The sequence below is a fragment of the Triticum aestivum genome, chromosome 4A (genome assembly GCF_018294505.1).
Source record: "Triticum aestivum cultivar Chinese Spring chromosome 4A, IWGSC CS RefSeq v2.1, whole genome shotgun sequence".
Lineage (NCBI taxonomy): Eukaryota > Viridiplantae > Streptophyta > Magnoliopsida > Poales > Poaceae > Triticum > Triticum aestivum.
In genome coordinates, this window is record NC_057803.1 from 43,900,457 (window position 1) to 43,972,545 (window position 72,089).

Sequence of the window (72,089 nt, forward strand, 5' to 3'; positions counted from 1 at the left end):
ACAGCAATGAGGAGATGAAAGAGCTTGTGAAGATAATGGGCAAAATCGATGTGCTCTGTAGGATGATTGTCTCTTTATTTGCGGTGTATGTAGCACTCGTGATGTATTCAATGGCTATGACATAAGCACTTTGCTGAAACTAGTAATGAATGAAACCCGTGTAGCAGGCTGGGCGTAGTGTTGTGAACATCTAATGATTTCTATTAATGGAAACCAGGGGGTATCCCCTTTTGCTCATAAATAAATAAATAAATAAATAAATAAATAGCATAGGCCCTTTTGGTAATAAATAAATAAATCAGCAGAGGCCCTATCGGGTCTGCTTTGTTCTCATTTGAAGACGTCGAGCAAATTGCAGTCCAACATTAAACTATGTCATCAACTTCAAGTTTCACGGCCAAATATGAGTACAACTAAACAACAATGTCATCATGTTTTAGTCGTCATACAATCACCAAACACAAATCAGCATACATAACAAGTGATGTTCTCACAGGAAAATACTAAACAACATGTTCATCAGGTTTCAGTTGTCATAGCAAACACAATTTCACATAGTAGATAAAAAACGTCTTCTGACACGCAAATATGACAAAAGCAATGTAATCATCATCCGCAGCAGCAGCGTCAACATCTTCGGCATGTGTATCAGTCTGAATCGTAATTCCCCATGGTGTCGTCTTCTTCTTCGTCCTCAACGTCCTCAAACATTGGCTTCTTCTTGATCAACTCTTGTATGTCCACAACACGACATGCAATCTTTTCGCTGACGTCATTGACGTGATGGTTCTCAAAGATATTAGGAACATATGTGTTATCTTGTACATCAGGAGCAGTGTAAGCACCATCTTGTTGTGCAACTTCATTAATCGAATTCCTCTGCTCAAACGTTTGCAATACTATCCAGTCATCACTACGTGCAAATGTGTCTTCCAAGAAAAATATCTGTGTTGCTTGATTTGCCAAAATAAAAGGCTCGTTGGTCTGGTACGCCGCCTTGACATTGATGGATTTGAAATAATCATCAGCTCTGGGTTTTACGATCCTGGAAAACAGGTTATACCAACGACAGCACAACAGAACCACACACCGATGATCCTCGAAACTGGAGATATACTGCAACTGAACAATGTTTGTTATGTTAGCATACATTTCAGTTGTGTCTTTGTCATACGTATCCATGCTCATGATGGCACTGTTTTGTGTCTTCCTGCCTTCGTCTCGTGCAAGGGTGTTGTAGCGCAGATCTCCAACAACACAAGATTCATAATGTCTTACCCGAGTATGAGGACCCATTGCTAGTGAGTAAAGGGCATCATCAACTGCCTTCCCATCCTGCCGCATCTTCTTAACCTATGGTCAGAAAATGGACAAGCTGATCATCTTATGTACTCAATATATTTAAAAAAATTGGCAGTGCAATTCAAAAGCTTACATGGCTCTTGAACCATTTCGCAAATCCTGCCATAAGTAGTTTGTCAATGTTTCTTGGATTTTGGGGCAATAACTCCTTTTTGTAGATGCTGCACAACATGGTGATCGCGTCAAACATCTAAATATACAAGAATGTGCTGCAAGTTTAGTAGATTACGATGTATAAGCTGCAGTACTTAGCACTTACTTGATATAAGGTAGTACCCAAGACTGTTATTCAACACATACCAAACCATTTTGTGCAAATCTTTAGGTTTGTCCTCTTATCGACTCTTCCATGTAACTCGAATAGAATAATCGAAAACATTGAGCCCGGGATTGTCTTCACCCACCTCTTTGCTAAGCTGATCAGCTGTTTCAATGTATTTTGAGTAGAATGTCAATGCTTCGGTAGCAATGTAGGTCTCTGCAATGGAACCCTCAGGTCTAGATCTGTTCCTAACATAGCCCTTGAAAGTTCCTAGCCGCCTTTCAATAGGGTACATCCAGCCATACTATATTGGACCTCTAAGTAGTGCCTCATTAGGTAGATGAACAGCCAAATGCACCATCACATCAAAGAAGGCTGGAGGATATATCTTCTCAAGGTCGCATAGGATAGTTGGTATCTTGTCTCTAAGACATTCCAAAGCATCTATCTTGATATTTCTACTGCAGAGTTCCCTGAAGAATTGTCCCAACTCTAAACTGCTCTGTATAAGTCAGGGCGGCCCAATCCTCTAAGGATAATAGGTAAAACACTTTGAAGTAGGACGTGGCAGTCATGAGTTTTCAACCCTTGTACCTTGTTTCCATCTGCACTGACTCTCCTTTCTGGGTTGGAAGCAAATCCATGTGGGAATCTCACACGTGACATGACCTCGCATAATTCTTTTCTTTTTACCTTGTCCAAGACGTACACATCTGGTGCCATATCCCGTGGTTTACCTTCATCTTGCACATGCAAATCCTGTCTGATACCCAGGTGTGTCAAATCAATCCTAGATTTTAAGGTTTCTTTCGTCTTGCCTTCAATATTAAGAAGTGTGCCGATAATGCTGTCACATATATTTTTCTCGATGTGCATCACATCAAGATTATGCCGCAGATCCAAATCTTTCCAATACTCCAAGTCCCACAAAGTGGACCTGCGGGTAAACAATAATCTCTCTTCTGCCCTGCCATGCTTCCTTTTCCCGCTACCATTATCAGGATGGTTTCCTGGTGTAATATGCCTGACCTTCTCTAGTTCCACTTGCAACTCATCGGCGGTGAGCCTCTTTGGTGCATCACGGTTTTCATGCCTTGCATTGAACACATGTCTTCGGTATTTTCTAGGATGCGGCTTGTCCTTGGCAAGGAAACGACGGTGCCCAATGTAACAGATCTTGCTAAGTATTGCGTATGACAGCGGATTCCTGTCACAGCGAACACATGCATTGTAACCATGTGTCGTTCGCCCTGACATAGTGCCCAAAGCCGGATAATCATGGATGCACCAAATTATAACAGCACACAGAAAGAAATCAGCTGGTGGGCTGCTATATAGGTCTCGAGTGAGAACACCCCTCCATAGTTGTTGAAGTTCCTCCACAAGAAGTTCCATGAACAAATAAAAATCCTTTCCAGGACTTTTTGGACCTGGGATGAGCAAGGCCATCATGTAGTTTGATTCTCTGGTGCAGACATTTGGAGGCATGTTGTAAGGGATAACAAGCACTGGCCACATGCTATATGTGGCGCTCTAGTGGCCAAATGGGTTAAATCCATCTGAAGCTAAGCCAAGTCTAATGTTTCTCGGGTCAGCAGCAAACTTTTCGTGTTTCTGATTGAAGCTTTTCCACTCACTACCATGTGATGGATGGCTCATTACATTCTGATCTCTGTACTCCTGGTTCCTAGAATGCCACAGTACATCCTCTCTTGTTTCAGCATCATGAAACAACCTCTGCAATCTTGGTGTAATTGAAAAATGTCTCAGGACATTATGAGGAATCCTCTTCACAGCATCGCCATCTTTCCATCTTGATGATTTGCATTTCGGGCATTCACTTAAGTTGGCATAATCCTTCCGGAACAGAACACAAATATTCTTACAAACATGGATCATATCATATCCAATTCCAACTGCATGAAGGAAATTCTTCATTTTACTGTAGGTGTGTGGCAGCTCAGACGTATCTGGGAAAGCTTTGCGGAAAGCAACCAACATCGCATCGAATGATTTGTGGGTCAGCTGCTTAGATGTCTTCACCTAAAGAAAGGTGACCATTGATACGTCCATTTTGCATCATGCTTTTATATCGATATTTATTACATTATGGTATGTTATTACACATTATGTCACAATACTTATGCCTAATCTCTCTTATTTTACAAGGTTTACATAAAGAGGGAGAATGCCGGCAGCTGGAATTCTGGGCTGGAAAAGGAGCAAATATTAGAGACCTATTCGGCACAACTCCAAAAGTCCCAAAACTCCATGGAAGTTATTTTTGGAAATAATAAAAAATATTGAGCGAAGAAAATAGCAAAGGAGGCCCACACCCTGGCCACGAGGGTGGGGCGCGCCCTACCCCCCTGGGCGCGCCCCGTGGCTCGTGGGCCCCCTGGTGGCCTTCCGATGCCCATCTTCTGCTATATGAAGTCTTTCGTCCGAGAAAAAATCAGAAGAAAGCTTTCGGGACGAGACTCCACCGCCACGAGGCGGAACCTTGGCGGAACCAATCTAGGGCTCCGGCGGAGCTGTTCTGCCGGGGAAACTTCCCTCCGGGAGGGGGAAATCATCACCATCGTCATCACCAACGATCCTCTCATTGGGAGGGGGTCAATATCCATCAACATCTTCATTAGCACCATCTCATCTCAAACCCTAGTTCATCTTTTGTATCCAATCTTTGTATCCAAACCTCAGATTGGTACCTGTGGGTTGCTAGTAGTGTTGATTACTCCTTGTAGTTGATGCTAGTTGGTTTACTTGGTGGAAGATCATATGTTTAGATCCATTATGCATATTAATACCCCTCTGATTATGAACATGAATATGCTTTGTGAGTAGTTACATTTGTTCCTGAGGACATGGGAGAAGTCTTGCTATTAGTAGTCATGTGAATTTGGTATTCGTTCGATATTTTGATGAGATGTATGTTGTCTCTCCTCTAGTGGTGTCATGTGAACGTCGACTACATGACACTTCACCATTGTTTGGGCCTATAGGAAGGCATTGGGAAGTAATAAGTAGATGATGGAAGCTTAAACCCTAGTTTATGCGTTGCTTCGTAAGGGGCTGATTTGGATCCATATGTTTCATGCTATGGTTAGGATTACCTTAATACTTCTTTTGTAGTTGCGGATGCTTGCAATAGGAGTTAATCATAAGTGGGATGTTTTTCCAAGTAAGGATAGCACCCAAGCACTAGTCCACCCACATATCAAATTATCAAAGTACCGAACGCGAATCATATGAACGTGATGAAAACTAGCTTGACGATAATTCCCATGTGTCCTCGAGAGCGCTTTTCTCTATATAAGAAATTGTCCAGGCTTGTCCTTTTCTACAAAAAGGATTGGGCCATCTTTCTGCACTTTATTTACACTTGTTACTTGTTACTCGTTACCAATTACCTTATCACATAACTATCTGTTACCGATAATTTCAGTGCTTGCAGAGAATACCTTGCTGAAAACCGCTTATCATTTCCTTCTGCTCCTCGTTGGGTTCGACACTCTTACTTATTGAAAGGACTACGATAGATCCCCTATACTTGTGGGTCATCAAGACTCTTTTCTGGCGCCGTTGCCGGGGAGTGAAGCGCCATTGGTAGGTGGAATTTGGTAAGGAAAAATTTATATAGTGTGCTGAAATTTACTGTCACTTGTTACTATGGAAAGTAATCCTTTGAGGGGCTTGTTTGGGGTATCTTCACCCCGACCAGTAGAGAAAATAGTTGATCCTCAACCTACTGAACCTACTGAAAATATTTACTTTGAAATTCCTTCGAGTATGATAGAGAAACTTCTAGCAAATCGTTTTGCAGGAGAGGGAACATTACATCCCGACTTACACTTAATCTATGTGGATGAAGTTTGTGGATTATTTAAGCTTGCAGGTATGCCCGATGATGTTATCAAGAAGAAGTTCTTCCCTTTATCTTTGAAGGGAGATTCATTGACATGGTATAGGCTATGTGATGATATGGGATCATGGGACTACAAACGGTTGAAATTGGAATTCCATCAGAAGTTTTATCCTATGCATCTTGTTCATCGTGATTGTAATTATATATATAATTTTTGGCCTCGTGAAGGAGAAAGAATCGCTCAAGCTTGGGGGAGGCTTAAGTCAATGTTATATTCATGCCCCAATCATGAGCTCTCAAGAGAAATGATTATTCAAAACTTTTATGCTCGGCTTTCTGACAACAAGCGCTCCATGGTCGATACTTCTTGTACTGGTTCCTTTATGATGAAGACTATTGAATTCAAGGAATTTATTGGAGAGAATTAAATGCAACTCTGAAGATTGGGATCTCAATGAACGTAAGGAGTCAGGTATAACACCTAAGTTTGATTGTGTTACATCTTTTATGGATACTGATGTTTTCCGTAAATTTAGCACTAAATATGGACTTGACTCTGAGATAGTAGCTTCTTTCTGTGAATCCTTTGCTACTCATGTTGATCTCCCTAAGGAGAAGTGGTTTAAATATCATCCTCCCATAGAAGTAAAAGTAGTTGAACCTATTAAAGTTGAAGAAAAGACTATCACTTATAATGATCATATTGTTCCTACTGCTTATGTTGAGAAACCGCCTTTCCCTGTTAGAATAAAGGATCATGCTAAAGCTTCAACTGTGGTTCGTAAAAGTAATATTAGAACTTATGCACCCCTAAGCAAGTTAAAGTTGAACCTAATATTGCTATTGTTAAATATCTCTTGGCTAATAATATTGATGGGCATGTTATTTACTTTTGTGATGAGACTGCTAGAATTGCTAAACCTGGTGCTAAAGATAAACATAGACCTGTGGTAGGCATGCCTGTTATTTCTCTTAAAATAGGAGATCATTGTTATCATGGCTTGTGTGATATGGGTGCTAGTGCTAGTGCAATACCTATTTCCTTATACAAAGAAATTATGCATGATATTGCACCACCTGAGATAGAAGATATCAATGTTACCATTAAGCTTGCTAATAGAGATACTATTTCACCAATTGGGATTGTTAGAGACGTTGAAGTCTTGTGTGGGCACTAAAAAAAACACATCCATGACATTTTGGGCCGAACAAATTTTTTTCCGTCATACCTATGACACTTCTATGACGATAATTGTGACAAAACCCGGTATCATCATAGATGTGGTGGGGTCCTACTTCTATGAAAAAAAATCATGACAGAAAATGGGCTTTTCGTCCTGGGCGGGCCGGAGACGCAGCCGCATGACATTCTTTGGGCCGTCCATGACGGAAAAAACCATGGTAGAAGCGAGGGCGAGGAAAATATCGGGGTGTTCCTGGTTACGGTGGGTGGTCGGGGCCGAGCGATGCGCGTTTCTCTCATACACGCACGCGTGTGGGTGCGAGGCGTTGGGATCTAACTGAACCCAAGCGAGGTGTTGGGCTCGAACTGAACCCGAGCGATTGCACTGTAGGCTACGCGTTAATGAACCCGAGCGATCGATCGATGGCTCTTAACTGAACTCGATCGAGCGATTCCTTCGCTACTGCTGCTAACTGAAGCCGATCGATGCTGCCTCTGGATGAACAGTGAGAGTTACTGGGGGGTTTGGATGAACAGTTCCCGGTGGGGGTGGATGAACAGGACCCCCATGGTGTTGCCTCTGGATGAATAGGACCCCGATCGATCGAGCCGGTTGGGGCTGGATGAACAGGACCCCATGGAGGGCAGGATGAACAGGACCACCCCGTGGAGGGCAGGATGAACAGTAGACGGTGGAGGGCAGGATGAATAGTAACCCGTGGAGGGGTGGTTGAACAGGAGCCCGTGGAGAGGGCTGGTTGAATAGTAGCCAGTGGAGTAGTGCGCGGTGGAGGCTGGATGAACAGGAGCCCGTGGATGAACAGTCGCAGGTGGAGGCTGGAGGAGGTCGACGGTGGATGAACAGTAGCCCGTGGAGGCTGGAGGGGGTTGACGGTGGAGATGAACAGTATCCCGTCCAGTCCCGTTTTGCGGTACGCCACACCCCTCCCGATGAATAGGACCCCCGTTTCGACCATAGCGCTCCAACACAAGTCCGTTTCCTCCGTTTTGCGGTGCGCCACACCCCTCCTGATCAACAGGACCCCCGTTTCGACCGTAGGAGGTCCATTTCCTCCGTTTTGCGGTACGCCAAACCCCTCTCGATGAATAGGATTCCGTTTCGAACGTGCCCGGTCGAACACAAGACCATTTCTTCCGTTCTACAATATGCTAGGCCTCGTTTCCATCGGCTGTTCCGTCCAAGCCCTCCCGATGTGTTGGAAATATGCCCTAGAGGCAATAATAAATTGATTATTATTATATTTCCTTGTTCATGATAATCGTTTATTATCCATGCTAGAATTGTATTGATAGGAAACTCAGATACATGTGTGGATACATAGACAACACCATGTCCCTAGTAAGCCTCTAGTTGACTAGCTCGTTAATCAATAGATGGTTACGGTTTCCTGACCATGGACATTGGATGTCGTTGATAACGGGATCACATCATTAGGAGAATGATGTGGTGGACAAGACCCAATCCTAAGCCTAGCACAAGATCATGTAGTTCGTATGCTAAAGCTTTTCTAATGTCAAGTATCATTTCCTTAGACCATGAGATTGTGCAACTCCCGGATACCGTAGGAGTGCTTTGGGTGTGCCAAACGTCACAACGTAACTGGGTGGCTATAAAGGTACACTACGGGTATCTCTGAAAGTGTCTGTTGGGTTGGCACGAATCGAGATTGGGATTTTGTCACTCCGTGTAAACGGAGAGGTATCTCTGGGCCCACTCGGTAGGACATCATCATAATGTGCACAATGTGACCAAGGGGTTGATCACGGGATGATGTGTTACGGAACGAGTAAAGAGACTTGCCGGTAACGAGATTGAACAAGGTATCGGTATACCGACGATCGAATCTCGGGCAAGTACCATACCGCTAGACAAAGGGAATTGTATACGGGATCGATTGAGTCCTTGACATCGTGGTTCATCCGATGAGATCATCGTGGAACATGTGGGAGCCAACATGGGTATCCAGATCCCGCTGTTGGTTATTGACCGGAGAACGTCTCGGTCATGTCTGCATGTCTCCCGAACCCGTAGGGTCTACACACTTAAGGTTCGATGACGCTAGGGTTATAAAGGAAGCTTGTATGTGGTTACCGAATGTTGTTCGGAGTCCCGGATGAGATCCCGGACGTCACGAGGAGTTCCGGAATGGTCCGGAGGTAAAGATTTATATATAGGAAGTCCTGTTTCGGCCATCGGGACAAGTTTCGGGGTCATCGGTATTGTACCGGGACCACCGGAAGGGTCCCGGGGGCCCACCGGGTGGGGCCACCTGCCCCGGGGGGCCACATGGGCTGTAGGGGGTGCGCCTTGGCCTACATGGGCCAAGGGCACCAGCCCCTAGAGGCCCATGCGCCAAGATATAGGAAAAAGGGGAGAGTCCTAAAGGGGGAAGGCACCTCCGAGGTGCCTTGGGGAGGATGGACTCCTCCCCCCTCTTAGCCGCACCCCTTCCTTGGAGGAAGGGGCAAGGCTGCGCCTCCCCCCTCTCCCCTGCCCCTATATATAGTGGAGGGGAGGGAGGGCATCAATACCTGAGCCCTTGGCGCCTCCCTCCCTCCCGTGACACCTCCTCCTCTCCCGTAGGTGCTTGGCGAAGCCCTGCAGGATTGCCACGCTCCTCCATCACCACCACGCCGTTGTGCTGCTGCTGGATGGAGTCTTCCTCAACCTCTCCCTCTCTCCTTGCTGGATCAAGGCGTGGGAGACATCGTCGAGCTGTACGTGTGTTGAACGCGGAGGTGCCGTCCGTTCGGCACTAGGATCATCGGTGATCTGAATCACGACGAGTACGACTCCATCAACCCCGTTCACTTGAACGCTTCCGCTTAGCGATCTACAAGGGTATGTAGATGCACTCTCCTTTCCACTCGTTGCTGGTCTCTCCATAGATAGATCTTGGTGTTACATAGGAAAATTTTGAATTTCTGCTACGTTCCCCAACAGTGGCATCATGAGCTAGGTCTATTGCGTAGATTCTTTGCACGAGTAGAACACAAAGTAGTTGTGGGCGTCGATATTGTTCAATATGCTTGCCGTTACTAGTCTTATCTTGATTCGGCGGCATCGTGGGATGAAGCGGCCCGGACCAACCTTACACGTACGCTTACGTGAGACCGGTTCCACCGACAAACATGCACTAGTTGCATAAGGTGGCTGGCGGGTGTCTGTCTCTCCCACTTTAGTCGGATCGGATTCGATGAAAAGGGTCCTTATGAAGGGTAAATAGCAATTGGCATATCACGTTGTGGTTCATGCGTAGGTAAGAAACGTTCTTGCTAGAAACCCATAGCAGCCACGTAAAACATGCAAACAACAATTAGAGGACGTCTAACTTGTTTTTGCAGGGTATGCTATGTGATGTGATATGGCCAAAAAGGATGTGATGAATGATATATGTGATGTATGAGATTGATCATGTTCTTGTAATAGGAATCACGACTTGCATGTCGATGAGTATGACAACCGGCAGGAGCCATAGGAGTTGTCTTTATTTATTTGTGACCTGCGTGTCAACTTAAACGTCATGTAATTACTTTACTTTATTGCTAACCGTTAGCCATAGTAGTAGAAGTAATAGTTGGCGAGGCAACTTCATGAAGACACGATGATGGAGATCATGATGATGGAGATCATGGTGTCATGCCGGTGACGATGATGATCATGGAGCCCCGAAGATGGAGATCAAAAGGAGCAAAGTGATGATGGCCATATCATGTCACTATTTGATTGCATGTGATGTTTATCATGTTTATACATCTTATTTGCTTAGAACGACGGTAGTAAATAAGATGATCCCTTACAACAATTTCAAGAAGTGTTCTCCCCTAACTGTGCACCGTTGCGACAGTTCGTGTTTCGAAGCACCACGTGATGATCGGGTGTTAGATTCTAACGTTCACATACAACGGGTGTAAGACAGATTTACACACGCGAAACACTTAGGGTTAACTTGACGAGCCTAGCATGTACAGACATGGCCTCGGAACACGGAGACCGAAAGGTCGAACATGAGTCGTATAGAAGATACGATCAACATGAAGATGTTCACCGATGATGACTAGTCCGTCTCACGTGATGATCGGACACGGCCTAGTTTGACTCGGATCATGTAATCACTTAGATGACTAGAGGGATGTCTATCTGAGTGGGAGTTCATAAGATGAACTTAATTATCCTGAACATAGTCAAAAGGTTTTTGCAAATTATGTCGTAGCTCACGCTATAGTTCTACTGTTTAGATATGTTCCTAGAGAAAAATTAGTTGAAAGTTGATAGTAGCAATTATGCGGACTAGGTCCGTAAACTGAGGATTGTCCTCATTGCTTCATAGAAGGCTTATGTCCTTAATGCACCGCTCAGTGTGCTGAACCTCGAACGTTGTCTGTGGTTGTTGCGAACATCTGACATACACGTTTTGATAACTACGTGATAGTTCAGTTAAACGGTTTAGAGTTGAGGCACCAAAGACGTTTTTGAAACATCGCGAAACATATGAGATGTTTTGAGGGCTGAAATTGGGATTTCAGGCTCGTGCCCATGTCAAGAGGTATAAGACCTCCGATGACTTTCTTAACCTGCAAACTAAGGAGAAAAGCTCAATTGTTGAGCTTGTGCTCAGATTGTCTGAGTACAACAATCATTTGAATCGAGTGGGAGTTGATCTTCCAGATAAGACAGTGATGGTTCTCCAAAGTCATTGCCACCAAGCTGTTAGAGCTTCGTGATGAACTATAACATATCAGGGATAGATATGATGATCCTTGAGGTATTCGCGATGTTTGACACCGCGAAAGTAGAAATCAAGAAGGAGCATCAATTGTTGATGGTTGGTGAAACCACTAGTTTCAAGAAGGGCAAGGGCAAGAAGGGATACTTCATGAAACGGCAAATCAGCTGCTGCTCTAGTGAAGAAACCCAAGGTAAAACCCAAACCCGAGACTAAGTGCTTCTGTAATAAGGGGAACAACCACTAGAGCAGAATTACCCTAGATACTTGGTAGATAAGAAGGCTGGCAAGGTCGATAGAAGTATATTGGATATACATTGTGTTAATGTGTACTTTGCTAGTACTCCTAGTAGCACCAGGGTATTAGATACCGGTTCGGTTGCTAAGTGTTAGTAACTCGAAACAAAAGGCTACGGAATAAACGGAGACTAGCTAAAGGTGAGCTGACGATATGTGTTGGAAGTTTTTCCAAGCTTGATATGATCAAGCATCGCACGCTCCCTCTACCAAAGAGATTGGTGTTAAACCTAAATAATTGTTATTTGGTGTTTGCGTTGAGCATAGACATGATTGGATTACGTCTATCGCAATACGGTTATTCATTTAAGGAGAATAATGGTTACTCTGTTTATTTGAATAATACCTTCAATGGTCTTGCACCTAAATGAATGGTTTATTGAATCTCGATCGTAGTGATACACATTTTCATGCCAAAAAAGATAGTAATGATAGTACCACCTACTTGTGGCACTGCCACGTAAGTCATATGGTATAAAACGCATGAAGAAGCTCCATGTTGATGGATCTTTGGACTCACTCGTTTTTGAAAAGTTTGAGACATGCGAACCATGTCTATTGGTGTATATGCATGAAGAAACTCCATGCAAATGGACCGTTTTGACTCACTTGATTTTGAATCACTTGGGACATGCAAATCATACCACATGGGCAAGATGACTGAAAAGCCTCGTTTTCAGTAAGATGGAACAAGATAGCAACTTGTTGGAAGTAACACATTTTGATGTGTGCAGTCCAATGAGTGCTGAGGCATGCAGTGAATATCGTTATGTTCTTACTTCACAGATGATTCGAGTAGATGTTGAGTATATTTACTTGATGAATCACGAGTCTGAATTATTGAAAGGTTCAAGTAATTTCAGTGTGAAGTTGAAAGATCGTCGTGACAAGAGGATAAAAGATCTATGATATGATCATAGAGATGAATATCTGAATCACGAGTTTGGCACAGAATTAAGACATTGTGGAAATTGTTTCACAACTGATACAGCCTGGAACACCATAGTGTGATGGTGTGTCCAAACGTCATAGTTGCACCCTATTGGATATGGTGCATACCATGATGTCTCTTATCGAGTTACCACTATCGTTCATGGGTTAGGCATTAGAGACAACCACATTCACTTTAAATAGGGCACCACATAATTTCGTTGAGACGACACCGTATGAACTATGGTTTGGAGAAACCTAAGTTGCCGTTTCTTGAAAGTTTGGGGCTGCGACGCTTATGTGAAAAGGTTTCAGGTTGATAAGCTCGAACCCAAAGCAGATAAAATGCATCTTCATAGGACACCCAAAAACAGTTGGGTATACCTCCTAATTCAGATCCGAAAGCAATAGGGATTGTTTCTTGAATCGGGTCCTTTTTCGAGGAAAGGTTTCTCTCGAAAAGTTGAGTGGGAGGATGGTGGAGACTTGATGAGGTTATTGAACCGTCACTTCAACAAGTGTGTAGCAGGGCACAGGAAGTTGTTCCTGTGGCACGTACACCAACTGAAGTGGAAGCTTATGATAGTGATCATGAAACTTCGGATCGAGTCACTACCAAACCTCGTGGGATGACAAGGATGCGTACTACTTCAGAGTGGTACGTAATCCTGTCTTGGAAGTCATGTTGCTAGACAACAATGAACCTACGAGCTATGGAGAAGCGATGGTGGGCCCGGATTCCGATAAATGGCTCAAGGCCATAAAACCCGAGAGAGGATCCATGTATGAAAACAAAGTGTAGACTTTGGAAGAACTACTTGATGGTCGTAAGGCTGTTAGGTACATATGGATTTTGAAAGGAAGACAGACAATGATGGTAAGTGTCACCATTGAGAAAGCTCGACTTGTCGTTAAGATGTTTTTCGACAAGTTCAAGGAGTTGACTACGATGAGACTTTCTCACTCGTAGCGATGCTAAGAGTCTGTTGGAATTATATTAGCAATTACTGCATTATTTATGAAATCTTGCAGATAGGATGTCAAAACATTGTTTCCTCGACGATTCTTGAGGAAAGGTTGTATGTGATACAACCGGAAGGTTTTGTCTATCCTGAAATATGCTAATAAGTATGCAAAGCTCCAGCAATCCTTCTGAGGACTGGAGTGAGCATCTCGGAGTTGGAATGTATGCTTTGATGATGATCAAAGATTTTGGGTGTATACAAAGTTTATGAGAAACTTGTATTTCCAAAGAAGTGAGTGGGAGCACTATAGAATTTCTGATGAGTATATGTTGTTGACATATTAATGATCAGAAATGACGTAGAATTTCTGGAAAGCATATAGGGTTATTTGGAAAGTGTTTTCAATGGAAAACCTGGATTAAGCTACTTGAACATTGAGCATCAAGATCTATAAGGGTAGATCAAAACGCTTAATAGTACTTTCAAATGAGCACATGCCTTGACGTGATCTTGAAGGTGTTCAAGATGGATCAGTCAAAGAAGGAGTTCTTGCCTGAGTTATAAGGTATGAAGTTAAGACTTAAAGCTCGACCATGGCAGAATAGAGAGAAAGGAACGAAGGTCGTCCCCTATGCTTAAGACATAGGCTCTACAGTATGCTATGCTGTGTACCGCACCTGAAGTGTGCTTTACCATGAGTCAGTCAAGGGGTACAAGAGTGATCCAAGAATGGATCACAGGACAGCGGTCAAAGTTATCCTTCGTAACTAGTGGACTAAGGAATTTTCTCGATTATGGAGGTGGTAAAGGGGTTCGTCGTAAAGGGTTACGTCGATGCAAGCTTAACACCTATCCGGAAAGCTCTGAGTAGAGATACTGGATACGTATAATGGAGCAACAATTTAGAATAGCTCCAAGTAGAACAGTTATTTGGAATAGCTCCAAATAGAGCGTGGTAGCTGCATCTAGGAGATGACATAGGGATTTGTAAAGCACACACGGATCTGAAAGGTTCAGACCCGTTGACTATAACCTCTCTCACAAGCATAACATGATCAAACCCAGAACTCATCGAGTGTTAATCACATGGTAAATGTGAACTAGATTATTGACTCTAGTAAACTCTTTGGGTGTTAGTCACATGGGGATGTGACCTTGAGTGTTAATCACATATCGATGTGAACTAGATTATTGACTCTAGTGCAAGTGGGAGACTGTTGGAAATATGCCCTAGAGGCAATAATAAATTGATTATTATTATATTTCCTTGTTCATGATAATCGTTTATTATCCATGCTAGAATTGTATTGATAGGAAACTCAGATACATGTGTGGATACATAGACAACACCATGTCCCTAGTAAGCCTCTAGTTGACTAGCTCGTTAATCAATAGATGGTTACGGTTTCCTGACCATGGACATTGGATGTCGTTGATAACGGGATCACATCATTAGGAGAATGATGTGGTGGACAAGACCCAATCCTAAGCCTAGCACAAGATCATGTAGTTCGTATGCTAAAGCTTTTCTAATGTCAAGTATCATTTCCTTAGACCATGAGATTGTGCAACTCCCGGATACCGTAGGAGTGCTTTGGGTGTGCCAAACGTCACAACGTAAATGGGTGGCTATAAAGGTACACTACGGGTATCTCTGAAAGTGTCTGTTGGGTTGGCACGAATCGAGATTGGGATTTTGTCACTCCGTGTAAACGGAGAGGTATCTCTGGGCCCACTCGGTAGGACATCATCATAATGTGCACAATGTGACCAAGGGGTTGATCACGGGATGATGTGTTACGGAACGAGTAAAGAGACTTGCCGGTAACGAGATTGTACAAGGTATCGGTATACCGACAATCGGATCTCGGGCAAGTACCATACCGCTAGACAAAGGGAATTGTATACGGGATCGATTGAGTCCTTGACATCGTGGTTCATCTGATGAGATCATCGTGGAACATGTGGGAGCCAACATGGGTATCCAGATCCCGCTGTTGGTTATTGATCGGAGAACGTCTCGGTCATGTCTGCATGTCTCCCGAACCCGTAGGGTCTACACACTTAAGGTTCGATGACGCTAGGGTTATAAAGGAAGCTTGTATGTGGTTACCGAATGTTGTTCGGAGTCCCGGATGAGATCCCGGACGCCACGAGGAGTTCCGGAATGGTCCGGAGGTAAAGATTTATATATAGGAAGTCCTGTTTCGGCCATCGGGACAAGTTTCGGGGTCATCGGTATTGTACCGGGACCACCGGAAGGGTCCCGGGGGCCCACCGGGTGGGGCCACCTGCCCCGGGGGGCCACATGGGCTGTAGGGGGTGTGCCTTGGCCTACATGGGCCAAGGGCACCAGCCCCTAGAGGCCCATGCGCCAAGATATAGGAAAAAGGGGAGAGTCCTAAAGGGGGAAGGCACCTCCGAGGTGCCTTGGGGAGGATGGACTCCTTCCCCCCTCTTAGCCGCACCCTTTCCTTGGAGGAAGGGGCAAGGCTGCGCCTCCCCCCTCTCCCCTGCCCCTATATATAGTGGAGGGGAGGGAGGGCATCAATACCTGAGCCCTTGGTGCCTCCCTCCCTCCCGTGACACCTCCTCCTCTCCCGTAGGTGCTTGGCGAAGCCCTGCAGGATTACCACGCTCCTCCATCATCACCACGCCGTTGTGCTGCTGCTGGATGGAGTCTTCCTCAACCTCTCCCTCTCTCCTTGCTGGATCAAGGCGTGGGAGACATCGTCGAGCTGTACGTGTGTTGAACGCGGAGGTGCTGTCCGTTCGGCACTAGGATCATTGGTGATCTGAATCACGACGAGTACGACTCCATCAACCCCGTTCACTTGAACGCTTCCGCTTAGCGATCTACAAGGGTATGTAGATGCACTCTCCTTTCCACTCGTTGCTGGTCTCTCCATAGATAGATCTTGGTGTTACGTAGGAAAATTTTGAATTTCTGCTACGTTCCCCAACACGATGAACACGACGCCGCATTCCGTTCCGACCCAGCCGGTTGGCTCCCCATGAACACAACGACGATGTTGTTTCTCCGTTCTGACCCAGCCATGCACATGAACCCTGGCCATAAGTATGCGCGAGTAGGCGTTCGACACCCTGCCCGTATGTACATACGTGGCCGTATTTTCTTTCTTGCAAACTGGCCCCTGTACGTGTACATGCTACATGCACGCCTCTACTACGAAACATGCGCGCCTCTACATCTATCAATATGTACGTATACGTTCATGACCAGAATGACAATGCTACGTATGCTTCGACAGGTGGGTCCCGACTGTCAGGCACTTCCTTGCATGCGAAGATGTAGCTGGTGGGTCCCAGCAGTCAGGGGGGAGAATCATTTTTTGCCCGGACGCACTTCCTTGCGTGTGAAGATGTAGCTGGTGGGTCCCAGCAGTCAGGGGGAAACATTTTTTTGCGAAATACGATGGCCCGTCCGGTGGGTCCCTGCTGTCAGGTGGAGGAATAATTATTTTGCGGGTAATAAGGAGGCACTTCCTTGCTGCGACCGTGGACCCGGCTATCAGCCTCTCCACATACAGTCCACATCCGGTGGAAGCCATTCCTTGACCACATTGACCACATTGACCACACCGCGCCGGGAGCACCAGGGCGGTGGACAATGGCGAGGCCTAGGAAGGGGACGACACGGAGCCGGGGAAGACGCGGCAGTGGATGCCCACGCGTAGAGGAGTATGAGGGTTCACTGGTTCGCTGCGGTGTGAGGCTGCTGATACGTCTCCGTCGTATCTACTTTTCCAAACACTTTTGCCATTGTTTTGGACTCTAACTTGCATGATTTGATTGGAACTAACCCGGACCGACGCTGTTTTCAGCAGAATTGCCATGGTGTTATTTATGTGCAGAAACAAAAGTTCTCGGAATGACCTGAAACTTCATGGAGATTATTTTTGGAAATAATAAAAAATACTGGCAAAAGATCAAGACCAGGGGTCCCACACCCTAGCCACGAGGGTGGGGGGTGCGCCCCCTACCTCGTGGGCCCCCTACAGCTCCTCCGACCTCAACTCCAACTCTATATATTCGTGTTTGGAGAGAAAAAATCAAAGAGAAAGATTCATCGCGTTTTACGATACAGAGCCGCCGCCAGGCCCTAAACTCTCTCGGGAGGGCTGATCTGGAGTCCGTTGAAGTGGCTTTTATATGCATTATTGTTGATCTGACAAAAGAGCCCATACTGCCTTGTCTTCTCCTATTTATTGAATGCTTCTAGATTCCAGCTTAGTCCAATGCACGTGCACTATTATTATTATCCACATCATTCGGTCGTGCAAGTGAAAGGCAATTATGATGACATATGATGAACTGATTGAGATGGGAGAAGTTGGTATGAACTCGACCTCTCTTGTTTTTGTAAATATGATTAGTTCATCGTTCCTGATTCAGCCTATTATGAATAAACATGTTTGCGATGACAACTAGAGATCATAGTTTCTTATGCCATGCTTAATTAGCTAGGAGCTTATAATGGTTTACCTTGCGTGCCAACATGTTATTAAAATGGTTGTGATGTGGTATGATAGGGTGGTATCCTCCTCGGAATGTTTAAGTGACTTGACTTGGCACATGTTCACGCATGTAGTTGAAACAAAATCAACATAGCCTTCACGATATTTATGTTAATGGTGAATTATATCCTACTCATGCTTGCACTCAATGTTCATTAACTTTAATGCATGTTCATGGCTCTTGTCACTCTCTAGCTGGTCGCTTCCCAGTCTTTTGCTAGCCTTCACTTGTACTAAGCGAGAATACTGCTTGTGCATCCAATTCCATAAACCCCAAGGTTGTTCCATATGAGTCCACCATACCTACCTATATACGGTATCTACCTGCCGTTCCAAGTAAATTTGTATGTGCCCAACTCTAAACCTTCAAATAAATATCCTGTTTTGTATGCTCAAATAGCTGATGTATCAACTAGGGTTGTCCGTATCTTCCATGTTAGGCGGGTTATTCTCAAGAGGAGTGGACTCCGCTCCTCACTCATGAGAAAATGGCTGGTCACCGGGATGCCCAGTCCCATGCTTTATGCAAATCGAATCAAAATAATTGCAAACAAAACTCCCCCTGGGACTCTTGTTAGTTGGAGGCACTCGTTGTTTCGAGCAAGCCGTGGACTGATGCTTGTTGGTGGAGGGGGAGTATAAACTTTACCATTCTGTTTGGGAACCACCTATAATGTGTGTAGCATGGAAGATATCACCATCTCTTGGTTGTTATGTTGACAAGGAAAGTATACCTCTCAAAATATTATTCATCTCTATTTCAAAACCAAGCTCTGGCACCTCTACAAATCCCTGCTTCCCTCTGCGAAGGACCTATCTATTTACTTTTATGCTGAGTAATCCTCCTCTTATTAAAAAGCACCTGCTGGAGAGCACCTCTGTCATTTGCATTCATTACTGATTAGTTTACATCGAGTATGACTTGACTGAATCTTTTTTTACCATGAATTACAGTGTCTAGTCAGCCCATTGATCTTTAAAGGTGCTCTGCATTTATGTTTTGCGGTCTCAGAAAGGGCTAGCAAGATACCATCTTGTTATATCATATTATGATTGTTTTGAGAAAGTGTTGTCACCCGAGATTTATTATTATTGCTCGCTAGTTGATTATGCCATTGATATGAGTAAACATGAGACCTAAGCGTTATTGTGAATATGGTTAGTTTAAAATCTTTGCTGAAAACTTGAATGCTGGCTTTACATATTTACAACAACAAGAGCAAACAGAGTTTGTAAAAGTTTTTTTTATCACTTTCAGTTTGTCAACTGAAATGCTTGAGGACAAGCAAATGTTCAAGCTTGGGGAGTTGATATGTCTCCATCGTATCTACTTTTCCAAACACTTTTGCCCTTGTTTTGGACTCTAACTTCCATGATTTGAATGGAACTAACCCGGACTGACGCTGTTTTCAGCAGAATTGCCATGGTGTTATTTACGTGCAGAAACAAAAGGTCTCGGAATGACTTGAAACTTCACAGAGATTATTTTTGGAAATAATAAAAAATACTGGCAAAATATCAAGACCAGGGGGCCCACACCCTAGCCACGAGGGTGGGGGCGCGCCCCCTACCTCGTGGGCCCCCTGGAGCTCATCCGAGCTCAAGTCCAACTCTATATATTCGTGTTCGGAGAGAAAAAAATCAGAGAGAAAAATTCATCGCGTTTTATGATACGGAGCCGCCGCCAAGCCCTAAACTCTCTCGGGAGGGCCAATCTGGAGTCCGTTCGGGGCTCCGGAGAGGGGAATCCATCATCGTCGTCATCATCAAACCATCCTCCATCACCAATTTCATGATGCTCACCGCCGCGCATGAGTAATTCCATCGTAGGCTTGCTGGACGGTGATGGGTTGGATGAGATTTATCATGTAATCGAGTTAGTTTTGTTAGGGTTTGATCCCTAGTATCCACTATGTTCTGAGATTGATGTTGCTATGACTTTGCTATGCTTAATGCTTGTCACTAGGGCCCGAGTGCCATGATTTCTGATATGAACCTATTATGTTTTCATGAACATATGTGAGTTCTTGATCCTATCTTGCAAGTTTATGGTCACCTACTATGTTTTATGATCCGGCAACCCCAAAGTGACAATAATCGGGACCACTCCTGGTGATGACCATAGTTTGAGGAGTTCATGTATTCACTATGCGTTAATGCTTTGGTCCGATACTCTATTAAAAGGAGGCCTTAATATCCCTTAGTTTCCGCTAGGACCCCGCTGCCACGGGAGGGTAGGACAAAATATGTCATGCAAGTTCTTTTCCATAAGCACGTATGACTATATTCGGAATACATGCCTACATTACATTGATGAATTGGAGCTACTTCTGTGTCACCCTAGGTTATGACTGTTACATGATGAACCACATCCGGCATAATTCTCTATCACCGATCCATTGCCTATGAGCTTTCCATATATTGTTCTTCGCTTATTTACTTTTCTGTTGCTATTGTTACAATCACTACAAAATACCAAAAACATTACTTTTGCTATCGTTACCTTTTGCTACCATTACCATTATTATCATATTACTTTGCTACTAAATACCTTGCTGCAGATATTAAGTTTCCAGGTGTGGTTGTATTGACAACTCAGCTGCTAATACTTGAGAATATTCTTTCGCTCCCCTTGTGTCTAATCAATAAATTTGGGTTGAATACTCTACCCTCGAAAACTATTGCGATCCCCTATACTTGTGGGTTATCAAGACTATTTTCTGGCGCCGTTGCCGGGGAGCATAGCTCTATTGTTTGAGTCACTTGGGATTTATATCTGCTTATCATTATGAAGAACTTGAGAGATCCAAAAACCAATATTTATCCCTCAACTATGAGGGGAGGTAAGGAACTGCCATCTAACTCTGCACTTGATTCACCTTCTGTTTTGAGTAAGCTTGCGACACCTAAACCTGCTTCCGCTATTAATTTTGATATGTCGCATATTATTGATGATGCCACTTCTGCTATGCATGCTACTTATGATGAAACCACTTCTATGCTTGATACTATTGTGCCACTTGGTGAATTTGATGAACACCTCGCTATGGCTAGAGAGAATGATATTATTGAAACTGATAATACTGATGAAAGTGATTATGAAGGCTCTCCTAATAAATATGAATTACCTATTGTGCCCGAGGGCTATGTTATGGATGAAGAAACTAAAAGAGACTTTCTTGCTTGCAATGATAGAGTGATCTTAAGAAATTATTAGCTAAGCTTAAACAAAAAACTCTGAATGCTAGAATGAAATATGATCCTGCTTATGCTACTTCACCTATCTTTGTTACTAATAAAGATTATGAATTCTCTATTGATCCTGATATAAGTACTTGGTTGAATCTGATCCTTTTTGTGGCTATGAATCTGAAACTGTTGTGGCACATATTACTAAATTAAATGATATAGCCACCCTATTCACTAATGATGAGAGAACTCGCTACTTTTATATCCTTAAAATATTTACGTTCTCATTAAAGGTTGATGCTAAGATATGGTTTAATTCTCTTGATCCTGGTTGTATGCGTAGTCCCCAGGATATGATTTATTACTTCTCCGCTAAATATTTCCCTGCTCATAAGAAACAAGCCGCTTTAAGGGATATATATAATTTTGTGCAAATTGAAGAAGAGAGTCTCCCACAAGCTTGGGGGAGGCTTCTCCAATTACTTAATGCTTTGCCTGATCATCCTCTTAAGACAAATGAAATACTTGATATATTTTATAATGGACTAACCGATACTTCCAGAGATTACCTGGATAGTTGTGTTGGTTTTGTTTTCAGGGAAAGAACACCGGATGAAGCTGAAATTTTATTAAATAATATGTTGACAAATGAAAATAACTGGACACTTCTTGAGCCATCCCCTGAGCCTATTCCTAAACCAACTCCGAAGAAAAGGGGTGTTCTATTTCTCAGTCCTGAAGATATGCAAGAGGCAAAGAAATCCATGAAAGAAAAGGGTATTAAATCTGAAGATGTTAAGAATTTACCTCCTACTAAAGAAATACATGGTATTAATTTACCGCCTATTGAAGAAACACATGGTCTTTATAACCCGACACAGGTAGTAAAGGTAAATTCTCTCTATAGATATGATAAAGCTGAAATCCCATTCACCAAGTTTGATAGCCCATGCTTAGATGAGTTTGATAAATTTATGGTTAAGCAAGAAGACTTCAATGCTTATTTTGGTAGAGAACTAAAACGCAGTGTTGATATGCTTGAACACTTGGTGATTATATGGCTAATGTCAAAGGAGAACTTAAACTTTTTAGTAAACATGATTCTATGGTTACCACTCAAGTAGAACAAGTACTTAAAGCTCAAAATGATTTGCTCAATGAATTGAATAGTAAGAATAAGGACTATGCTGTTAGAGTGCCTACTAGAACTGGTAAAATGACTCAGGAACCTTTGTATCCTAAAGGCCACCCTAAGAGAATGGAGCAAGATTCTCAAAGAAATAATATAGATGCACCTAGTCCTTCTAAAAGGAAGAAAAAGAAAAATGATAGGACTTTGCATGCTTCTAGTGAACCTATTGCTGAAACACCTGAGAATCCAAATGATATTTCTATTTCTGATGCTGAAACACAATCTGGTAATGAACCTGAAACTAGTGATAATGTTAATGATAATGATCATGATGATTCTCAACCTAGCAATGATAATTATATAGAAATTGAACCTGCTGTTGATCTTGATAACCCACAATCAAAGAATCAACGTTATGATAAGAGAGACTTTGTTGCTAGGAAAAATGGTAAAGAAAGAGAACCATGGGTTCAAAAACCCAAGCCTTTTCCTCCCAAACCATCCAAGAAAAAGGATGATGAGGATTTTGAGCGCTTTGCTGAAATGATTAGACCTATCTTTTTGCGTATGCGATTAACTGATATGCTCAAAATGAATCCTTATGCTAAGTACATGAAAGAAATTGTTACTAATAAAAGAAAGATACCGGAAGCTGAAATTTTCACCATGCTTGCTAATTACACTTTTAAGGGTGGAATACCTAAGAAGTTAGGAGATCCAGGAGTACCCACTATACCATGCTCCATTAAAAGAAATTATGTTAAAAGTGCTTTATGTGATCTTGGAGCCGGTGTTAGTGTTATGCCTCTCTCTTTATATCGTAGACTTGATTTAAATAAGTTGACACCTACTAAAATATCTTTGCAAATGGCTGATAAATCAACTGCTATACCTGTCGGTATTTGTGAGGATGTGCCTGTTGTGGTTGCAAACGTTACTATTTTAACGGACTTTGTTATACTTGATGTTTCCGAGGATGATAGTATGTCTATTATTCTTGGAAGACCCTTTTTGAATACTGCAGGAGCTGTTATTGATTGCACAAAAGGCAATGCCACTTTTCATGTTAATGGTAATGAGCATACGGTACACTTTCCGAGGAAACAACCTCAAGTTCATAGTATTGATTCTATTGGAAAAGTTCCATCGATTAATTTTGGAGGTTTTGAATTTCCTATTCCTACTGTCAAGAAGAAATATGATATTCTAATTATTGGGGATGTGCATATCCCCATTGAGGTAACATAGTGTTATTCAAAATTTCTCCGGTTCCATGTTATTCGAAATGAGTTTGTTAACAAGACTTGATCAACCTTGTTAATGGATTCCTTTTGATGATCATGAGATGGATGAAGTTAGAAAGCACAACCTTCTGGGCCCTCCTTTTACTTTCTGTTATTTATATTAAATAAAGTAAAAATAGTATTTTCTGTCTGTTATCTGAATTATATGTGCATTATGAAAATACCCCAAAAATAAAAGTTCTCCAAATGCCCTGAAATTTAAATATGATTTTTTATGGAATATTTGAGAATATTTGGCACTGAGAACACAGCAGGGGGGCATCCACCTAGCCATGAGGGTGGAGGGCGCGCCCTACCCCCTGGGCGCGCCCCCTGCTTCGTGGGCCCACTATGGCCCTCCTCCACTTATTCCTGCACCCACACACTCCTTCTTCCTCCCACAAACACCATTATCCAGCTCAAGCACGAGTTCTAGCCCCTTTTGCTGTGATTTTCGATCTCCTTGCTCAAGGCACCTCTCACAAAACTACTTTATGGGATTGTTCCTTGGTAGGTGACTCCTCCAATGGTCCAATTAGTTTTTGTTCTAGTGCTTTATTCATTGCATATTTTTGCTTCTTAGGTGACCCTGTTCTTGAGCTTGCATGTCAAATGTATATGGTTCCAAGTAGTTTTGATGCATGATATAGGCTCTAGGTACTTGTAGGAGTAGTTGCTATCAATTTTGTTGAGTTTGGTTCACTTTTATTTTGAAGTTACTAAAAATTTCAGAAATTTTTCAGAGGAAGAAATATGTTTAGGAAAATTTACCAAGGTGGTTCTTCAAGGAAACAAGGACCCAGGCTTGCAATGTGTGATGCTGATGATGAGCCACCAAGGGACGCTCCAGTGCGGCCTTGTGAATGGCCTTCAGAGGACTTCATGGATCGAGCAGGAATTAAGGAAGAATTTAACGCATATTTGCGTAATGCTGATCTTGTGAGCTTCGAGGCAGAAAAGTGCCGTCAGTACCACTATCTCACTAGTTCCTTTGTGAGGAGGTTTGAATTACCATCTTCACGCAATTCTCAAACTGTCCTATTTGATCTTTATAAAAATTCTTATACTATGGACTTCCACAATGGGGTAGTACTAATGAATCCCACAAATTTCAGTTTAGAGATTTTCTTGCTAGTATAATCGTGGGGGAGTCCAGAGATATAACACAAGCTACCATACGGAGCATTCACCTTCCTTCTATACTTTATTTTGCTCTCTTCATAGGTAGATGCATTAATGGTAAATATGAAACATGTCACATGTGTGTCCCTGACCTCAGTATTCTTAGGAGTGCTATGTTAGAAGATAAATCTTATAATTTGGGAGCCATTGTTGCACCTAGGTTGCATCTTAATAGATTTAATGGAGATTTCTTTGGTGGAATTTATGCAACCCGCATAGCTAATTTTATTGGTATAACCATATGTGAGGATGATATTGAGTTGCCCCCTGCTTATTTGGATTATGAGGCCATGGTTCATCATCAGTTTGTTGAGAGGAATGATCAGTTCCTCCAGTACCGACTAATCTTTGACAGACGACGCACCTATCACGTCGCTCTCCCTGCTTCTACTTTCTTGGACTTTCAGGAAAAACGAAGATATTTTATAACCAGAGAGGAGGCGGAAGAGTATAAGAGGAGATCTCAGATAGCTCGCCTCCAAGCTGCAACCCACGATGCAATGACTGCTCCATCACAGTACGACCCCAACTATTACTTTGGATATCCGCCAGGCCAGCCATGGCCATAGACCAACTTAGGACAAAAGCCTAAGCTTGGGGGAGAACGTATTTCTCACCGACATTACATTTATGTTCACACACTCATTGCTAGATGTCGGTGCTTGACGGTGTCCTGGACTAGGGGGTACTCACCACGTCATCTCCCGATCTATTAGATTGGGCCGAGGACCCCCATGGCCATATACTCATGGCCCAGTTCGGATAGCTGCCGCATACATGGAAGATTCCACAAAGACTTGGTGATCAAGACACGGACTCCTCCCCACCGGCGTATTCGGCTAGGACTCTTGTTATCCTAGGCCTCTAGTGCATTATATAAACCGAGGCCAGGCTAGTTGATAGATATATACAACAATCATACCATAGGCTAGATTCTAGGGTTTAGCCTCTACGATCTCATGGTAGATCAACTCTTGTAATACTCATATCATCAAGATCAATCAAGCAGGAAGTAAGGTATTACCTCCATCGAGAGGGCCCGAACCTGGGTAAACATCGTGTCCCCTGTCTCCTGTTACCATCGACCTTAGACGCACAGTTCGGGACCCCCTACCCGAGATCCGCTGGTTTTGACACCGACATTGGTGCTTTCATTGAGAGTTCCACTTTGTGATCGGCAAAGGATCAATGGCCCGCCCGCAGATCAACTGCGACGCCGGCATCTTCGCCGCCGGCTCGACTGGTCACCTTGGCTCGACCGAGGATCACGCTCCATCTTTGACCGTCATGTTCGGACAGGGGCCTTCATCAACATCAACTCCGATCTCTATCAAGATCATGGAGGAATCATCCATGGAGCTCGGGGACTCAACATCAACATTGCCCTCGGGCGACCGTGCTGTTTTTTTGAACAGCGAAATTGCATCCGCTGCCACCACCTCCTCGAGCATCGCTTTGCCGATTCCTTTGGTGGAATTGTGAGGAATTGAGTCTACAACAACCATGCAAAATTTCTTCAAGTTCCAATGGAGGAATCTCCGGCAATCTACGATATACCGGAGCCCTGTCAAATCTGGACGGGAATCTGGATGAGTTTAGGGCGTGGTCTCCAGCACCTAGCTCGGATGTCCTTGGGAATATCCGACCATTGATCGGCTGTGGAATTCCTATATCTACCACCCCTTATAATTTCAGCTCGATCCGACTGTCCAAACTACGGGAACCTTCCGATTAGTGCATCACTTTTCGGATCTATTTTCTGCGTGAATACGGATCCGACCCGAATTCATGTTTCTTTATGAACGTGATATTGGACAACCTTCTTAAAGAAATTTTCTTCTAGGGTATTGTGCGTTGTTTTTAAACACGTGCCCATAAAATTTTAAGCCTCCTCTGAGGTAATCATCACCATCATGCTGGTGTCAAACCAGTCCGGCAATATTGCTCCACGGTTGCCGACCTGCGCTAGACACGTCGTCGCTTTTTGATCCGAGCTCAACTTCTTCGGATCATCATCTTCGCGAGTGAACAAGAGTTCGGAATCACCAAATATAAATCATCACCAACATCGCCGCCCCACGGACTACACGGAGCGGGCACACAGGCATCGCCGCATGGTCACTTCATCAAGCCGGGATTGACCGCGTCACAAGTTACAACCTGGGTCGGCATAGCCGCACTGTTGCTTCTTCAAGCCAATGTCCATCACGCAGAACTGCTTCAACACCTCGGCTGACATGGCAGCTGCAATGTCTCCTTACCGACCTGCTCCGTCTCCTCGGCTAGATCGAGGGCTTCGCCATATCTTCATCAACCTACTCCGGAGACTTCGGCGTCACTAGCCGACCAGCTCCGTCACGTTAGCTAGACCGAGGGCTTTTCCTCGGCAAGCCAACCTTTGCCAGCATCGCCATGTCATCGCTTTATCGTCCATCAGGCAATGGGTGTGCGGATCAAGTCCCAATTCTGGGAATCACCTTTCTTCGGATTGATACAACAAATAAACCAGGTGCTATTAATCCTAGTATTTTTTTGCTTGTTTGGGTTCATTTTTCCCAAGGAAATTTTACTCTGGTTTGTCCATCATATGTACGCAGGTCTATCAAATGGTGGCCGCATTAACGATGGTCGCATGGTGGTTCGGTCAGTTTCCGTATATAGTCCGGCGAACGCCGCATCCGGAACTTGGACCGACCTGTGAATTCAGGCTTTGCCATGTCTTTACCGCATCACGCCGACGCCCGGCATCGACATTGACTTCGGCGCCAGGCCATATTTCTTTTATTGCTCACTTTGCATAAATTATTTATTATGCAACATTTTTTACTATTATCTCCGGTTTGCACCATTTTTTGTGCACAGGAAAATGATCCGGGTTGGGCAGTATCGTCAACTCGGCGTACTGACATACCGCGCCACCTCGGCTAGACGGGGGGCTTCGTCAACACTTCATTACCCCATGTCGGGGACTTCGGCATCACTCTGCTGGCCTGCATTGACCGTGCTATGTCACCACTTCGGAGTGCCGAGCTCTTTGCTCCGCCACCTTGGGACCGGCTTGGGGGAGGGAACCTTGTCCCGCATCAAGCTCGTACCGTGTCATCAATACCGAACACATTAACCAGCCAAGTTACCTTCATGCTCAAAGTTTTAAATTTTCAACTTGTGTCCGGTTCGACCAAGCATTATACCTTTTTGGAAAAAAGTTGCTTGTAAAAAATATCCTTGTCAAAACTTTTTTTGGGACACACAAATTCAAATACCCCGTTTACTTGGGGGCTTCCTTTATGAAGCTTTTCCTCTTGCATATGATTATACTTGTACGGCTTCGTTCCTTGTTCGTGTATTACGCCACAATATGCACCATATTGACTTAAGCGATTTGCAAGATGGATTGCCTTGCTCCTGTGGTTACCTCTACGTTCCCGATTGTTCGGCTAGGGAGTAAAGGGAGCACCTCTGCGATCGTCACGATCGGGTCATCCGAGCCGGACCTCAGACTGGGTGAAGCCGAAAGCTAGCGCTCTTATTGTTTTCAATTATTGTCGGCACACAACGGAACTCATGAGTATAAAAAATCTATTGCACAAGTCTCATAGTAACAATGAGCACCGAAGAAAGGTATCGGTGGGGGTACTATTTTCTTCGAAGATGCTTCTTACACTTCGTCAGCAATATAGTATAAGTTCCCCGAGCGCGCTTTGTCTGTTACAACCTTATGGCCTAATTGCCTGGTTATCGAAAACACCTTCGATATTCTCGACAGGTGGAGTACATAACACTTTTCGGCCCTTGACTGAAGAGGGAGAAGCCAACGGTCGGTTAAGATATAAGTACTTTGGTACATACGATCATTATACATAAAATTCTTTTACCCAAGTCACTTGGGGGCTCTTAAATTTATATGAGCCGTTTTATAGTAAGTGTTCTTCTTCTTAGTCGTTGTAAAGTTTTTTTTTATTTATCACTCCTTTTTTCGACACGAGTGTGTGGTCACTAGCTGGGGAGCCTAATTTCCCTCTCAAAGCCGCTAGAGTTTAGTTTGCTAAACTGGCCTAAAGAGAAGTACTCCGCCTTAGGGATAGGAGGTTGAAGCCGTAGGCTGGCCCGCTTAAAGTCTTTAGATAGGATGTGTCATGTTAAAACACGACAGAAGCACTTTTCTTTCTAAAGTCCAATTTTTAGATTGGCACCGAACACTAGATCTTGTTCGGACGTTAGGTTTTCACTGACGTTTTTTGGTATTCCAAGCCTATGGCACTTTTTTTAACTATTTGTGTGTTTCCAGCATAGCTCTCGCAGTGCAACGCCGAAGACCTTTAGAGATTCGGCAAAAACATTCTCGGACACTACTATATATGCATCGGTTTCGAATTGTGTCTTCGGTCAATAGTTGGGTTGCCCGGCTCCTGTGCTTGCCTCCTACGTTCCGCTTTGTTCGGCTGGGTGTGCAATGGGAGAACCACTGCGATTGTGCTTCCAGCTCGCACGGTTAAGCACCTCAGTGGAGAAAGCCAAAAGCTGACTGTCATAATAGGCGTAAACTGGTCAGCGATCCGATGACTATGTTAAATGACGGGCCGTTCATAACATTGGCCGAAGTGTTTACGGCTTGACCTCGGATGTCGCTGAACACTAACAGGGGGCTCATAGCTAGCTTCCCCAGTTTAAAGCTCCTATGACTAAGCGACAGTTATAAACCCCACATATCTGTTTGCCTCGTTTCCGCTAACACAACCGCCTTCGGGCACCGAGACATTGGCTAAGGGTTGTTTTGTTATTGCGGAAACACCCTACGTAGTATCTACCAAGGGGTAGAGGCCGACGATGGGCCACTTTCAACTGATAAACGGTCACAATGGAGTCAAAATAATGATGTAAAGTACTTGGATACATAGAATCATTACACATAATCTGTGATTTTACTCTGGATATCGATCCTTAATTCGACCACCCATGCCCACATTAAGGCTCGGGGGCTATTGGGCTTTGCGCTCATTATTTACAAATATTAAAGGGGTACATCGATCCCCTGATCTGGTGTTGCCACCCGACCAGTGTCTCGGGGGCTACTGCATTGCCTATTCAATACAGAAAATTCAAAGGACTCAGTGTTCGGCATGATCGAACTATGGGAAAGCGCGTCTTTGGACAACAATAAGTACCATCTGGACCTATCTGGCATCAAGCTAATATATCACAGCGACTTCTCACGACCCTCTCTCAGGGGCCCATTCGCCGATCACTATTATCTCTAATATATTACACTGCGTTTTTTATCCCTATGTATGCTGCCGAGCTAGGAGTTGATCCTCACGCCGATTTTCGCGCATCGACCTGAGTCTCAGGGGCTACTGGGAACAGCGGTTTTATGCTTGCCTTCAGGTGCATCTTGGGTTTTAGACTGATACACACCTTGAGGTCTACTGGATATACATCGGCAGAGAATAAACTGCACCAGTTAAAAATATTCACAAAAAATCAGCCTGTGGTCGGGGTGGTGCACCACCTTGGAAGCAGTCCGCATAAAGCTCAGGCGTGAGTGGTTGGCTCCATAGAGGGCACTTCCAGCATTAAGCTCGACTAAACTCCTTCGACCTTTTTGAACCAAGGTGATATGACACCTCAGATATAGTCCGGCGTTGGAGCCCGGATAGAGTCCGGCATTGGAGTTTGGACATAGTCCGGCATTGGTGCTCGGCTAGAAAAGATACCTTGAATGCAGTCCGGCGTTAGAGCTCGGACGCAAGAGGACACTGCCTCCTGGGAACAACTTCAAACTCGAGGTGTGGCATAAAAATAACAAGGCATTGATAAAGTCCGGAAACTTCGAGGGGCTCCTCGGATACCCGACGTGTAAACTCGTCGAATGCATTTCGGCAATCCTCAAGATCGAAGATGAGAAGATTTGTTGAACCAGTTTTCAAGACCGACAACCGAAGATGAAGAACAGTTTGGAAGAATCGAGGAGCGTCCCTAACTTGAAGACCGGTTCAGGGGGCTACTAACGGTGTCCTGGACTAGGGGGTACTCACCACGTCATCTCCCGATCTGTTAGATTGGGCCGGGGACCCCCATGGCCGTATACTCATGGGCCAGTTCGTATAGCTACTGCATACATGGAAGATTCCACAAAGACATGGTGATCAAGACAAGGACTCCTCCCCACCGGCGTATTCGGCTAGGACTCTTGTTATCTTAGGCCTCTGGTGCATTATATAAACCGAGGCCAGGCTAGTCGATAGATATAAACAATCATACCATAGGCTAACTTCTAGGGTTTAGCCTCTATGATCTCGTGGTAGATCAACTCTTGTAATACTCACATCATCAAGATCAATCAAGCAAGAAGTAGGGTATTACCTCCATCGAGAGGGCCCGAACCTGGGTAAACATCGTGTCCCCTGTCTCCTGTTACCATCGACCTTAGACGCACAGTTCGGGACCCCCTACACGAGATCCGCCGGTTTTGACACCGACAGTGCTCATACTGTTTCATTATATTATCCATGCTAGTTTATTTCCCTTTTATTTCTTTCTTCTTGTGTGTTTAATAAACCTTAAGAAAAACAAAACAAAAAATTAGTTTTAGCTTTTAATTAGTTTACTTTCCATGCTTGTAGTAGTAATTAAAAAGGAAACCCAAAAAGATTTCTTGTTCTTCTTTTTCTTGTTGGGAGATTTCCCGTGTATATAGTTTTATTTCTTTTCTTTTCTTTGGGGGTCGATAGGAGAAGATCATGATTAAATTGTTGAAGTGGCTCCTATATGCATTATTGTTGATCTAACAAAACATCCCATATTGCCTTGTCTTCTCCTGTTTATTGAATGCTTGCAGATTCCAGCTTAGTCCAATGCACGTGCACTATTATTATTATCCACATCGTTCGGTCGTGCAAGTGAAAGGCAATTATGACAATATATGATGAACTGATTGAGATGGGAGAAGCTGGTATGGACTCGACCTCTCTTGCTTTCATAAATATGATTAGTTCATCGTTCCTGATTCGGCCTATTATGAATAAACATGTTTGCGATGACAATTAGAGATCATAGTTTCTTATTGCATGCTTAATTAGCTAGGAGCTTATAATGGTTTACCGTGCATGCCAACATGCTATTAAAATGGTTGTGATGTGGTGTGATAGGGTGGTATCCTCCTCTGAATGATTTAAGTGACTTGACTTGGCACATGTTCACGCATGTAGTTGAAATAAAATCAACATAGCCTTCACGATATTTATGTTCATGGTGAATTATATCCTACTCATGCTTGCACTCATTGTTCATTAACTTTAATGCATGTTCATGGCTGTTGTCGCTCTGTAGTTGGTCGCTTCCCAGTCTTTTGCTAGCCTTCACTTGTACTAAGCGGGAATACTGCTTGTGCATCCAATTCCATAAACCCCAAGGTTGTTCCATATGAGTCCACCATACCTACCTATATACGGTATCTACCTGCCGTTCCAAGTAAATTTGTATGTGCCAAACTCTAAACCTTCAAATAAATATCCTGTTTTGTATGCTCGAATAGCTCATGTATCAACTAGGTCTGTCTGTATCTTCCATGATAGGCGGGTTATTCTCAAGAGGAGTGGACTCCGCTCCTCACTCACGAGAAAATGGCTTGTCATTGGGATGCCCAGTCCCATACTTTATGCAAATCAAATCAAAATAATTGCAAACAAAACTCCCCCTGGGACTCTTGTTAGTTGGAGGCACTCGTTGTTTTGAGCAAGCCATGGATTGATGCTTGTTGGTGGAGGGGGAGTATAAACTTTACCATTCTGTTTGGGAACCTCCTATAATGTGTGTAGCATGGAAGATATCGCCATCTCTTGGTTGTTATGTTGACAATGAAAGTATGCCGCTCAAAATATTATTCATCTCTATTTCAAAACCGAGCTCTGGCACCTCTACAAATCCCTGCTTCCCTCTGCGAAGGACCTACCTATTTACTTTTATGCCGAGTCATCCTCCTCTTATTAAAAAGCACCGGCTGGAGAGCACCTCTGTCATTTGCATTCATTATTGATTAGTTTACATCAAGTATGACTTGACTGGATCTCTTTTACCATGAATTACAATGTCTAGTCAGTCCTTGATCTTTAAAGGTGGTCTGCATTTATGTTTTGCAGTCTCAGAAAGGGCTAGCGAGATACCATCTTGTTATATCATATTATGATTGTTTTGAGAAAGTGTTATCACCTGAGATTTATTATTATTGCTCGCTAGTTGATTATGCCATTGATATGAGTAAACATGAGACCTAAGCGTTATTGTTAATATGGTTAGTTTATAATCTTTTCTGAAAACTTGAATGCTGGCTTTACATATTTACAACAACAAGAGCAAACAGAGTTTGTAAAAGTTTTTCTTTATCACTTTCAGTTTGTCAACTAAATTGCTTGAGGACAAGCAAAGGTTTAAGCTTGGGGGAGTTGATACGTCTCCGTCGTATCTACTTTTCCAAACACTTTTGCCCTTGTTTTGGACTCTAACTTGCATGATTTGAATGGAACTAACCCGTCTGACGCTGTTTTCAGCAGAATTGCCATGGTGTTATTTATGTGCAGAAACAAAAGTTCTCGAAATTCCCTGAAACTTCACGGTGATTATTTTTGGAAACAATAAAAAATACTGGCAAAAGATCAAGACCATGGGGCCCACACCCTAGCCACGAGGGTGGGGGCAGGCCTCCTACCTCGTGGCCCCCCTGGAGCTCCTCCGACCTCAACTCCAACTCTATATATTCGTGTTCGGAGAGAAAAAATCAGAGAGAAAAAAAGCACAAGGGCGGTGGACGACGGTGAGGCCTAGGAAGGGAATGGCACGGAGGCATGGAAGACTCAGCAGTTGTTTCCCACACGGAGGGGAGTATGACTGTATGAGGGTTTACTAGTTCGTCTGCCGTCGCCGAAGAATAACAGCAGATGTGGATGAGTAGAGGGATGGCTAGGCCAGCCATGGGAGTACGGTGGGGCGGTGAGGCCTGCGCGGCAGCACAGCCGGCCGTGGGGAGGAGGGAGCAGGCAGTCCCGCCGGCGCTTGTTTGAGCGGCTGGAGCAGGAAGAGTAGAGATTGAAGAAGCACGATGACCGTTGGATGGAAATTCAACAGTCACTGCTTGTGCGTCAACCTTTTTTTTAGGAAAGCCTCAAATCTGTGGAAAACATCATACAACCCATCTGCCATTATTTCTAATAATTTACAACCCATTTTCTAATTCTTAAGGTTTTTTGGAGCCCATATTATTTTTGTTAGCATTAGAACCCATATTATGGCCACAGTTAAAAAATTATATGAAATTTTGCATATTTCGGTGCGGTCCGAACTATTTTTATCCTGAAATTTCAAGTCATATTCAAACTGATTTAAAAAACAAATGTATATCAATATAAAATCCAACAAATTGTCCACGCATAAAAATCAATGCAATTTAAAATCTCGAAATGAAAAAAAGAAATTTGAAACTAATTGCCGGTTTGATGTGTTTTAAAAATGTACAACTCATTTCTCATTACTGATAGGCCATTTTCTCGGTCAGCTGAATGAAGCTCTCCTCGTCTTGAAAGATTTGCAGCCCAACATGCCTGACAAAGCGACTTACTTGGCAAATCACAAAAAAACTGGCATGTGGCCGTGGACCCAGCTGTCAGCCTCTCCACGTACAGTACTCTTCCGATGGAAGTCGGTCGTTGACCACATTGACCATGCCACGCCGAGAGCACAAAGACGGTGGACGACGGCGAGGCCTGGGAAGGGGACAACACGGAGCCGGGGAAGACGCGGCAGTGGGTGCCCACATGGAGAGGAGTACGAGGGTTCACTGGTTCGGCTGCGGTGTGAGGCTGCCATCGCTGCAGAATAACAGGGGGTGTGGGTGAGTGGAGGGATGGCCTGGCTAGCGGTGGGAGTAGTATGGGGGCGGTGAGGCCTCCGCGGCAGCACAGCCTGCCATGGGAGGCAGGAGCAGGCGGCACGACCGATGCTGCTTTGGGCGGGTGGAGCAAGAAGACCAGAGGTTGAAGAAGCACTATGGCCGTTGGATGGACATCATACAGTCACTTTAGCTAGAATCGTTCATATTTACTAAGTTGACAAAGCCCTCTGTCCCCGTCAACTTAGTAGGCCCACAAGTCGGCCACCCACTATGGTGGGTCCTAGCTAGCAGGGGGTATTCATTTTTTTGTGCGTCATAAGGAGGCACTTCCTTGCGTGCGAAGATATAGCTGGTGGGTCTGACCTGTCAGCGGGGGGAACGTTTTTTCAGCAAAATACAGAAGCATTTCCCGTGGGTCCTAGCTATCAGGGGGAGGAATCATTATTTTGCGCGTAATAAGGAGGCATTTCTTGCATGCGGCCGTGGACCCAGCTGTCAGCCTCTCCACGTACAGTCCACTTCCAATGGATGTCATTCATTGACCACTTTGACCAGGCCACGCCGAGAGCACCAGGGCGGTGGACGACGGCGAGGCCTAGGAAGGGAACGACACGAAGGCAGGGAAGACTCGGCAGTTGTTTCCCACGCGGAGGGGAGTACGACTGTACGAGGGTTTACTGGTTCGTCTGCCATCGCCGGATAATAGCTGCAGGTGTGGGTGAGTAGAGGGATGGCTAGGCTAGCGATGGGAGTATGGTGGGGCGATGAGGCCTGCGTGGCAGCATAGCCGACCGCGGGAGGAGGGAGCAAGCAGTCCCGCCGGCGCTTGTTTGAGCGGCTGGAGCAGGAAGAGCAGAGATTGAAGAAGCACGACAGCTGTTGGATGGACATCCAACATTCACTGCTCTCGTGTGCATTATTTCTAATAATGTACATCCCATTTGCTAATTCTTAAGAATTTTTTTGGAGCCCATCTTCTTTTTGTTAGCATTACACCCCATATTATGGCCACAGTTAAAAAGTATACGATTTTTTTGCATATTTCGGTGCGGTCAACTGTTTTTAATCCCGAAATATCGATTCACATTCATACTATTTTCAAAAATAATTTATATAAATATAAAATCCAAATAATTGTCCATGCATAAAAATCAATGGAATTTAAAATCTTGTAATGAAAAAAAATTGAAACTAATTCCCGGTTTGATGTGTTTTAAAAATGTACAACCCATTTCTGGGCAAACCGAATGAAACTATCCTCATCTTGAAAGATTTGCAGCCCAGCAGGGCTGATGAAGCAAGTAGGCCTCATTTGGGTATTTACTTTTAAACAATAGAACTAGGCTAGCCATTTTCAGCAAGAAAAAAACACAATTGGGCTCATGATGTGGTAAACATAAATAAAACCCTGGCTAGACGGGCCACAGCCCCCGCACAGCCCCATTGTTACCCTGATCCGTCGCTAAAACTAGTATACATAACAACTGCTTGTTCCTCAAAAAAAACTGCGCGACCTGCTGGGTCCCTGGTGTCAGCTGCTCGTAGTGTAATTCTCTCGTTTATTGACTACGTTGACAATGGCGTGAGCCCCAGATGTCCAACCATTAGGAGGAACCATATTTTTGGGCTTGTAATATAGAGGCACTTGCTTGCGTACTGCCATGAGGCTGGTGGGTCCCTACTGTCATCCTCTCCATGTACAGTCATATCCTTGTTCCTCTTGGTTGCTGACGACGTTGACAACGCAAGAGGGCGGCGCACCGCGCACGGCGAGCGAACCAAGGCCGCAAGGCGGTGGACGGCGGCGAGGCCTTGGATGGAAAGAACAGGAGCCGTGGAAGATGTGCTGGTCCAGTCGCAGGCGGAGGGGAGTACGAGGGTTGACTGGTTCGGGTGCGGGTGCGTGTTGGGGCTGACGTCGCCGGAGAATAACAGGGTGTGTGGGGGAAGAGAGCGAGGGACTGGCCAACGTTAGAGGGTACGTATGATAGGGCGGCGGAGGCGCAGCCAGCTATGGGAGGCGGGAGCAGGCGGAGCCGACGAGGTGGTTTGGTTTGGGTGGCTGGAGGAAGAACAAGACAAGAGATAGAAGATACATGACAGATGTTGGATGTCAATCCAACAGCTGGTAGGCAGAATTGTTTGTTGACTGGCTAGTAAGTCGACACCACCTTGGATAGGCTATTTCCTCACGGGTCCCAAATGTCAGAATCCAAATCTGTCATGGTCATGCAGCCCTTCCTATGAAAATTTACAGCCCATTTGATGTGCTAGTTGGAAATAAGTTTGTGGGTGCTGGTGGGTGCTAATCACTTGGCTTCTGTAATGCATAGTGAGCTCAAGCAGCCGGCGAGAGTGATGTTATTTCCCTTGGTTGGGATTTGTTAGTTGTTATAATATTTCACTCTAAATTAAACGACTGGCAAGCCATTTGCCTTGCTTCAAAGAAAATATGACAGTCACAGCCGAGTTGAAAAGGGCAAGAACATCTAACTCCAGCTTACAAACTGTACAAAAGCACGAGGGTTAATTGTTCATCAGGTTTACAAAAAAACCCAGGTTGAAAAGGGCAACAACATCTAACTCCAGCACTGTTTTTGGCAGTCACAGTCAAATGGATCGGTCAGGTCCATAGAATGAACATCCTGGGTCGTAAAATTTACTGGATTATGACCACAATATGTTGTAAATAGAAGCCCGACACGTTCAGAAGCTCTTTTGCCCACCTGAAACTCCTTTTTTTGCTCTTCCACATACCCATCCGTCAAAACCATGCTGCTGATAAACTTAAGCCTGATGGACAATAGTAACCTCGCATTCAGCAGGAAGAATGTGACAAATCTAGTGTTTGCACGGTTGGCTACATATCGTTCTAGCGTTATTGTCTTCAATCGAATCTCATGAGAAGTGAGAAAATCCCGATGCTTACGAATCCACCGATTGGTTATAACTTTCTTACCCCGTCCTGTTGCCTAAATAGACATGAAGATTGAAAACAGTTAAGGTCTAAAAAAAGGAGTGTCGAAAGAGCAACAGCTGAACGGTTAATTCTAGTACACTATATGCGGGCTTCCAATGTGCGTGAAATTATCACCTTTATATACAACTTCTCCAGACATGGAAAGCATTGCAGCAAGCCAATAATCTTGTTCAGATCAAAACTATTCATTTGGATATATAAGATCTTGACAGAATCCAGCACCATTGATAGGCCATCCATGGAGAAACTCTTCATTGAGCATAGAACATAATATTAGTACAAAATGTGTACTCCAAGATGACATATAACTTATGCGCAGAAATTTAAAATGCAGCTTATGGTTACAAGTGTAGATGATAATGTAAAGTACCTGAAGAACTGTGGAGCCAAACACCATATTGAAATGAGCACAGAGATCATGTATTACACCCAAGGTCTCCAGTTTAGGCGCAGAGAGGACGGTTATTTGCAACGGTGAATAACTAGAATCAATGATCAACCTTTGAAGTGAAGGGGCATCTTAGATGATGAGCTGCCTTCCGTCAAAACAAATTCCAATTCTTACAAGGTTAGGCGACTTTATTTGGAGACAACCGATTCTAACTGTGAAAACAAGCACCAAGCACTCCAGGGCAGGGCAACTGGAGTGGATGATGCTGTGCAATGAGGCCTCCGATATATGAAACCGCACAAGTGAAAGTTTCTTCAGAAATGGGAGTCGAAGGTTTAGTACCAGATTGTCTGGTAGGTCACACAACGCAAAGGTGGAGGTGTGGAGAGAGGAGGAAAACCGCGAGATGGACATCGGTGCTGAGGGCATAGGTAGATGGCATTCTGTATCTGGTAGGTGATTTCCAGGGGAATAGTAGAACTCAAGTAGCTGTAGTTTTGTGAATTTAGGGGATTTCAGCCAGGCGTCCATCGTGCAGGGCATGGTATGCTTGCTCAGGTAGCATGACCGGATGCACATGCTTTGAACGGAGCCCTAGTGGGAGGAGATGATGGCTCTGGGTATTTCAAAATCATTGAAGAGAGATAGCTGACGATAGTCGAGATTAAGGGGCACGGCGCGCCATAGAGGGCGCCACCGAATTGAGAGGACTTGGGTGCGGCAGCAATCCTTGGTGGGAAGAAGTGAGATGATCTCCCCAAGGACGACATCCGGGAGATCGCTGATGCAGTCCACCTGAGATTCTACGGGTTCCTGGGATCCGGTGGGGGCGTGGTCGCCACTTCTCCCCACACTGCCAGGTGCAGGATCTACAACAGGCGTTGCCGCTGGTGGGAGCCTCATCTTCTTAGCGCTAGGGTCAGCCGACTCCATTTTCCTCGAGGGCGTCGCATCGTGCTCACAGATTTGAGCAGAGTAACGAATGACGAGCCTAGTTGTAGTGTGAGTGAAGAAGAAGGGGAGCTGGGTTTTTTTTGTGGTAGTGAGGAAGAAGGGGAGCTGGGTTTTTCTGTAGGAGTGAGGTGAGGAATTTGGGGGTACGAGTGGAGCGAGCCTGACGTGAGGTGGGTGGGAGTGAGGAGGAAGAAGAAGAACACCCAGGTTTTTTTGGGGGGCGGTGTGCTGGGTGTGGGTAGCGCCTCTCATTCAGTAAATATATGGACTTTTGAATTGATTTTAATATTTACTAGGGTGGATGGGTTGTTTTGTCTTGGGCCCAGAGAAACAATTACTACTAGTACAGTGGAGACACTCTACAGCTACCCAGAAAAACAATTACTACTAGTACAGTGGATACAATACCACTTCTGGCTCCTCCTAGGTCATCAAAATGTCTCCCTCTACTGAATGCCCTTATACTTTTGTTCACCGACATGCGGGCCATGCAGCGCGCGGTCCCAAATGCCATCCACCAAATTAGAAGGCAGTATGCAGGGAGAGAGTCACCCTAGTCGTAGCGCGACAATAACGAGTCGTCGTATCACAAAACCCCACCTCCTCGCACTCTAAGTTTGAAGGACGAAGCAACCATCATTTCACTCTTCGCTGATCCCCTTCTCCCTCGCCGTCTTCAAGAAAGGCAACACTCGCATCTGCCACTGTTCTTCTCTCCCAACTAAGGGAAGGTAAGCGGATCTGTGATGTTGGTATATTTTTGTTCAGAGAAAAACAAGAACTTTTGCAAAGCAGTAACCGATCCTCACTCTCTTTTTTATTTCATTGTCATTGCGATTGTGTTTTCCTTTCAGTGGTCTCCTAGTATTCGTCAGTTTCATGATGGACCAAGGAGAACCAAGCAAAGATCTGCCGATATTAGAGCAGACGCGGGAGGCTGATCCCCACGAGATAGAGAGCTCCAAGGAGATGGAGGCAGCCACCGAGCCAACCCAGATACGCTTACGACCACTGCTGAGATGGTCAACGCCCCGTTTGAGGTTACAGCCCCCATGGCACTGTAGGAGCAGTTTTCTCCCTTCTAGGATGTGTCCCCCCCCCCCCGCTGAGCTGCCCAAGGTGATTTTGTTCTTTGCCGATCTCAATTGTGGTTTTTCATCTAAGTATGTGGTGATGAATAATGCAAAATTTTATTAGCTTCGATGCCATGCTATACATAGTGGTTTAAATAACTTGTGTTTCTTATACTGGAAAGTAATTCAGAATTTGTTTCTATTTCAATTAGAGCCCTGATGCATACAAGGATTGTGTGGTTGTACATGTCACTCGCTATGAGGCAGATGACCTGAATATACGCACTGGGAAAATAGAGTTTTTAGGATGTTGGATCCTGGAAGCCATTTGCGCTTATACCAATGAAGGGTTGTATTCCAGCCTTACTGTTGTCAGGCGTGTTGTCCAGGGTGTACTGAAGCACAAGAAGTTCAAAGCTACGCCTTCGTTTGTGAGGCATACTGTTCTTGTCAAGCTTATGTAGGAAGATGACGTGGCATGCCTCCACAAACAAGTTTATGAGTGGCAAGGCCACAAGATTTTGTTCACGAAGGTTCACATGATTGAGCTGCTGCCGGACGTCCTCGATGATGTTCATGGCAAGGTCCGTATTGTGTCCAGCCCAAATTAGATCGAGGCATGAAATACTTGCCCCAGCTAGTGTTCAATAGTAGTTTGGATTCTGTCTAATTATCCGAACCTTGCCTGTTATCGAGCCCTCTGGGGCTAGTACACTGTTTGAATCCGTCTATGGGAACTGCTGCTACTTTTGTGTGCCCGTGAATCATCATAATTACTGCCGAAACAGATGTGTCCTCACTAGTTTTATCATACGAGCAATGTGTGTTTTGATGAAATAGAGTACTCGTTTGAGAACTATTCGCCCATGTATACATAAGTACTTGTAAACACTGTTGGTGCTACCCCACTTGTAAGCAGTTGTGCAAAACACGGCATATTGGCTCAGCTCGCTTCAACACTAGGCTATCGACCAGCTAACAATCAACAATCTGCTGTCTGACATATAAGCAACCATGTATCTTGTTACAGTGGTTCATGCAGTTAACTGAGGCCACAATGTAAATTCCTAACATTCACATGCTAGTCCAGCGTTCATGTGGAACACTCACATTAAACTCGGCTTCATAAAAAACATGAAAAGCATAAGTTAAGAAATTTTATACATCTCAATGATTCATAGAACATAGCAAACATATACTAGTTCACAGCAAAAGACAAAGTTGTGAGAAGGTTTACAAATCTGGAAAAAAACAAGCAAGGCTTCTCTGAGCAAAGGGCCTCCCGACAAGTTTAAATTTTCTGGAGTTCACTCTGGTTTTTTCTTGTTGCCACCATCCAAGGTTAGGTTCTCTCATTCTAGAATAACCAATTATAATTGTGTTCTCAGCTGGAATGCTGAACTGAACCATGTAGTGTACTGACCAGCTGAAATTCTTGTGCATTCCACTAAATTTAAGCACCGCTATTTGCAGAAATAAGCAGACCACAATGCCTCTTGTCCGTGAACCTGTCCAAAAAAACACCGTGCAGCCGTGCCAGCTAGTCCTCGGTCCATGGATGAACTGGTAGAAAGTGCATTCCGGACTAGGATGCAGTTGTTTTTGCTCGTCCCTGCACTGCAATCAGGAAGTAAAACGTACGAATCAACTTCCTTTATATTGCATTGGTCATTCCTAGCAGCTACCAATGTAGGAATACCTGGAAGTTGGGTGGTTAGACGACGACAACGAGGGATAGCCATCTCATTTTGCGCAGTTCTACTAAAACTGAGGTGTGTGATTTTGATTGCGCAGATAGAAATGATACGGAGACAGACACCCCGAAACGATATGGAGACAGGCATCCCTGTTTGCGCAAATACGAAATACAGTTATTTAAACAGTGACAGATATTTGCAGTGGCGTATGATTAACATCAGCATCTATTGTGTTATAATTGGCACTAGATTGACAGTATGAAAGTGTCCTTACGTAAGTAGCATCACACACTACAAAAAAATACACTTCCGTGATGATACGTGTTTGTCACAGTAGGTCGCGTTTTTTGTCATGCATGTACATCCATGACAAATTTATGACAAATTTATGACAGAATCAAGATAGTCATACCTGTGCTGTCGTAGAAGTGTCCACTTCCATGACGATAAATCGCGCGTCACAGAAGTGCTTTCGTCAAGGGTGACCGACACGTGGCATCCACCGTAACGGAACGCCGTTAAGCTATCGGGTCGGGTTTTGGATCCGATAACCCGTTAACAGCCCCGACCAATGGGGATTTTTCACATGTAAAATCATCATTGGCTAGAGGAAACACATGCCGGCTCATCGTTGGGACAGATGTCATCCACTCACTGGACAGAAGGCGCCTATGATACGTCGACACGTGGCACGACCCAACAGTGGCCCATTCCTGTGAAAAGGCTGGCCCGATTGACTTGGTCAAAAGCTGGCGGGCCAGCCCATGGAAAGCCTGTTAACGGCCTATTCGCATATAGCCCATTTACAGCCCGCTAACCCAAGGCCGGTTACGCCCTATCCGAATTAGGCCTAGTAGCGTCATCTAGGCCATCCAATATGATTCCAGCCCATTTTCACTTCTGGCCCATGTATAGCCCATGACGTCTTTCGGCCCATATGAGGCCCTTTGTAACTCTTGGCCCATTAGCGGCCCGTGCTGAAACTGGCCCGTAATGAATAGTGTATTACTTTACACCCATTAACGGCCCGTGGTAAAACTGGCCTGTAATGAACAGTGTATCACTTTATACCCATTAACGGCCCGTTATTCCGTTGGGCCGTTTCCAGCCCAAGTTAACTTCCAGCCTTCTGAGGGCCCATTTATTCTTGGGCTCATTTGCAGAATTCGGTTACTTACGGCCCGTTACTGTCATTTTGTGCTTGTGGGCCAAATTTAGCCCGTCGTTACAGTCGGCCCGTTTGTGGACCGTTAGTCTGTTGGGCCATTTTCATAGCATCACCAAATACGGCCTATTAACGGCCCGTTATGGTCAGCCCATAAAACGTACGATATCCATTAAAGCCCCGTCTACGTCCCATTAAAGGCCCGTACAAGACCCATAAATGAGTCGGAGGCCCATGGATCCTACGAGACGTAGAAGGCCCATGGATCCTACGAGATGTAGAAGGCCCATGGATCCGACGGCCCATGAAGGGCCATGGTCGGGCGAGTTGGCCCCCATTTGAACGATATAGCATATTCAAAGAATTATCCTACTCAATACTATCACCTCTAAAAAGCATACACTATACAACAAAGAGATCAAGGCATAGAAAGGTAGAATAATCCTACACTATGCAATAAAGAAATTACAGCCGATTATACCCACTGGGCAATATGGTTCGGCACAGGTGATAATAAAGCATACACAAACAGCAAATTACATACACTGGGCAAATACATCTCATACATCATGGACGCGCATCAACTTAACTCCATTTGAACTATAATCTCTTCAGAAAATAGGATTGGCCGGATTCAGATAGCACAAATTTTAGTTTGCAAAATCTCCAATTCCTTCATGGTTACCTTAGTGTCTTGTTTCATTTTTTGACTCCTGCATCTAATACCTGCATGTCCAATCTCAACTTGTTGATTATACATTGACAATCATGTACACGTTGTCTTGCCACCTCTAGTTGATGCTCGAGAACATCAGCACATTCCAATTCCAATCCATAATCATTCGGTAACGGCCATGCCGCACTGCTCGTAGATCTTTGTGTTGATGTCACTTCATCCTGAAATTTTTCTGTAAGTACACATGACTAGGGCAAAAATATAGTTACAACAGTGAAGCGAACAAGACACTATTTTGTACTACATGGCAAAACAGGACTAACAATAATGTTACATGTCACTTTCAAAAAAATGTTACACGTCATGAAGCATAAGCAGGTGATATTTTAAAAATTATAAAAAAGGAAGTCTGTGCAGCCTGCATACAGAAATCCCTCTTAGCTCACCAAAGGAGCATGATGTTGGGGCCCAATCGAAAACACAGACAAGTTACAAATTTAGACAGCACGTTGCGTATAAGTAAGCAAGCAGTTGGCCATTCTGTGCCTCAATTAAAGTCTTAGGGAGCATAATGAACAGCAGAGGGTTTCATACAAACATACTACATCATGCAAAACTATGCAATCATTAGCGTAGTATAAACTAGATTGTGAGCCTCATGCAATAATAGTTGGTTAATAGACTTCAAAGCTTCAGGCACACTTTGGCAGAGTAATTAAATGGTAAGGCCTTTAATTATGTCAACTAATAGTGATACAAGTACCGAACATCAGGCATGATTATTTGGGCATCTCATTAACTGAGGATAAATAAAGCAATTGAAAAGAGAAAATTAACTGTGCCTGAAATAAATAAGGAATTGAACTATTGAGTTGCATACAGTGACTTACCTTAGCAGGTTGAAGAGGCTCAGCGCAGCTCCTACTTCTCTTGCAAGGCTCCTTCCTAACATCTTGTACTTGGAAATCCTCAATCTTATCTTCATTGCACCCCCTCTGCAAGGTCACACAAACTAGTTACTCGTCTCCTTGGAAGATAAATATGTATACTTTCCGGTCTGTGAACACAAAAGGATGAGATTATAACAAAACAACACCACATAATGAAACATGCCGCATCTCTTGCACTTGCACACAATGAAATGAGCATTTACTATGTCTGCACTATGTAAAAACTAGGCATACCTTCGAACTGGATCTCCAGGTACTCTTGGAGAGCCTACTGTAGTGTACAGCCAAACCTTTATGTCACCTATGAGTTAGACAAGGCCCCACTATAGCAGCCCTTAGTGTTTAAATCGTTGACAAGCTCTGTTAGAGTGTTAGGTCAAGAACAAGTAATCAAAGCAAACAGTCCTAGTATGGCTGGCTGATGCAAACAAGCAATTGAACAGATGTGTGAGCAAATCTTACATATCAAGAAAAGAAGCAAAGAAGGAGGCTTAAAGACCATCACTTGACTGACCAGATTTAAGGGGCATTTAAACATCATGTGCAACGTATGAACTAACATAAACATTGCATATTCCAGATTCTACAATGGAATGCACATGTATTAGGTTATGCCATGTATGATGATGCCTAAATGTACAGATAGCAGGCAGGAGTGATTCATCATTGCACGCACAATTGAATTGCAGATTAAGGGCCAATTCGATTTCGCCTTTTCAGGGCATATTGTCAAAATAAGCCATAAAAGATGTAAAGAAGTCATTTTTGAGTTATGGGCTAGGGCTTAACTAATTTTGCTTTGGAGGGGGGTGTTTCGGGTAGAACCTCACTAAAAATTGAAGGGAAGGGGAATAGTGAAATGACTCTGTTGTCTGCCTATATTACACTCAAAATGCAACTGCTGACGCCCATGTCACACCTGACCCTCAAGTAAAAACAAACACACAAGCATTCATTGCCCTGCCCGCTTACATCTCCTCTCCCCTTTCCCTCTACCTCGATCCCCTGCCCGCAGCACTAGGGTTCCTCCAGCGAGCCATCGCCACTGGTCCCATCTGGCCTCGTCCTCGACGATGCTATGTCCAGCTAGGCTACATGGCCGGTGGGTAGGGGCAAATCTCCCTGGCTGCTCCTCCCTCTGGCGCCGCCCCTCATTCTCATGGTCTCCAGCAGCTGCTCCACTGTGGTTCGTCCAACGCACTACTCCGGCGGGCGCTACACAACTACGGCTGATGCCACATTGTGGCCGAAGGCACCTTATTCCCCCTCCCCTCCTCCTAGGCCATGGCCTTGAGGTGCTGTTGAAGGATGAGCTCATCCAACAAGGTGAGGATCTCCTCTGATTTTTTGCCAAATTTTCATTCTGATCCACTATACGATGAATTGCTATGAGCTGCTTCTGCTTCTGCTATATGATGCATTGCTCTGAGCTGCTCCTGCTGCTGCTATATGATGAATTGCTATGAGCTGCTGCTGCTGTATGATGAGTTGCTATGAGCTGCTGCTGCTATATGATGAATTACTATGAGCTGCTGCTGCTATATGATGAGTTGCTACAAGCTGCTCCTGCTGCTGCTATATGATGAATTGCTATGAGATGCTCCTGCTGCTGCTATATGATGAATTGCTATGAGCTGCTCCTGCTGCTGCTATATGATGAATTGCTATGAGCTGCTCCTGCTGCTGGCATATGATGAATTGCTATGAGCTGTTGCTAGTATATGATGAATTGCAGACTGCTGCTGCTGTATGATGAGTTGCTATGAGCTGCTGCTGCTATATGATGCTTTCAGGTGCTGCTGCTATACGACAATAACCAGCCACTTGGACCATCAAATTTCAATAAATAATTGTTCTTCATTTAAATGTGGGTCATGCATTCTTCGTTTAAATTAGGCAATGGGATCTCTATGGAAAACATTGACCAAAGTAGATTGTGCCAAGTAGATGGTATCTTTGTATTTGCATTTTGAGCAAATAGTGATAGTCTGTTTTCCTATCATATTAATTACTGCATGGGGTTAAATTTGTGATGTTTGCAAGTCAAATTAATTTCCATATGGGCAGCAAAATGAAAAAAAATATAATGCAATCTAGACTTTCCACTGATCATACCAAAGATAAGCTAAAAACGCAATGAAAAGAACTGGTTGGCTTATTACATGGAGCTTATATTCACAGGTGCTTATTTTCTTAGGATAACTCGTAATAACTGTCCCTAAGAAACTTGGCTAATAGAACTGGCATACAAATAATATGTCACGATGATTGTAATGGAGGAGTGACATGCCATAGCACACTGTATAGGCTCACCACTGCCTCTCCTTTTTTTCAATGTTCCATGAAATTGCCACATACATCTTGTACTTTTCCATTGTGTAACCCTATCTGCAAGTTGACACGGCTAATTTCAGACATCTCTACATGATACTACATTGCATATCCCTTGCGCATATTTAAACCACCAATTAACGATTGTGTGCATACCAAAAACTAGCCATGACTCTATATGCTGGACTAGCAGGCACTCTAGGGGAGCCTAATGTAGTGCACTGGAATTCCTACATGCCACCTACGATTTTGTGTAATGTACTACCCCTGTTCCTAAATATATGTCTTTGTAGAGATTCCAGTATGGACCACATACAGATGTATATAGATGCACTTTCGAGTGTAGATTCACTCATTTTGCTCCGTATGTAGCCTATAGTGGAATCTCTAGAAAGACTTATATTTAGGAACGGAGGTACGAGGTAGTATCATGTATGACATCTACATATCTAATTTAGCAGCCAGTAGTAGAAATCATTGTCTGCACATAGGGATTACTGGTCGAAAATCCTAGCAAAGTACGCTGGCAGGCACAGAACAATACAAGAGAGAGAGACGCGCTTACAAGATCATAGCAATGCCTCAGTCCAGGATCTTGGTTTGCCAAGCTGTTAGATCCAGAAGAAACATCGTCCTTGTAGTTTTTGCCAGCTGCATAACAGGTAACAATGAACGGTTAGTATATTTGAAGTACATCGGGCAGGTGATGCTGGACGGGTTTAAAGGTGACAAGTACCTAGGCCGTGGCGGGTGCTTGGCATCTCTCCAGACAATGGGAATCAGGTTAGAAACGTCGAGGGTGATGACGCTGCGCTAGCTGTCGGGGTCCGGTAAGGACATCTAGAACCATCGAGTAGGGTGTTTGTTGAGCGGCTCCGGTAGGGTGGACTACGGTGTGGGCGAAGCAGATCTGTGGCCGTGGACGAGGGCATAGGTGAAGCTGCTCCGGTGGTTGGGTTAAGGATGGTGTCAACAACGCGGATCTGCGGCTGTGGACGGGGCGTCAGAAGCTGCTCCAGTGGTTGGGTTAAGGATGGTGTCGATGATGCAGATCTGCGACCATGGACGGAGCGTCAGAAGCTGCTCCGGTGGTTGGGTTAAGGGTGGTGTTGACGATGCGGATCTGCGGCCGTGGACGAGGCGTCAGAAGCTGCTCCGGTAGGTTGGATGAGGGTGCGAGGAAGCGGATCTGAGGCCGTGGACTTGTGAGTTGGCAAAGCGGCCCCGGTAGGGTTGAGAATGGTATAGGCGAAGCTACTCCGATAGGGTTGGCGATGGTGTCGGCGAAGCGGCTCCGATAGGGTTGAGGAAGGTGTCGGCGAAGAGGCTCCGGTAGGGTTGAGGAAGGTGTCAGCGAAGAGGATCAGAGGCCGTCGACGGGGGCGTCGGTGGGGCGGCTCCGGGGGTGTGGACGAAGCGTCTCCGGTGGGGAGTATGAATGAGCCGCTGCAGATGCGCGACGGTTGACGAGAGTACCGGCGAAGCAGATCCGGTGCCGTGGACAAGGCCGGCACTGAATGGGCTGTGGTATAGTGGTGGATGAGCAGTCTACTTGTTTCTAGGGGAGGTGGGAGGGGTAGATGCGGCTGCAGAAGCAGATCCAGCGAGGTGGACGCCGCTGGTAGTGAATGGGCTATGGTACGCCGGTGGATGAGCAGTCTAGGGTTTCGAGAGGGGAGGGGAGAAAGGGCAATGAAGTATGGACGGCGTGATGTAAGATGCTCTGGTGCTGTGGAGTTAGTCGTTTTTTGCGGGAGGGGGAGAGGAAATGGGGGTGCCGTGTAGTGGGGGAACCGGAAGTTACCAAAGCAGCCCCGACCTATCATGTAGATGAGGGCGGTATTGTAACTGTTGGTCTCCGTGCACCAAGGACAAAAGGGGGATTTCGCATGCTAAAGACTAAGGTGGCGGAAATTTTCGAAGGAGGCGGGAGATTTTGCCGTCCGCGGGATTGTTCATATCCAGTTTCAACTAATTTTGGACCGTGCTAGCGGGAAGGTCATGCTAGACTGTGTACATAGGGCACGCGTCAGCAGTTAATAACTGGTGTGAAGTCCACCCCAGAAAAAAGACAATAACTCGGGATGATGCACCGATAACTTGGACGTTCACACGGGCACGGCCAATCATACGGGTGTAGTGGCGCGTTCACAAAAAAGGGATCAAACGCTCAGCCTATGTATTTCTCGTGTAAATAGATAATTTAGTGCCATTGGTTATTTACTTTAAACATAATGCATTGACGTGTTAGTGTAGAGGTGCACAAAAAGAAATGGATATTGTAGTCAGCTACTTAAAAGTGTTACCTCATATGATTACATAGCCTCCATTTCATAAATTGCGTACCCGTTGGATATATATATATGAATATTACATATATTACTTCAAAATAGAAACTTAAATCATCCAAGACTAATGAATTTGAATGCAAGAGTAACAATGGTGCATGTACATGATAGCTACATTGGTTGTTTGAAGAAACATCACTGTAACTTTGGCATGCACAACTGAAAAGGTTTATTTAAATAGAAAAAATGTGATATGTGAGTGTCCAATCTTTATAGCGTTGAATCGATATTGTACCTTTGGCAATGATACGAAGTAGATATTGACTTATGTTCAAGCGATGCACATCCACGATCGCTAGATAGTGATACGTGAATGAATTGTGCAATCTCTCTCACACGCGTACATATCTCATTTCCCTGTGGGCATCGGAATCACACACGCGCACTTCATGTATTTCTCTCCCTCCGCCAGGGTTAAATTCGTCTTTCTACCCTGTCCTACAAGTCTCTCACACAGAAACACACACGCTCTCTATGTCTAACACGCCCACCCCTTTAATTCCGCCCACCTACAGCCACTAATGTCTCAAAGTATGATAATATCTCTCACACATATGCTATCTACCTATCCCTTAATATAGCTAGATATGTGTCACACAAACTCCTTCTCCCTACTAGCAAGATGCCCATGCGTTGCACAGAACATCAAGATGCATTTGTATGTGAAGTTTATCTTGTGGGAGAAAAGGATGAATGAGGGAATGCCTTATTTGCAAATGCGGAGATGGGTGTGGGTATCTTTTTGCAAAATTGCCATAGTTTCCTTCCTGTCCGTCGGATATAAATCGGATGGCCTATATTGCAGGATGGCAGGAACACCATCATCACCAACTCTATTTTTTATAAGAGTAGAGATATGTGAGTGTCACTGCCCCCCCCCCCCCACACACCCATACTTCCCAACACCGAAGGAGTAGGGTGACACCTCGGTCTTGATACTAATCTATCGACTGGCTTCTCTCTCAAACATACACACACTACCCGGCACCGAAGGAGTAGGGTGGCACTACTCCTCTTTCAAACACACACACACACACACTCGCTAGTTGTGCCTTTGTGCCTACCGCGCACACTCTCGATACGTCTTTCTCTCCCTCCCCCCCCAGCAATGACAGCAGAAGGGTGACAACTCGATCTGATCATAATCTGTCAATTGGTTTCTCTCTCAAACTTTGTGTCTCGGTGCCTCGCTCGATAGCCCCCTCGATATGTAAACTTCTCGCGCGCGCATAGCTGTAGTGATGATGACGCTGAACCCAGTGTGCCTTGTTTTTACCGGCCTCATGTGATAGTTTTCACCCTGTTTTCTGTTAATTAACAAGGCAAGCTTTTCTTTGTTACTACTAGTGAATCTGAAATCATTCGGGTCAGACATAAAATATATCACTTCAACCCAATTATCGCAACAACTATTTTAAAAGAAATTAGCTAGCTGCCCGTGCGTTGCACGGAACATCAAGATGCATTTGTATGAGTAGTTTATCTTGTGAGAGAAAAGGTTGAACGAGGGAAGGCCTTATTTGTGAACATGGAGAGACGTGTGGGTATATTTTTGCAAAATTGCCATATTTTCTTTCCTATACGTTAGATATAAATTCAACAACCTATATTGCAGGATGGCACGCACATCATCATCACCAACTCTGTTTTCTACTCCCTCCGTCCGAAAATACTTGTCATCAAAATGGATAAAAAGAGATGTATCTAAAACTAAAATACGTCTAGATACATTTCCTTTTATCCATTTTGATGACAAGTATTTCCGGACGGAGGGAGTATTTGTCTTTTTAGAGATTTCAACAAGTGACTATGACCGGACCTTACCAACATACTCAAAAAAGTAGTCCATAATTTTGATGTTACCCTCTTTTCTTGGCGGTGCAGTGCCATCTGGACACCTCATACATAAATCAAGGACAAATCTGACCCCTTCCTGAAAAGACATACGGAGCAAAATGAGTGAATCTACACTCTAAAATATGTCTACATACACATCCGTATGTGGTAGTCCATTTGAAATCTGAAAAGGACAAATATTTAGGAATGAATGGATTATATATAAGACTAGACATGGAGATATATCTCCAGCATGGTTTACAACAAAAATGTGCTGGGCTGGTTAGCGCCGGATGCTCGCAACGCGATGACATGAGTTCGATTTCTGTCTTTTAACTTTATATTTTTATATTATATATTCCTCTACTTATTTAATATATACTTCTTTCGCTACTGTACTAATAGTGTAACCCACATAGTACTTAGAATACAAGATTTAGGATGGACTTGTTTCTTTTTAACTTTCTGTATGAAGCTGTAGCCACCCGGCAAGTCACGTGTACACTGTACATGCAATTAACTTTTTATAGAGGGACAATCGTACATGCAATTAACTCAAATGGATTGGATGTCACTCTATTATTTCCAGCATAAAGAGCATCTCCAACGGCAGCCGGCAAATTTCCTCCCGCTTCCTTAAGCGGAGGACGACATCAAACGCCAGCTGCATACATTTTTAAAACTCTAACCAACCAAATGAAATTCGTGCAAACACGGACTGATTTCATATAAGCATGAAGGATTTCATATGAAAAAGCCGGATCTTCATATAAACATGATGGATTTCATTACATTTACATGAACTAAGAGGTGCCAATCCGGCTCTCTTGTATAATTAATACTCCCTCCGTCTGGAAATACTTGTCCTAGAAATGGATGTATCTAGACTTATTTTAGTTCTAAATGGTCGCCCGTGGATCCCTTTGTCTTCCTCATGTCCGTCAGACACTTGCGGGGTCGAGGAAGGTCCTCGGAAGAGACGAAGCAGCAAAGAAACCACCTGAATCCGCGATCATCGCCTCGGTGGTGGCCTTCATGGGTCCCAAGTGGCGGCGGCCTCCCGTGTTCTACTTCTCCTTGATGATGGCGGCGGACATAGAGAAGCTGGCCACCGACTCGTCGCTCTCCACGCACCTGGCTTCTGTCTCTGCCTGCATGGTGCTGCCACAGGCACGGGAGGCGCGCCCACAGACATGGGAGGCGCGGCCACCGCAGACACTGGTCGTGCGGTACGACGCGGCAGCGACGGCGCCCGTACCAGCATGCTCGCTGTCGGAGTAATCGACCACGGGTACCCCGAGGATGGCAAGACGACATTTCAAGACATCGGGGCTAGCAAAGCCCCTCAGTCCGACTGTGCCAGCCAGTCGGCTGCCGACTGCGCCAACCAGCCGGCTGCCGACTGCATCCTGAAGCGACATCGACAAGACGCCGACGAGACGATCGTACTGGAGCACTATTCACGTGTCATCTCAGCCATCTTGTATAGTGTCACTTGTCCCCTAGCACTATTTATGAAGTGACCCAGGGGACAAGGATGACATGCACCATGCCTTACCCATGCCCACTACCAAGCTTACATCCTAAGCTATCCTCTCCTATATAAAGAGGCACTCATCCATCCATCCAGGGATGATGGACTCCCACGCCACATTCATTTGGCCACAAGGACACTCACGGCCACAAGCCATGGCCATACTTGGCCACTAGAGCCGGCTATACGCATGCATATACGAGATCAGATGCCCTTGGCACTGATCTCAGATACAGCTCCAGGAGCACTTTGTACCAGATATACCAGATATACTCAGACATGCAGGAGTAGGGGTGTTATCTCTCTGGAGAGCCCCGAACCTGGGTAACTAGCGCGTGCTACTCGCATACCCGCTCCCGGGCCTATCAGCAGCAGTCTTACCCTCACACTAAGCCCTTGTGGCATCTGTCGACTCGCAAGCCCCCCGTGAGAATACCACGACAGTTGGCGCCCACCGTGGGGCGGTACTATGCTACCGCGCTGCTGCTGGTTTTGCAGTCCGGGCGGGACCCTTTTTTCTTCATCGCCTCGCCGCGGCGTCGCGCCGTCTCTCCGGTAGCGCTCGGGGGCTCGACTTCGACCCGCCCCCGGAGCGGCCGCGCGGGACGGCGCGTCCTCGTCGTCGGACTCGCCATCTTCATCATCACCGCGACGTCGTCACCTCTCCGGCGCCGGTCGAGGGCTCGACAACAGCACGCCCTCGGCACGTCCGTGTTGGGCGGTGTGTCTTCGTCACCACCGTTGCGGCGCCGGCAGTCCGTCCGCGTGCGCACCGCGCGCGGGCTCGCTTTGGTCGGCCGTGTCTATCCACGTGCCGTCGTGTCTGCTCCCCTCTATGTTGTGCCTTGCTCCGGCCTAAACGGGCGTTCGCTCCTCCATATGCCATCTATGCAAGCTAGCTAGATGCAAGTCAAACCATTGGCCATACACTAGCAAAATACTACCCATACTATCCCAAACACGAGCTTTGTTTGCTGCTAACTCATATGCTGCTGCTGTGGCCAGGCCGCATGTGCGCCATTGCGGTCAGCATCGCTGGCACCTGCGTCGTCCCCACGAGCACCCGCGCAGCCGCCCTGGTCCCCGCGCGTGGCGCGACTCCGCGCCCGCTCCCAGGCCGTCTCCGCCGCATCCTCCCTCTGCTGGCCTCGCGCAAAAGCTCGCGCAGCTCCCTCCCGATGCGTCCGGCTCCGCCTCCCACAGTCATGCGTCCCCGACGCAGCACTCGCTCCACCCACGCCGCTGCTCCGCTTCCCGCACGCACCCGGCCAGACGCCCCTCCACCAGCACCGGAGCCGCTTCATCGCCCGTGTCACCGTCTCGCTCCGTCTGCCCGAACCCCAAGCTTGGACTCCCATCGCCAGCGCCGCTTGGCCTCACTTCCGGCCTCCCCGCGCCGGCTCCTCCCCACCGGGTGCTCCGCGCCGAGTCCTCTGCGTCGGCTCCGGCTTCCCACAACCCGGACTCCTCCGTCTGCGTCGCCCTTGGCCGCCTGCCGCGCCACGCCTGCATCGCGCCACGCACCCGGACGCCGAGTCCCGTGCCTGGCTGCTCCATCCGCCCGCCCGCATCGCCCTTGGCCGGCTGCTGCCCCGTGCCTGCATCGCCCCGTCGCCACCTCCGCCACTCTGGCTGGCCTGGCGCTGCCCCGCGCTGACTGCAGCTCTACTGCCTCGCGCCGCTCCCGCCTGGCTGCGCGCCCGCGTGCTGGCTCCTGTCGCTGTTAGCCGGCTCCGCCACGACGGCTCCCCCGTTCGGTCGCCTCCGCCCGCGGCCGCCTGCCATCCGACCCAGCTCGACCTCCACGACGGCTGCCCCAGGCAGAAAGAAAAGAAGAGGGAGCCGGGTCCCCATCCCGTCCAGAAGAAAAATCAAGGGCCGACTGCTCCTCGCCGCCGACCCCAACTCCGCGCCGGCTCCACCCGCATCGCGCCACTCGCGTGGTTGCGCACCTGCTGCGCCAGCGCCACGCCACTCGGCCTCTGGCCAGCCTCCGCGTGCGCCGTCACGCGACGGCTCGATGGGCCCAGCCGCCCGATGTTTTCGCCTGCAGGATGACGCTCCGCTGCTGTGGGTCGTCTCCAATCCCCCCACGCCGCGCATCGGCTATGCCCGGCCGTTTCCCGCACCTCGGCTCCGCCTCCGCGAGCTGCTCAAGACCCGGCTCCTCCGCCCGAGCGGCAGCCGCCGGGTTCCTCCGCGCCGTGCCCGCCGTCTGCCCCGGGCTGCTCTCCGCCGAGCCGCCTCCGGTACTCGGCCAGTTGCCCGTGCCGGCTCGCGCCCCGGTGCCAGCCCCGCCGTCTCGCCCCCGCACTCGGCCAGTTGCCTGCCCCGCCTCGCGGACTCCTCCGCCTGCGCGCCCCGCGGCCGGCTGCGTCGCGCCAGTCGGAGGCCGGCTGCGCTCCGCACCGATTCACGCCTGCGACGACCGCCTCCCGCCTCGGCCGTGGCCTTCGCCGGCCGGCTGCCTAGAGGACAAAAAGGGGGGGCGGCTAGAAGGGGCCGGCTGCTCGGCTGAAAAAAAGTGGTGCTGCTCCCCGCATGGAGCCGGACAAAAAGAGAAGAGAAGAAGAGGCCGACTGTCCGCTGGCCGGCTGGAGAAAAGTCAGGCCGGGTGCCCAGTCGGCTGACTAAAAAAAAGGTGACCGGTTGAGATGGCCGGCTACCCGAGAGTCGGCTGGAATAAAAGAAAATATGAAAGAAATGTGCGTCTGACTGCCAGATGTGTGTTCGACCGCTGGCTGTGTGGCCGGCTGTAAAAATCCTAACTGCTGTGTTAGAGTCCGCCTGCCCAGTCGACTGAAGAAGAAAAAGAAGAAGACAAAGTAGTCACCGGAAGATCCGGCCCGACTGCTCAGCAGTCGGCCCGAATCTCGGGGGCTACACCCAGCGGGTGCGCTGACGCGCCCCCGCGAAGAAGAAGACAAAGTAGTCGCCGGGAGATCCGGCCCGACTGCTCAGCAGTCGGCCCGAATCTCGGGGGCTACACCCAGCGGGTGCGCTGACGCGCCCCCACGAAGATTGCAGACAAGAGAAGAGTTTTTTCCGGCTGCCAGCAGCCGGCAGAAGAGAAACAGAAGAAAAAGGGCGTTGCAAGCCACCTCGCCACCTGGCCGGTCGAGCCTGATCGGTCGGGACCCCTTCGAGCACCCGGAGGCTCGAAGACTACACCCAGCGGGTGCACCGGCGCGCTCAGCAAGCATTGAGCCGCGCAGGCTGTCTTCGGCAAACTCCGCCTCGGCTACACGAAAATAATTGTGAGCTCCTCACCCGCATATTTTTTGCACCACGCAAGTATGGATAACCACGAGCGATGCTCGGGGGCTGTCTCCGCATTTTATTATAGTAGCATCACTGTTCTCCCCGGCGCCAGCCAGAGTTAGCCTGGGGCTGGCCGCTTGGCCTGAGACGTTAGTTCCCGCAGACGGCTTAGTACCGTGCGCGGTACCAAAGGCCCACTCTTAGTCACAGACCGCGGAGCGGCTGTCTGACTAGCAAGAGTGAACACTGGAGGTCACCCACGCGAAAAATGTCCGGGAAGAAGAACGGATCGGGCGATCCGACCGTTTCCTTTACAAGTATCTACTCGGTTGAATCTGCTCCCAGACTCTGAGTACTGTACACTCCACTTCGCGGCCCACTCTCAGCCACAGACCGCAGAGCGGCTGTCAAGCGAGCGAGAGCACAAGCCAAAAGGCGGAGGGAACACAAAAAAGATTAAGGGGGCTTAGACGAAACCGAGTCGGCACTCCGCATAAAACTTGCAATGCTAAAAGCAAACATTTGATATATCTGCGTGGACTAACTTTGTCTTTTTCATGATCATTTCCATGAACACTCACCAAAAAACCTCCGCGCAACTTTGCCAAGTTGCCCGGAGGCTTGGGGGCTACTGTCGGAGTAATCGACCATGGGTACCCTGAGGACGGCAAGACGATATTTCAAGACATCGGGGCTAGCAAAGCCCGTCAGTCCGACTGCGCCAGCCAGCCGGCTGCCGACTGCGCCAACCAGCCGGCTGCCGACTGCAGCCCGAAGCGACATCGACAAGACGCCGACGAGACGATCGTACCGGAGCACTATTCACGTGTCATCTCAGCCATCTTGTATAGTGTCACTTGTCCCCTGGCACTATTTATGAAGTGACCCAGGGGACAAGGATGACATGCACCATGCCTTACCCATGCCCACTACCAAGCTTACATCCTAAGCTACCCTCTCCTATATAAAGAGGCACTCATCCATCCATCCAGGGATGATGGACTCCCACACCACATTCATTTGGCCACAAGGCCACTCACGGCCACAAGCCATGGCCATACTTGGCCACTAGAGCCGACCATACGCATGCATATACGATATCAGATGCCATTGGCACTGATCTCAGATACAGCTCCAGGAGCACTTTGTACCAGATATACTCAGACATGCAGGAGTAGGGGTGTTATCTCTCCGGAGAGCCCCGAACCTGGGTAACTAGCGCGTGCTACTCGCATACCCGCTCCCGGGCCTATCAGCAGCAGTCTTACCCTCACACTAAGCCCTTGTGGCATCTGTCGACTCGCAAGCCCCCCGTGAGAATACCACGACACTCCCTGCCGTGCCGGCGTGGATCAACTCGCCACTCCTCATCGAGCTGAACTGGAGCGGCAAGTTGCTGAACCACGCGCCTGCTTGGGGTGGCAACTGGCTCCGTCGGGCCAAGCGAGGTTGGTGAAGCACCGAGCGGCCTCGCCCATATCCGGAGGGCTCGGCGGGCCACCCAGCCGGGTAATATGCCGGAGAACGGCTCATCGGAAGCCATCGGAAGAGTGGAGAAAATGGTGAAGGAGGAGATGGGGGAGCGGCGCAGAGGGGTGCAATTCTTGCCCACTGTCTGTCTGGCCTCGTGTAAATAGAGGGCGGACGGTAGGAGCTTGGCCGGTTATACGTCCATTTATCATCATGCTTTTATATCAATATTTATTGCATTATGGGCTGTTATTACACATTATGTCACAATAATTACGCCTATTCTCTCTTATTTTACAAGGTTTACATAAAGAGGGAGAATGCTGGCAGCTGGGATTCTGGCTGGAAAAGGAGCAAATATTAGAGACCTATTCTGCACAGGTCCAAAAGTCCCGAAACTTCACGGATGATGTTTTCCAAATATATAAAAAACATTGAGCGCAAGAACTTCACTAGGGGGGCTATACCCTGCCCACAAGGGTGGGGCGCGCCCTACCCCCCTGGGCGCGCCCCTACCTCGTGGGCCCCCTGGTGGCCCTCAAGTGACCATCTTTTGCTATATGGACTCTTTCGATGGGAAAAAATCATAAGCCATCTTCTCGGACGAAACTCCGCCGCCATGAGGCAGAGCCAACCTAGGGTTCTGGCGAGGCTGTTCTGCCGGGGAAACTTCCCTCCCGGAGGGGGAAATCATCGCCATCATCATCACCGACGCTCCTCTCGTTGGGAGAGGGTAATCTCCATCAACATCTTCATCAGCACCATCTCATCTCAAAACCCTAGTTCATCTCTTGTATCCAATGTTTGTCTCCAAGTCCGGGATTGGTGCTACTAGGTTGCTAGTAGTGTTAATTACTCCTTGTAGTTGATGCTAGTTGGTTTAATTGGTGGAAGATCATATGTTCAGATCCTATATGCACATTAATACCCCTCTGATTATGAACATGTTTATGCTTTGTGAGTAGTTACTTTTGTTCCTGAGGACATGGGAGAAGTCTTGCTATTAGTAGTCATGTGAATTTGGTATTCGTTCGATGTATGTTGTCTCTCCTCTAGTGGTGTTATGTGAACATCGACTACATGGCACTTCACCATTGTTTGGGCCTAGAGGAAGGCATTGGGAAGTAATAAGTAGATGATGGGTTGCTAGAGTGACAGAAGCTTAAACCCTAGTTTATGTGTTGCTTCGTAAGGGGCTGATTTGGATCCATATGTTTCATGCTATGGTTAGGTTTACCTTAATACTTTTGTTGTATTTGTGGATTATTGCAATAGAGGTTAATCATAAGTGGGATGCTTGTCCAACTAAGGGCAACAACCAAGCACTGGTCCACCCACATACCAAATTATCAAAGTACCGAATGCGAATGATATGAGCGTGATGAAAACTAGCTTAACGATATTCCCATGTGTCCTCGGGAGCGTTACATCATACAAGAGTTTGTCCAGGCTTGTCCTTTGGTACAAAAAGGATTGGGCCACCTTGCTGCACCTTATTTACTTTTGTTACTTGTTGCTTGTTACAAATTATCTTATCACAAAACTATCTGTTACCACTTATTTCAGTACTTGCAGAGAATACCTTGCTGGAAACCGCTTATCATTTCCTTCTGCTCCTCGTTGGGTTCGACACTCTTACTTATCGAAAGGACTACGATAGATCCCCTATACTTGTGGGTCATCAAGAGTCTTTTCTGGTGCCGTTGCCGGGGAGTGAAGCGCCTTTGGTAGGTGGAATTTGGTAAGGAAAAATTTATATAGTGTGCTGAAATTTACTGTCACTTGTCAGTATGGAAAGTAATCCTTTGAGGGGCTTGTTCGGGGTATCTTCACCCCGACCAGTAGAGCAAAGAGTTGCTCCTCAACCCACTGAACCTACTGAAAATGAAAATGCTTGCTTCAAAATTCCTTTGGGTATGGTAGAAAAACTGCTAGCTAATCCTTTTTTGGGAGATGGAACAAAACATCCTGATGAGCATCTAATATATGTGGATGAAGTTTGTGGATTATTTAAGCTTGCAGGTGCACCCGGAGATGTTGTTAAGAAGAAGGTCTTTCCCTTATCTTTGAGGGGAGATGCATCGACATGGTATAGGCTATGTGATGATATGGAGTCTTGGAATTACAAATGATTGAAATTGGAATTTCATCAAAAGTTTTATCCTATGCATCTTGTTCATCGTGATCCCAATTATATATATAATTTTTGGCCTCGGGAAGGAGAAAGCATCGCTCAAGCTTGGGGGAGGCTTAAATCAATGTTATATTCATGCCCCAATCATGAGCTCTCAAGAGAAATGATTATTCAAAATTTTTATGATCGGCTTTCTGATAACAATCGCTCCATGCTTGATACTTCTTGTGCTGGCTCTTTTATGATGAAGACTATTGAATTCAAATGGGATTTATTGGAAAGAATTAAACGCAACTCCGAAGATTGGGACCTCGACAATGGTAAGGAGTCAGTTATGGTACCTAGTTTTGATTGTGTTAAATCTTTTATGGATACCGATATTTTCCGTAAATTTAGCACTAAATATGGACTTGACTCTGAGATAGTAGCTTCTTTCTGTGAATCTTTTGCTGCTTATGTTGATCTCCCCAAGGAGAAGTGTTTTAAATATCATCCTCCCATAGAAGTAAAAGTAGTTGCACCTATTAAAGTTGAAGAAAATATTATTACTTATAATGATCCTATTGTTCCTACTTCTTATGTTGAGAAACCACCTTTTCCTGTTAGGATAAAGGATCATGAAAAAGCTTCAACTGTGGTTCGTAAAAGCAATATTAAAACATATACACCTCCTGAGCAAGTTAAAGTTGAACCTAATATTGCTATTGTTAAAGATCTCTTGTCTGATAATATAGATGGGCATGTTATTTATTTCTATGATGAAACTGCTAGAATTGCTAAACCCCGTGATATAGATAAACCTAGACCTATGATAGGCATGCCTGTTATTTCTGTTAAAATAGGAGATCATTGTTATCATGGCTTATGTGATATGGGTGCTAGTGCTAGTGCAATACCTATTGACTTATACAACAAAATTATGCATGACATTACACCTATTGAGTTAGAAGATATTGATGTCACAATTAAACTTGCTAATAGAGATACTATTTCACCAATGGGAATTGTTAGAGATGTTGAAGTCTTGTGTGGGAAAACTAAATATCCTGCTGATTTTCTTGTTCTTGGTTCCCCACAAGATAGTTTTTGTCCCATTATATTTGGTAGACCCTTCTTAAATACTGTTAATGCTAGCATATATTGCAAAAGAGATGTTGTTACTGTCGGTTTAGATGATATGACTCATGAATTTAATTTTTCTAAATTTAGTAGACAACACCATGAAGAAGAATTACCTAGTAAGGATGAAATTTTTGGTCTTTCTTCTATTGCGGTACCTCCTAGTGATCCTTTAGAACAATATTTGCTAGACCATGAAAATGATATGTTTATGAATGAAAGAAGGGAATTAGATGAAGTATTCTTTAAAAAGAACATATTCTGAAACACAATTTAATTGTTGAAATCCTAGGAGATCCTCCTCCACCCAAGGGTGATCCCGTGTTTGAGTTTAAACCTTTACCGTATACTCTTAAATATGCTTATCTTGATGAGAAAAAGATATATCCAGTTATTATTAGTGCTAACCTATCAGAACATGAAGAAGAGAGATTATTGAAAATTCTAAAGAAGCACCGTGCTGCTATTGGGTATACTCTTGATGATCTTAAGGGCATTAGTCCCACTCTATGTCAACATAAAATTAATTTGGAAGAAGATGCTAAACTAGTTCGTGATCATCAACGCCGGCTGAATCCTAAAATGAAAGAAGTGGTAAGAAAGGAGATACTAAAGCTCCTTGAGGCAGGTATAATTTACCCCGTTGCTGATAGTCTATGGGTAAGCCCTGTCCATTGTGTCCCTAAGAAGGGAGGTATTACTGTTGTTCCTAATGATAAAGATGAATTGATTCCTCAAAGAATTATTACTGGTTATAGGATGGTAATTGATTTTCGCAAATTAAATAAGGCTACTAAAAATATCATTACCCCTTACCTTTTATCGGTCAAATGCTAGAAAGATTGTCTAAACATACACATTTTTGCTTTCTAGATGGTAATTCTGGTTTCTCTCAAATACCTGTGTCAGCCAAAGATCAATCAAAGACTACTTTTACTTGCCCTTTTGGTACTTTTGCTTATAGATGTATGCCTTTTGGTTTATGTAACGCACCTTCTACCTTTCAAAGATGCATGATGGCTATATTCTCTGACTTTTGAGAAAAGATTTGTGAGGTTTTCATGGACGACTTTTCCGTCTATGGATCTTCTTTTGATGATTGCTTGAGAAACCTTGATCGAGTTTTGCAGAGATGTGAAGAAACTAATCTTGTCCTGAATTGGGAAAAGTGCCACTTTATGGTTAATGAAGGTATTGTCTTGGGGCACAAAGTTTCTGAAAGAGGTATTGAAGTTGATAAAGCCAAGGTCGATGCTATCGAAAAGATGCCATGTCCCAAGGACATCAAAGGTATAAGAAGTTTCTTTGGTCGTGCCGGTTTTTATAGGAGGTTCATTAAGGACTTCTCAAAAATCTCTCGGCCTCTGACTAATTTATTACAAAAAGATATACCATTTGTCTTTGATGATGATTGTGTAGAAGAATTTGAAATACTTAAGAAAGCATTGATCTCTGCACCTATTGTTCAGCCACCTGATTGGAATTTACCCTTTGAAATTATGTGTGATGCTAGTGATTATGCTGTAGGTGCTGTTCTAGGACAAAGAGTTGATAAGAAACTAAATGTTATTCAATATGCTAGTAAAACTCTAGACAATGCTCAAAGAAAGTATGCCACTACTAAAAAAGAATTCTTAGCAGTTGTATTTGCCTGTGATAAGTTTAGACCCTATATTGTTAATTCTAAAGTAACTATTCACACTGATCATGCTGCTATTAAATATCTTATGGAAAAGAAAGATGATAAACCTAGACTTATTAGATGGGTTCTCTTGCTTCAAGAATTTGATTTACATATTGTTGATAGAAAAGGAGCCGAGAACCCCGTTGCAGACAACTTGTCTAGGTTAGAAAATGTGCTTGATGACCCACTACCTATTGATGATAGCTTTCCTGATGAGCAACTAAATGTCATAAATGCTTCTCATACTGCTCCATGGTATGCTGATTATGCTAATTACATTGTTGCTAAGTTTATACCACCTAGTTTCACATACCAGCAAAAGAAAAAGTTCTTCTATGATTTGAGGCATTACTTTTGGGATGACCCACATCTTTATAAAGAAGGAGTAGATGGTGTTATTAGACGTTGTGTACCTGAGCATGAACAGGAACAGATCCTACGCAAGTGTCACTCCGAAGCTTATGGAGGGCACCATGCTGGAGACAGAACTGCACATAAGGTACTACAATCTGGTTTTCATTGGCCTACTCTCTTCAAGGATGCATGTAAGTTTGTCTTATCTTGTGATGAATGTCAAAGAATTGGTAATATTAGTAGACGTCAAGAAATGCCTATGAATTATTCACTTGTTATTGAACCATTTGATGTTTGGGGCTTTGACTATATGGGACCTTTTCCTTCCTCTAATGGTTATACACATATTTTAGTTGCTGTTGATTATGTTACTAAGTGGGTAGAAGATATTCCAACTAGTAGTGCTGATCATAACACTTTTATTAAAATGCTTAAAGAAGTTATCTTTCCAAGGTTTGGAGTCCCTAGATATTTAATGACTGATGGTGGTTCACATTTTATTCATGGTGCTTTTCCGTAAAATGCTTGCTAAATATGATGTTAATCATAGAATTGCATCCCCTTATCACCCTCGGTCTAGTGGTCAAGTAGAATTGAGTAATAGAGAACTCAAATTAATTTTGCAAAAGACCGTTAATAGGTCCAGAAAGAATTGGTCCAAGAAACTTGATGATGCACTATGGGCCTATAGAACTGCATATGAAAATCCTATGGGTATGTCTCCATATAAAATGGTCTATGGAAAAGCATCTCACTTACCTCTCGAACTAGAACACAAGGCTTATTGGGCTATTAAAGAACTAAATTATGATTTTAAACTTGCCGGTGAGAAGAGGTTATTTGATATTAATTTACTTGAGGAATGGAGAACCCAAGCCTACGAAAATGCCAAGTTGTTTAAAGAAAAGGTTAAAAGGTGGCATGATAAAAGGATACAAAAGCATGAGTTTAATGTACGTGATTATGTATTGCTATACAACTCTCGTTTAAGATTTTTTGCAGGAAAACTTCTCTCTAAATGGGAAGGTCCCTACGTCATCGAGGAGGTCTACCGTTTCGGTGCCATTAAAATCAACAACTTCGAAGGCACAAATCCGAAGGTGGTAAATGGTCAAAGAATCAAACATTATATCTCAGGTAATCCCATAAATGTTGAAACCAATGTTATTGAAACCATAACCCCGGAGGAGTACATAAAGGACACTTTCCGGAACGTTTCAGACTCCGAAAAGGAATAGGTATGTGGTATGGTAAGTAAACCGACTCCAGAACAGTTTTTAAGGCAATATTTCTCCGTTTTGGAATATTTAGAAAAATAGAAAAATAAGCAACAGTCCAAAAAGGACACGAGGGCCCCACAAGGGTGGAGGGCGCGCCCTACCCCCCTGGGCGCGCCCCCTACCTTGTGGGCACCTCGTGTGCTCTCCGGACTCTGTTTTCTTACAGAACACGTATTTTGGTTGGTAAAAATTCATTATATAACCTCCCGGGGGTTTTGACTCCCGTATCACGCAAAAATCTCCTGTTTGTGTTTCGAGTTGTTACTACTGCAGATTAGAGCAGGATGTCTTTGCAAGAGTCAGTCGGGGAGAGCCGGGTGTCTCATTCGGCACTAGGATCAATGACAAACAATCATGTTGACCCCTTTGGGCCAGCAACGGAGGAAGAGATGGAGGCTGATTTGATGAGGATAGATACCATGGAGGATCAAGAAGTCACTTCTCGCCTCCAAGCTGGATTCACAATGTGAGAACTGCAGAGCTCAGCTATTCCAAACTCGGTTATCCCTTCCAATGTTAGATTTCTTTCTTATCAGAATATGAAAAAGAGTGTCACTGGTTCTCCCGCAGCTATGCAGCACCCTTGGGTGTAGGGACCTTTGGCTGTTACAGGAAAACTCCGAAAGGAAATAATGGATCTCAAGCAGCAAGTCAACAAGCTTGAGGAGGAGAATCGTATCTTTAGGGGCATCATCGCCAAGAACATCACATCACCATCCCCGAAAAGAGAGACATAATCACCTGGGTATGGGCACTCCACTTGGCAACCGCCAAGCTTGGGGGCGTGCCCCGGTATCGTATCACCATCACTTTTATCTTTACCATTTTTCTTAGTTCGATCCTTTTGGTAATATTTTGATCTAGTAGAATAAAAGTTCTTAGTATGATGTAGTCGTGAGTTTTGCTTTATTATCCTTCTATGTAATTGAGTCCTTGAGCTATATAATAAAGATTAGTGTTGAGTCAAGGGCTTGCTTATCTTTGCCATGATCCCAAATAAAAGAAAAGAAAAGAGAAAGTAATAAAAAGAAACAAAGAGATCATGTGACTCTTATGGAGAGTAATGAGCTCACATAGAAAGAGTATGATGAATAAAAGTTATTGAGGGTTGACAAACATAGTTTTGGTCATCGTTGCAATTAATAGGAAGTAATAAAGAAAGAGAGGTCTTCACATATAAATATACTATCCTGGACATCTTTCATGATTGTGAGCACTCATTAAAATATGACATGCTAAAGAGTTGACATTGGAGAAGGAAGACAACATAATGGGTTATGTTTTCTTACATCTGAGATAATTATATCGTCTTGGATCCTCCAACATGTTGAGCTTGCCTTTCTCCCTCATGCTAGCCAAATTCATTGCACCAAGTAGAGATACTACATGTGCTTCCAAATACCCTTAAACCAGTTTTGCCATGAGAGTCCACCATACCTACCTATGGATTGAGTAAGATCCATCAAGTAAGTTGTCATCGGTGCAAGCAATACAAAATTGCTCTATAAATATGTATGAGTGATTGGTGTGGTAGAAATAAGCTTTATACAATCGTGTGATATGGAAGTAATAAAAGCGACAGACTGCATAATAAAGGTCCATATCACAAGTGGCAATATAAAGTGACGTTCTTTCGCATTAGGATTTTGTGCATTTACCCACAAAAGCGCATGACAACCTCTGCTTCCATCTGCGAAGGGCCTATCTTTTACTTTTATCTCCTACACTGCAAAAGAGTCATGGTGATCCTCACCCTTCCTTTTTTACATTTTATCCTTTGCCAAGCACAATATGTTGGAAAGATCTTGGTATATATGGCTAATTGGATGTGGGTTTTCATGAACTATTACTATTGACATTACCCTTGTGGTAAAACGTTGGGAGGCAAAAACTATAAGCCCCTATCTTTCTCTGTGTCCGATTAAAACTTGATACCCATAAGTATTGTGTGAGTGTCAGCAATTGTGAAAGATTATATAATAGTTGAGTATGTGGACTTGCTGAAAAGCTCTTATACATTGACTCTTTCCTATGTTATGATAAATTGCAATTGCTTCAATGAATGAGATTATAGTTTGTTAGTTTTCAATGAAGTTTACGATTCATACTTGATATTGTGATTGAATTATTACTCTAGCATAAGATATCATATGACAAGAATTATATAAGTTGATGTTCTAAGAATGATCATGATGCCCTCATGTCCGTATTTTATTTTTATCGACACCTTCATCTCTAAACATGTGGACATATTTTTCGATTTCAGCTTTTCGCTTGAGGACAAGCGAGGTCTAAGCTTGGGGGAGTTGATACGTCCATTTTGCATCATGCTTTTATATCAATATTTATTGCATTATGGGTTGTTATTACACATTATGTCACAATACTTACGCCTATTCTCTCTTATTTTATAGGGTTTACATAAAGAGGGAGAATGCCGGCAGTTGGGATTCTGGCTGGAAAAGGAGAAAATATTAGAGACCTATTCTGCACAGCTCGAAAAGTCCTGAAACTTCACGGATGATGTTTTCCAAATATATAAAAAAAATTGAGCGCAAGACTTCACCAGGGGGGCCACACCCTGCCCACGAGGTAGGGGCGCGCCCAGCCTGGTGGCCCTCCGGTGACCATCTTCTGCTATATGAACTCTTTCGATGGGAAAAAATCATAAGCCATCTTCTTGGACAAAAGTCCGCCGCCATGAGGCGGAACCTTGGCAGAGCTGTTCTACCGGGGAAACTTCCCTCCCGGAGGGGGAAATCATCGCCATCATCATCACCAATGCTCCTCTCATCAAGAAAGGGAAATCTCCATAAACATCTTCACCAGCACCATCTCATCTCAAAACCCTAGTTCGTATCATGTATCCAATTCTTGTCTCCAAGTCCGGGATTGGTGCTAGTAGGTTGCTAGTAGTGTTAATTACTCCTTGTAGTTGATGCTAGTTGGTTTAATTGGTGGAAGATCATATGTTCAGATCCTATATGCACATTAATACCCCTCTGATTATGAACATGTTTATGCTTTGTGAGTAGTTACTTTTGTTCCTGAGGACATGGGAGAAGTCTTGCTATTAGTAGTCATGTGAATTTGGTATTCGTTTGATCTTTTGACGAGATGTATGTTGTCTCTCCTCTAGTGGTGTTATGTGAACGTCGACTACATGACACTTCACCATTGTTTGGGCCTAGAGGAAGGCATTGTGAAGTAATAAGTACATGATGGGTTGCTAGAGTGACAGAAGCTTAAACCCTAGTTTATGCGTTTCTTCGTAAGGGGCTGATTTCGATCCATATGTTTCATGCTATGGTTAGGTTTACCTTAATACTTTTGTTGTATTTGCGGATGCTTGCAATAGAGGTTAATCATAAGTGGGATGCTTGTCCAAGTAAGGGCAGCACCCAAGCACCAATCCACCCACATACCAAATTATCAAAGTATCGAACGCGAATCATATGAGCGTGATGAAAACTAGCTTGACGATATTCCCATGTGTCCTCGGGAGCACTTTACATCATATAAGAGTTTGTCCAAGCTTGTCCTTTGCTACAAAAAAGATTGGGCCACCTTGCTGCACCTTATTTACGTTTGTTACTTGTTGCTTGTTACAAATTATCTTATCACAAAACTATATGTTACCACCTATTTCAGTACTTGCTGAGAATACCCTGCTGGAAACCGCTTATCATTTCCTTCTGCTCCTCGTTGGGTTCGACACTCTTACTTATCGAAAGGACTACGATAGGTCCCCTATACTTGTGGGTCATCAGCCGGCGTCTGGCCTCGTTTAAACTAAGGGCGGACGGGAGGAGCTCGGCTGGTGTTGCGTTTAATTCCGGCCCGCTCATGAACGGATGTGTGGCCAGAGTAGGATTCTCGGTTTGCATGCGGGTTTAAGGGAGGGGTTTAATGGAGGCGCCGGGCGTGCAGCAGGCGGCGCAGTACTATTCGATTTGACAGTAGTAATGAGCCGTCAAATCACAAAGGCCCTCGCCTCTCGTGAAACCGACCGAGCTAGACTGCCCCGCCCTCTAGCCTTTAAAAAATGTATATACTCCACTTCTGTACAGTAGTAGTATCGATGGATTGCGCCATGGAGCAAAACTTGAAATTTAAAAAAAGGTGGTACATATAGAGGGGGGGTATTCGATTTGACAGCGGGCGGCACATGTCCCGATACGGCTTTAATTCAGACGAGGGAGGGAGTAGTGGTTCCTGATATGTTGAACGGCCAATGCATCCTCCTTCAATTAATGCATGAGTTAAGTAATGGGAGGAGGTCCGGGAAAAGAGGTTGCACGATGTGAATGCACCGTAGTTTGCCCTCATTGCCCTCATATAAAGGCGCCCCTCCATTCCAATGCATCTACCACATCGTACGCACCTAAGCATTTGCCTAAGCACCCACACTAAGCACAAAAGAGCTCACACCAGACCCATGGCGGCGATGCGCGTGAGCGGCCAGCGGCTGTGCCAGATGGTCCACGATGCCGGCCTGTGGCATGGCACCGAGGATCGTCTCCAGACGGTGTTGGAGATCGTCTGGTGGATGGATGCCGTCGACGCCAACTATGACTCTCGGTTGGACCAGATGATCGTTGCCACCACCAACAAGTTCACCGTCCTCAAGAAGCTCGCGGACGACATCGCTGTACTCCTCCAGCCCACGCGCCCGGGGTCCTCATTACCTGCCACCCTAATCGGCCTCCATGGCCGGAACCTCTTTCAAGCACTGGTGGCCCTGCGACTACCCGCCGACGCGACGAAGAATGTCCATCTGGAGGTCGCGCTCGCCACGAGGCGCCTCGCCCTGCAAGAATTCGTCGACCTACACATCCATGTGTATGAGGAAATTGTGTACATAGGTATCTACAAGGCCAGTGAGGATGCTACAACGTTGGCCTTCCTCAACCGGCTGGAAGCCTTGGATGCCTTTGTTGAGAAGCACCTCGACCTCGCCACAAAAGCCGCCGCTCCTTAGCCGCCGGTCGGTGGCCCGACGCACTAAGTTGAGGAGGAGGAGGTCGTACGTTCGTGGATCCATCTTTCTTCTTGCCTTCTGTAACCACCACTGCGATCGCATCATCGTGGCCTTAATTCTTATTATGTTGTTGCATTCTTGTTCCAGTCAATACCGACATGTGCAATCCCTTTGCTTAATTATATGCATCACTGTAACTAGTACTCCATCCGTCAATTTATAAGTTGTGCTTACCTTTTCCATCAACTTCGTGCAACGCGCGGGCATCTTGCTAGAAACACTAGAATATGTCTATATAATCTGTATGTGCTAGTCCATTTGAAATCTCAAAAAAGACAAATATTTAGGTACGGAGGCAGTAATATATTAGGAGTATATCAAAACAATAGTGATTTCTTTCAAGTTTGTGAACAAATACTACTATTCTACTACTTTGGATCCGTCGCAACGCACGGGCACATTGCTGGTAAAAGGAAAAGGCCTGCCGCGTTCGTGGCGCACTCCCACACGCCCGGGAATTGGGAGTACAACACGGCCCGTCCGGCACAACACATAGCTTAGGGAAGGCGTATTGCCTAGCATTTTCACTTTCATGTGGGACCGCCGTTGAGCAAACCGACACCCCGCCCGCCGCCGGGATGGAAAATAGAAACGAGGGGAAGATTTAGCTGTAGCACGGAAGCCAAGAAATTTGGTGTCAGACGGGGCTCGTTGATAGAGTAGGAGCATTCCGTACTAGTACTACTCCTACTAGTACCAAGTTTGTACTCCTAATGCTATATTACTAGCACTACCACTATACAACTAGTAGGTACGTGCACGACACAACATCGTAGGAACAAAAAACAGGAAGATCTTGTTTTGGGTGATTTATCTTTTTTTTCAATCATCGTGGTATGAATAATATGATGTGGGGGCACCCATGAGGCTTATGTGGCTTGGTTGCATGGCTACGGAAGGTTAGAGAAAATAAATAGATAATGTGTTTAGAGTGCACTCCACTAAATAGATATAGTTTGGATCCATTGCAATGGACCGACACATCTATATATATACCCCCTATATAGTGTGTGAAAATTTTGAAAGTTGGTCATTGGATGAAGCCAATCCGACGGTACAAAGATGGGAAATCCGAGCACTACTGGCCGTTGGATGTCATCCACCAGATTCTTCACATGTATAATCTAGAAGACTCCATGGTTGAACTTAATTCATGACTAACTTTGCCACAACTAAGCTTAGGCAAATTTATTAGTTCTTCAAAATGGGAGCCACAAGTTGGCAAGCCTAAGGGAATCTTGCCACATTTTTTGTGTGTATGTCATGTGGGTCCTTAGTGTGGCTTGAACCAAACACTCACCTAAGTTAATCAAACTTGCCTAACCTTACATTCCACCAGATTTTGCCACATGTTAGAATCCAGAAAGCTCCACATGTAGAAGCATAATGCACAAACCACCAGAATCTCATGCGTGCAATGCACGTGTACCTTACTAGTACTAGTTGGTACTAGTAAGAAACAAATTCCAGTTTTGGCACGAGCTCGTACTGCGGGAGCACCACAAGGCCTGCCGCAGGAGTTACATTTCCCTCTCGGGGCCCACGGGACCGAACTTCAGTTGCTTAGTGCCCGGCCTATGAGTCAATGACATGCAGACCTTAAATGTGGCTGGCCCACATGTCATTCTCATGGTGGTGGCCTGGTTCGCGACTAACTCGTTCGAGCTGAACCGGCCAGTGGTGGCGTGGCCGTGGCGAGGGTGCCATAGCTGGGCGTCGGGGCGTTACGAGGCGTAGATGGCCACACCGGCGGGTACTACCTGTAGTACATAAGTACTCCAGCTGAGGATTGATGCCCGGGATGAAATGTGTCACAGCCGCTAGATGAAAATTCGATGGTGCGGGAGTACAGATAGGAGCACAACAGCGGAGTAGGCAAACCACGTCCAATCGGGTGTGTCTGTGGTAGAAAGTTGATGGTCGCCGCAGTTCAGCTGGCCCGCATGTCATGCACACAAAGGCAGAGGAGCGGTGGGGCCGAGAGGGATGAGGGGCACATCGGGGCAATGAGGATCCCCTGACGCGAACAATCCTACCATTCTGTCACTGACATGTGGGACCCATAAGCGTGGGTCCCACCTGTCAGTGAAGGAAAGGCAGGGCAAGGTAGCGATAGCCACATCAGAGGATCCATGTCCATGTCGGGGGACGTCGTGTCGTGGGTTGGAGCGGCATCGTGGGAATCGCGTGTGGGTGTGGCAGTGGTAGCAACAAGAAACGTGATGGTCGCCGTGGTTCAACTTCCATGGACAAGCTGACATGTCTGCTGACACATGTATATCAAAACTAGAGTGTTTATATTTCGAGCACGTGAACAAGTATTATTCTACTACTTTGGATCCATTGCAACACACGTGCCAGCACATTGGTAGTAGTAGTGTCCATCTCTATCTCTTGAGGCCTTCCCTCGTTCATCCTTTTCTCTCACAAGATAAACTACTCATACAAATGCATCTTGATGTTCTATGGAACGCACGAGGATGTTCCTTGGGGGTCTCTCCAGTGCGGCGTCGCCGTAGTTGCAAGTGGACACCCCATGAGATGCCGACGTTGAGGGGCACTCGGATTTCCTCCGATGAGCAGGTAAGATGAGTTTGATCACGTAGTAAATGCATTCTAAAGACTATTTTCGTGTCCATTTCCTAATTCTCCCCCTGCCCACTGTTTCACAGGTTAGGCTCGGTGCGAGTGGAGATTGGCTTGCATATGTACGGGAGGGTACCAACATCAATTTGCACAACATTTACAATGGTGACAACGTTCCTGTAGAACCTTTGTCCAACATTGGGATCATCCATGCAACGGGCCACCGCATGAATTGGTACAATGGAACCACGGTGAGATTGAATAAGATAGCACGAACCTTGCACATGGCGGTCAAGGCAGACCATGCTGTCTGCGGCCGATTTGTTGCCGTACGAGTAGGAAGACATTGTGCTCCTTTCTAACCGCATCTTCACGGTGACAAACCAGGGGACTTATTTTGTAT